This window comes from Mytilus californianus, unplaced genomic scaffold (assembly GCF_021869535.1).
Source record: "Mytilus californianus isolate M0D057914Y unplaced genomic scaffold, xbMytCali1.0.p SCAF_7, whole genome shotgun sequence".
Taxonomy (NCBI): domain Eukaryota; kingdom Metazoa; phylum Mollusca; class Bivalvia; order Mytilida; family Mytilidae; genus Mytilus; species Mytilus californianus.
In genome coordinates this window covers 70949576-71021664 of record NW_026262723.1, presented here as the reverse complement: position 1 = coordinate 71021664, position 72089 = coordinate 70949576, and the positions used below count along the sequence as shown (strand labels likewise).

Sequence of the window (72089 nt, the reverse complement as noted above, 5' to 3'; positions counted from 1 at the left end):
TACGTGTCCAGATCCACGTGTAATGGAGCAGGAAACGTAAATTTGTAGCATTTCCAGGCGTAGAAAAAAGTGGTAAACCTGACGTAAAATAAAATAAGCAAGGCGTAAATTTTCCTACGGGCGTAAAACTGTTGGAAGGGCGTAAATCATAATACCCATAATGCTTTGTTTAAAGGATCATGGGAATTTTATTCAAAATTTGGCTCTCTGGTATTAGCTTGCAAGAGTTGGACATATGGCAGCTTGAAATATTCAGGGGAAATTAGCTTTTTTTGTGCTTTTTGGAAGAATTTGAAATTGGAATTATGGAATCAAATTGATGAATGAAAATTGTGAAATGAAAGGAAAGTAGTATACATGGTAAAGAATAATTATGTGAGTAAACTAAGTTATTAAGTTTTTATTTTTTAACATTATTTCAAATTCTGGAAATCCTCACTCATCCTTGGATAATAACATTTAAATCTTTCACAAGTTAAATGACAATATTATCATTGATTTTTTAGTTCAATTTGATAATGACATTAATTTTCAAAACAACTTAATCCTAATGCTAGATTTATTTCAAAAAAAATTAATTGTCATAATTCTTATATGTCTTTATTTAAATTATAGCTTCTTCAATTGTTAAAATTATTTCAAGTTTTATGTCAAACAGTGAGAAATTTAATCAACAGTACAAATTTGTATCAAATACACAAAATACACAGCACGGGTAATACACTGATTTAAATTAAGTGTAGTATTATGTAAGGACATTACGCCTGGTTTATTTATTGACCAGGCATACTCATTTGCATATTACGCCTGGTTTTCTGTTTATTTAAATATTACGCCTAATTTAACGCCGGGTTTCCGCCTCAGTTACGCTTGGTTTCCGCCTGGTTAACGCCTAGTTGACGCCTGGACATGCATTCCTTAAACACTGCAATGACGCCAGGATAAAATATGATTTCTATGACTGGTTTTAGTGTCATTTACAGGCGTCACATTTTGTACAGGAGTTACATTCTTGTTGCATACTGTACGTTTCACATACCCCTTGTGCCCCTTAATTTTGTTTCTCCAATACTTAACATAAATATTAGGAATGGGTTGGAATTCCTGATGAGTGCTCAACCCTTACATCCCATCTCCTTTGTTCTACCAGGGGTGATCTGAGCCGGATCACCCCTACCAGATCACCCTACCTTGAGTTTCTTTGTTTTGCATGCTTTCCTTTGTTTTGTAACATTTTGGCGGGACTGTCAAATCCACAATAAACTTAGAATTATTTATACAGAAAAGACTTACTTTCAAAATGTATGTAGAAAAAATCCAGTAAATAGGCTGGGATTCGAACTCAAGACCTTTAGCATATAAACCCACGACTCAAACCTCTACACCAGGATGACTGGATACGAACTCACTGTTAATTTAATATACTCAAACATTGTGTTCGGGGATCATTAAGAGTATATACTATATAATTATATATAAAGTATATTATAAGGATTGTGTGGCGTTTTAAATTAGATTTTATGAAGCGTTAATGTTTATGTAACTAATCTAGAACAGCTGGGATGTAAAATAGTTATCCCATTCGGACTTGGTGTGTCAGTTTAAGATCACCCTGTGGCCTACGGCCATCAGGATGATCTTACACTGACACACCGCGTCCTCATGGGATAACTATTACTTCCATAATCTCTGACAGTGGTGTAATAGCATAAAATAACTGTAAAAATCAATTAGAAATAGGTTTGCTCATCAGATCAACATGCAATCTAAAAACAACTAATGAAAGACAAAAGACACTAAGTACCAATCTAATTGTACTTGCAGTTACTGAAAACTAGTTCAAAGCCAACAACTACTAACAAATAAACCATGTTCTCCGTGACAGATTTAGTGTTAAGATGTCATAAAAAGTAATGCAGTATGAGGAGTAGTTTTGCCATGCTAAATTATAAGTGCATAATATTGATAGGTTTTAGGACCATATGTTTTTATGAATGAATAACAAAACATATTTAGTTATATATCATGTATATGTTTAAACAAGTTCAGTGTTTGTTTGTTATTTCGGAGGAACCATGTGTTGATGATTGATGTGATCTGTTGTGCTATGCAATATCTGTGTGATTCCTGCTTCTAGAGCATATTACAAGGTTGGTAGGCAAGACTATTTTTGAAAACATTGTCTTCAGCATCAACCTTTTTGTAGGTCAGTGTAAGATGAGCAACTAATTATGGTCACTGATAATTGGTATGCCACAATAATTGGTATGCAGTTGGGTCAACATTATAACATAACTAATATCCAGGTAGATTATTTGCTCCTGCACTTTCAGTCATGGTTTATTGACTTTGAATAATTTACATAGTTTTTATGTTAAAGTATGCCATTTCAATTTCAACATTTCCATGATAATGTCAAAATAAGATACAGACTATACCTTTCTCTTTGTCAAAAATTTGTACATGTATACATTATATTGTATAAACTTCATACATTGATGGTTTAGTCTACTCCATGAAATCAAGGTTGTAAGCTTTGGGAGATTAATCCAGTATTGCATTTCTATTACAAACAGGTGAATCTAGTTTACTTGAAAGCAAACAGAAAATGTGTGATGGTAGTCTACCTACTGAGCAAGTGCTGTCTTCTAAACTTCAGGTAAGACACATTGATCTTGAAAGATTTTTTTCTGTTTGGGCCCTTGGCCCCCCTAAAAATTTCAATAGGCCATTTTTGTATTAACTAGAACACACAAGCGACATGGCAGGCCCGTGACTGAATGAAAGTACCTATGTCTTATTTTTAGCCTGGATTTTTAGTTCTCTTATTGTTATTTGATAAAGTCATACTAATTATAAGGTGCACAGTTTTCTCTGCTCTCAAAATCTTTCTGTTTGAACCAGTCCTGGTTTTCTCACTACAATATAGTAGTGGTACTCCATATTGTGGAGGAAAGAATAAAGAAGAACTACAACAGGAAACTACAGGTGACATATTCTATTGGTACATATATCAGTATGGTATTAGACCCAGAACTTGTGAATTATTGGTAATATTAATTATGTGGGGAAAAAAAGGGCCTGGAATGTTGTAATTTTTATACGCCTGTCAATTTTTGACGGGACGTATTATGGTATACAAATGTCCGGTGTCCGTCCGTCTGTCTGTCCGGCGTAAACATGTCGCACCGTAACTTGAGAATGACTTATCTAAATTTCATGAAACTTAACATAGATGTTTCTTATGATGGTCAAACGATCTGTATACTTTTTGGTGAAAATAAGATTAAAACTTTTTGAGTTACGGAACTTATTTAGTAACTAAAACAGGTATGTGTTTTTTTTTCACATGTCGCACCTTATCTCAAAAAAAATTTATGATTATTACTTAAAACTTTACACACTTCTTAGTTATATTTATCTTAAGATCTGTATACTTTTTGGTGATGATTCAAAACTTTATTTTTGAGTTACTGAGTATTTTGTCAAAAAAGGGGGATGGGTTTTTCACATGTCACGCCTTATCTCAAAAACGATTTATGATTATTGCTTAAAATTTTACACACTTCTTAGTTATATTAATCTAAAGATCTGTATACTTTTTGGTTTTGATTCAAAATTTTATTTTAGAGATATTGAGTTTTTGTTAAAAAAAAAAGGGGGTTTTCGCATGTCATGCCGTATGTCAGAAACTATTTATGCTTATTGCATAAAAATTCACACACAAGACGACGGGCATATCATGCGCTCATGGCACAGCTGTTTATTAATCAACACCATTGTCCTACATTAGTTATAGATAAAGTTGAATTCTTAATTCGTTGTTTTTACATATCATGCTGGCTAATAAATTTGACCTTGTTATTTTAGTATTTATGATGAGCCATGTTGTCAAATGAATGGGTCATTCGTATATAACAAAAAAATAAGAAAGCATATATTTCAAGAAAGAGGTACTAACCTGTATGATTTTAATTGATATTGTTCCTATGCTTTTAGCTTCAGTGAATAAATGTTTATTTAGTTCATGGTGATTTATGTGACAACCCAGCAAACACAATTACATCAGTACAACGTAACTTTAAAGTAATTTTTGGTTGCGTTTACGTCATTAACTAACATTATTTTTAGGTAGAAATGGATGGTATCAAATACATCTTCCTGAAGTAATTTTGACGTCGGTACAACATATTACTGACCTTGAAATTACTTAATTTTACTAACAATTCCATATACAGACATAATAGTAACATCAAAATGACGTATTTTCAGTCAATTGAATCACGTCGTTCTGACATCGTTTCTCCTCATCATGATACTATTTATTAGGATACTACGTTTTAACTGTGTTTTGACCTCATGTTTTTTAATAATGACAAAATTCAAGTCATGTTTACATGTAATGAACCGAGCTCACCATTCATCTCTATTTCTATCAGTATTTTAATCACCTGATCCATTAATATTGAAGGAAGAATTGATTTGTCACCAAGGTCCCACAGAGCACTGTTAGATAAGGGGGAGCTAACTCGTATGTGCTGGAACCTAGGGACAGGGGGTCAGTCTATCGCTAGACTTAATGTTCTGATAGGCATAGCTAAAATGAAAGGAAGGTTTTCATAATTTAATCAACGATAACAATTTAGATGGATGATGATAACAATCAATTAGTAAACAATGCCGAATAATAATAATAATTAAAGTACAAAGTAAAAAATCTAAATATCAACTCCAAAGTAAAACTATTTCTCCTTACAATGTAAAATGTAAAATAAATGCCAAAACTACTAAATCATAAAATGAACTTAATCTCAAAATCAAAATGTAAAAGTCTCAAAAATAAAAGATTCTCAAAAATATTTTCCAAAGTTAAATTATGAGTCAGAGATAAATTTTGTCTCAACACTAAACTGTCAACTGGTAGACTGGTAGACAGTCTTGTAGGTCCAGTATCATGACGTGAGTAGTGAGAGGTTACGCTTCCAATACACTGACTGTTTTCTAAAAAATTATCAAAAAATAAAAGGTGAGTCAAAAATAACATTTTTGTCTAAACACTACAAAGTCAACTGGTAGACTGATCAACAGTCTTACAGATCCAGTATAGTAGACTTTAGCAGTGCAAGTTTAGGTCCCAAAAAGATGACTGATTTTCCTAAATTTTACTAAATCCAAAAATAGATAAATATGTCTCGACATGTTAATATTACTCTCATTAGCAAAAATAGACTTTAATTAACAAAGCCTAATCCTATAATGTTTTGATAAAATCTTAAACTTTTAAAGTGAAATATGCTAATTACAATTAATATTTCAAAACAAAGTGCTTTGAGCAAACTGTGACATTTTGAGTATTAATGCCACAGCATAGGTAAAAATCAATTAAAACAAAATTAATTAAAAATTTTACAAAATACAAATATAAAATTTTCTTTCTTAAAATAAAACATATTTTTTATCCAAAATAACACTAACACAAATATAAGCCAAATAACACACCATGACAGATTACCCGTCTGGAGCACATGATCTTTTTTCTGATTTTTGTGGGTTTCGTGTAACTGATTCTTTAGTTATCTGTGTAATGTTTTGTGCATCGTCTTTTTAGCTCACCAGGGCCCGAAGGGCCCCATGTGAGCTTATGCCATCACTTGGCGTCCGTTGTCGTCCCTCGTCTGTCGTCGTCGTCTGTCGTTGTAAACTATTTCAAAAATCTTCTCCTCTGAAACTACCGTGCCAAATACCTTCAAACTTTTAACTAAATGTTCCTTAGGGTATCTTGTTTATAAATTTTATCAGAAGTTTGTATCCATCGACAAACATGGATGCCATGGCTAAAAATAGAACATAAGGGTCAAATGCAGTTTTTGGCTTATATCTCAAAAACTAAATCTTTTAGAGCAAATGTGACATGGGGTAATATTGTTTAATTGGTCAAGACCTATCGGCCCTGAAATATTTCAGACAAATCGAACAACCTGTTGTTGGGTTGCTGCCACAGAATTGGTAGTTTTAACAAAATTTTGCAGTTTTTATACAACCGCAAAAAAATTTTGTGGTCATATATTGATATGACGTTGGCGTCGTCTATGCCGTTGTCTGGCGTCGTCGTCCAAAGACTCATTGGTTTTCGCACTCTAACTTTAGTTTAAGTGAATGGATCTCTATGAAATTTTACCATAAGGTTCAATACCACAAAAGGAAGGTTGGGATTGATTTTGGGGTCTATGGTACCAACAGTTAAGGAATTAGGGGCCAAAAATAAGCATTTTTGTAACTTCCAGACATAACTTGTGTGTTAGTTTATGGATCTCTCTGGCATTGTACCACATCACAAGGTTCCATATCACAAAGGGAATGCTTGGATTGATTTTGGGGGTAATTGCCTCAAAATTTTAGGAATTAAGGGCTAAAAAAGGGGCAAAAACAAGCATTTTTCTAGTTTCATGACAATAACTTGTGTGTAAGTGTATGGATCTTTCTGAAATTATACTACAAGGTTCCATATCACAAAGGGAAGCTGGAATTGAGTTTGGGGGTAATTGCCCAAATCGTTTAGGAATAAGGGGCCAAAAATAAGCATTTTTCTAGTTTCCAGACAATAACTTGTGTTCAAGTGTATGGATCTCTCTGAAATTGTACTGCAAGGTTCCATATCACAAAGGGAATGTTTGGATTGATTTTGGGGGTAATTGCCTCAAAATTTTAGGAAATAGGGGCCAAAAAAACAAGCATTTTTCTAGTTTCTTGACAATAACTTGTGTGTAAGTCTATGGATCTTTCTGAAATTGTACTACAAGGTTCCATACCACAAAAGGAAGGTTGAGATTGATTTTGGGGGTTATGGTACCAACAGTTAAGGAATTAGGGGCCAAAAAGGGGCCAAACATAAGCATTTTTGTAACTTCAAGACATAACTTGTGTGTTAGTGTATGGATCTCTCTGACATTGTACCACAAGGTTCTATATCACAAAGGGAATGCTTGGATTGATTTTGGGGGTAACTGTCTCAAAATTTAAGGAATTAGGGGCTAAAAAAGGGGCAAAAACAAGCATTTTTCTAGTTTCATGACAATAACTTGTGTTTAAGTGAATGGATCTTTATGAAATTGTACTACAAGGTTCCATATCACAAAGGGAAAGCTGGGTTTGAGTTTGGGGGTAATTGCCCTAAATGTTATGGAATATGGGGCCAAAAAAGGGCCAAAAAACAATCATTTTTCTAGTTTCCAGACAATAACTTGTGTTCAAGTGTATGGATCTCTATGAAATTGTACTGCAAGGTACCATACCACAAAGGGAAGGCTGGGATTGAGTTTGGGGGTGATGAATCATAAGGGGGTTCAAAAAATTTGGGGGGGGATTTTTTTTTCCTTTTTTTTTCTTTAAAATTTTCCATTTTAAATTGGTTATTTCTGATTTATATATAAAAGCAAATAAATAATAATGATATGGTTTGAATAGGTAAATTAAAAATTTTTAAGTTCTTAGACCACATTCATTCTGTGTCAGAAACCTATGCTGTGTCAAATATTTAATCACAATCCAAATTCAGTGCTGTATCAAGCTTGAATGTTGTGTCCATACTTGCCCCAACTGTTCAGGGTTCGACCTCGTATCAAGCTGCGCCCAGTGGAGCATTTTATTTGTTATTATTTTGAATATTACTATAGATATATGTAAACTGTAAGCAGCAATAATGTTCCGTAAAGTAAGATCTACAAAAAAGTTAATATGACCAAAATTGTCAATTGACCCCTTAAGGAGTTATTGCCCTTTAAAGACAATTTTACACAATTTGTTCATCAAGTTTGCTAACATTTAAAAATCTTCTCCTCTGAAATACAGGTGAGCGATTCAGGCTCTTGAGAGCCTCTTGTTTTATGTTGGCAATGGTCTTGTCCCTTTTTTATTTCTTATTCTTGATGGCACATTCTAGTAACAGCTTGATGCACTAAGACTACATGGGATGTTTCCATCAGGCTAAATTCAGAACTCAAATCATATCAAACTATAATTCAATTTGATTCTTTCATTAATTGAACAACTATGCAATGATAACGTATTAGTCAATGTTCACTACTCTCAGTATGGGTTAATCTCCTTCCAAAATTCCTAAGTACGGGAAAACTAGATTTATTCATATTCTACACCCGGTAAGTCATGTTAAGAAGTTTACTTTGCTGTTGAGCAGAATTAAAGTTATTTTCTTTGAAAATTTGGATCATGGTTGATTACATTTATTTTGTAATCAGATATACCGCACGTTGCTATCATTAACATGAAGCAAAACACCAGAGATGTACCAAACATGTAGTTGGTGATCCTTTCATTGGAGTGAAACACAACACCTTTTTGTACACAATTATGGTGACATGAAACATGATCAGAAATTCATTTCAAGATATCTAAACGTTAAAGAGCGAATATACTGTATGCCACATTGGTGCTGACATTTGTCACTCACTCCACCATTTTTTTGTCAAAATGTGCATATTGCTCATGGCGCTGGACGTTTATGATCACTGGAGACACATTCTACCTTATTATTGAAATAAGTTAAATTATGTATAAGTGATATAAATAAAGTATATGGTTCATAAATTTATCACACAATTCCTTACATGCACGTTAACAAAGGCAAAGGACCAGCAATCATATTGATAAAGGTCAGAGTAAGACTTTTAAAATGAAGTTGAAGCTCACATTAAAGTTCAAGAAGATCCTAGCACCTGTTTGTTTTGAAATACCTATAATATCTTATGTTAATCATGTTTGTTAGAATAATCTATCAAACTCTGTGAACAGATTTACCATAAGATGACAAATTCTTGACTCATTTAATCCTTTGATATAAAGATAGTGTTTTAACCTGCACAAAACCTATAGTTGACATCACTATGAACTGCTCAGAGTCTGAAAATACCATATTTTGTGCTCAACAAGAAGCACAGGTTAAACTTGACACGACTTGACATAATATCAACTGTATTTGACAGTACTTGACTTTGATCTAGACTTTAATTAATAATTCTGATTGAGTACTTGATACTCTTTGTATAGTCTGAATATAGTATTGACAAATGCTTGACAAGTCTTAGCCAGTCTCAACTCAGTCTTGACTAGTCTCTACTCAGTCTTGACCAATCTTGACCTTTAATTTAGTCTTTTATAGTTTTGACTTGGTCTGAATCAGCCATCTGGGTCAATATCCCTAATGCGCCTCCAATTGAGGAACACAAAAGATGTGGGTAAACAAAAAATCTCTGTGTAGTGATATTGGACATGTTTCTATTTTTAACAAGTGACTGAGCTTAACCATTTGTGTTGATTAAAAAAGTAGATGACCATAGAATAAAAGTGTAAAAACTATGGAGTTATTAAATGTATTCAAAGTATTAAATTTTCAAAGAACTTATAGTGTGAAAAAAAGGGATTTTTTACCACAAGGAGCTGAGCATCACGAAAGGATTTTTGGGGTATGCTAATTTACAGAAAAAATTAATCTCACTTCGTACCTCGAAAATTAATCACATATGTGAAAATGTGTCAGCTTCGAAACAAGCCATCATACATATCCAAGTTTATGATATGGACTGAGCTGCAGAAGAAAACTTTACCATTACCCCCTATGGAAAATCTTTTGCGCATATTGCCCCATCTATGTCAATTATATATTGATCTTACAAAATGCCAGGTTTCTTGTTCATTTAGTTTATTGCTGTCAAATTTAAGATTTAATCTATTAGTGAAAAAGCTAGATTTTCAGTTTGGATTAAATTCAGGTAGTCACCTTTAAAAATTTCTATAACTTTTATCAATCAAATGGATAAAACTCTACAGCTATCTCAAATATATGTTGGTCTTACAAAATGCCAGGCTATCAATGGTAGTTTGGTTTATTGCTGTCAGTTTAAAAATTTAATTAAGCTGGCTCAGGTGTCTTTCTCTATCTTGGATTTTGAAGTAGCAGATAACAGTTGGTCTAGATCTTTAATAAAATGTGCAAATTTTGAGAGCAGTATGTAATTCATGTGTAAAACTTTTGATGTAAATATAGAAAATTATGTGTTTTATCATATTTACGGCTGTAATTTATAAAAGAACACCATAATGGTGTTTGATTTATTTTTTTCAACTTTGCGATATAAGGGGAGATAACTCAGATAAAATAATGTTTTTAATAGAAAGTATTGTGAATTTACCTTTTATAATATGTAGTAAGAAAACAAGTTCGGTGACCTGGTTTTTTTCTTTTTCTTATCTGAAAGCATGTTATAAGAGCTATTTTCTTATATTTTGTCTTAAAATTCTATCATGTAGTTTTCTTTTTATCCCACAAAACTGGATTTTCCATGCATAATCTATACAAAATCTGACAATTTTGCACAACCTGTAGCATGAAAAAAAGTCCAGTGAGCCATACTTTTTATTATATTTTTGACATTTTATTAAAAAATTCTATGTATTTTAATTAAGAAAAAAAAAAATTCTTAACTTTTTCAAATCAACTTGGATTTGATAAAACTCTACACATATCTCAATTATATATTAATCTATCTGAATTAAGTTCAAAATAAAATTTCTTTAAAATAATTTCACCTATTAATTAAATACTTTAATTTGACAGCAATAAACCAAATTGCCAAATAATCTGGCCTTTTGAAAGAACAAGAGAAACTTCAGTACACATGATCATAATAATGTGAATATATATATATTAAAACATTTGCCAATTTAGGAATTTGACCCTATTTTCAAGGTTCACAGAACATCAAATTATGATAGTACAAGTGGGGCATTGTGTTTCCTTGTGAATACACATTCATGTTTTTCTTTTTAATCTATTTTTGCAAACATAATTTGTTGGATAAATTGATTTGCCATTTTTATACCCCTGCTTTTAAAAAGTGGGGGTATACTGTTTTACCTCTGTCTGTCCGTCCGTCCGTCCGTCCGTCTGTCTTTCCATCCATCCATCCATTCATCAGTCTGTCCGTCTGTCCCATGAATATTTTTCGTCCCATCTTTCTTAGGAACTACATTACAAGGATTTCTGAAACTTAGTTTCAGAGTTTATATGAGTCAGTTATACCATATGATGTATTTTCAGATTCATCTGTTAACCGAACACTTGCATCATTTTACACATGACATCCAAGTTAAAAATATTTGTCACATTTTTCTCACGCACTACATTACAAGGATTTCTGAAATTTGGTTTCAGGGTTTATATGAGTCAGCTATACAGTGTGATGCCTTTTCAGATTAATCACTCAACAACTTCCTGTTTACCAAAAACACTTACATCATTTTACACATGACACCCCAAGTTGAAAATTTTCGTCACATTTTTCTCAGGAAATACATTACAAGGATTTCAGAAATTTGATTTCAGGGTTTATATGAGTCAGCTATACAGTGTGATGCGTTTTCAGATTCATCACTCAACAACTTCCTGTTTACCGAAAACATTTACATATTTTTACACTATTACATGTATTAAGATTATCCAGTTGCGGTGGGGGTATCATCAGTGAGCAGTAGCTAACAGTTTCACTTTTTTGATATGTATGCTACAGAATTTGAAATGTTTATAGTTTCATTTTCAATCATGTCCTGATGCAGCAAGAGCTTATTGTTCGAACACTGGATTGTGTTAAAAATTGGGTGTCACGGTAAAAATCAGTTAGACAAGTTTTTGTATTTATTCAGTAAAGTTACATTGAAAAATGATTTTTATTTGGAATACTTATGGTTTCGTTTTAGTTGGATAATGAAGACTGTTTTTTTATTCCAATCTATGTAAACTGACTCTTTGTTACAAAAAATGGCACAAAAAACTTACCATTATCATTATATTTCATCATCAGAAAAGTTTCTGTTGCATGAAAGACCTACTGTGAATGCCACCTTGTAAAAGTCATTGTTGCATCACATTGAAGTCACATAATTTTAATATGAAAATAGTAATATATTATGCACTAGAATCTTACTATTAGTTGGTGCATGACCATTGCAACAAATTAAGGTCTTTGTAAATTAAAAAATTTTGCTTTCAGATGACTAAGAAATGCTATGTTAGTCTGAAGAGATTTTGTATTTCTAAACTGAAAGGTAACATGTTAATACTTAGATATACATTGTATATGTGTTTATATGATATATGAAATCGTTCTATCTTTAAAAGTACAACTATCAGGAAAACTGTTATGGTAGCCAATCTGACAACTATCCTCCAGAAACAAAAGGATGGGAATGTAAACAATAATAAGGCACTGCATGACCTTCAACCATGAGCAAAACCCATATCACATTATAAGCTACAAATCCTTTGTTGTTACAAGTTTCAGCATTATAATTATGACATTGCTGTAAAAATGTTATATGAACCAACATTCTAAATCAACATAAACAATGATTTGAGCTTGTTTTCAGTAACTGTAAGCATTCTATTTATATGTGGCAATTTGTAATTTATTTTGTGTTTATTTTGTATAAAATGATAGAGTTTATTATAATTTGAAGGAGCTATAGGGTAAATGTCAATGAGACAGCAACCCATCAACAAAATTGACAAAAAGACATGTAGACAAGCAACATTAAGTCTTCAAACTGTGTCAATCTCCTAATTGTCCAGAGTCTTTAAAAGTCGTGAATATATTTAACTAGCACAGATCTGTCATTAACAACCATTTCTCCAATTAATATAAAGGTTGTACTAAATTAACATATGGCAACTACTATCAAGGTTCCTGACTCTGGAAAGGGACATGCAAATGTGGGAGATATATTAATTAATTTTGTATTTTGAGATCTTTTAATCTTGATTTGTTAACTTACTATATACAAATCCTACATGCAAAAAAATATGTTTCTTACATCATAGAATATAAACTTACAGAAAGGATAAGTTATTATCTTTTGATGTATTTTCTTTACAGGTGGAAGATTTAAAGTAGGACAACCTGGTCACATAGGTATGAAACTGATGAAAAACTCTAAATGTATAAGAATTACTTGGCTAGTCCCAAAAAGATTTGAATATGAGTTACTGAATTTTCTTGAATATTGATAATTAGTATTGCATTAATATGAATGATTATTGCCAATGTACTTGTCTGCATTTGGTTAATTAAAAGGATTGTCCTGAATATGCATGAAATATTTGTCACAAAACATATAAACTAAAAAGTGTGAAAGTTTATTTTCCATCTATGAGTTTGACTGTCCCTCTGGTATCTTTCGCCCCTCTTTTGTAAAATATAGGCACACAGGATATACCTGTCCCAATCTGCTGTTTTGTGTAATCATGACAAATAGCGATTATGGTAGCCTTTGTGGCAGGGTACATATGTAATAAGACTAATCTTTGTATTTATGAAAGAATTTAGTAAAGGTTTTAAGTAATGAGTGGTAACAAAATCTCTGATCTCTGGAGTGTAGTCTAGTGTATCTGAGTCCAAAGTTCATAAATGTCAACCAAATTGAAAGGACAATCAAAAGCAAGTAATTTGTCAAAAGCAAGTAATTTGTCAAAAACATCCAGAGAGTTTTGAACACTCCAAAAATAATTTTTTCCGTTATTTTCATATGCATTATTACAATAGTTAGTGTGTTCTCTTTAAGTAGTAAGGGGACTAGTAAAAAGTACTGAATAATTAGTTGAAGAACGCTGACTTAGATAAACAGAAACTTCATTGTTTTCTTTGTATATAATAGTGTAGGTATCTGACACAGTAAGGACATTTCATTCATTGAACAAATCTTGAGCTGAGTTGGTGCAGTGATTTGATTGTTTTTATTTGGCCCTATGGGGTCTTAAAACCTGAATGTAGAAGAACTTTCATTCTTAAGAATTGAAATTGATTGCCTATCACATGAATGATTGACTTGCATATGCATGTAGTAGTGGAAATAAGTTCAGAAAAAAATTTATCATCCCTCATTGAATTATTTTTTTAATTCATTAGGCAGAAAAAGGAATAACAGTAAAGAACACAAAAGGGCAGAATATGTAAGTAGAACTTAACTTCAATAATCATTCTTATTTGCAGATAGCACATATTTTTTTGGTGTGTGTAATGTGAGTTGATCTGACTTGTGATTTCACTCCTTACCACTCTACAACACCTACTTATATACTCTGATCACAATCTATATAAAGCAACAGCAGAATTAGTGACAAATGTAAACTGCATCCACAGATAATAATTATAGTAGTAATCCCATTTCCTTAGACTGTTTAAACATAAGTGAAAACATCTACACAAGTTAACCAACACCTTCTTACCGTACAGGCTGGCAGAGTAATCGGGATGGATACCCATGTATGCTACTGTTGTCTTAAAACCTTGGGAAAATAAAACTATAAAAAGACAACAACATCCTGGATTACTGCATGGAAATGCTTTATTCTGGTCTACATGTTTAGCCACTTATGGTGGTGTCTTCAGGACAATTTAATGATAGGTAACTGTAAGTGATGAAATATACAAAATGCGGTTCATATGAGGTTACGTTACGTCACAATTATTGGTAATACAACGTTAAAATTAAACTATTTCTGACGCAATTGGAAGTAGTACCTCATTCAGAGTGGAGCCAGTTGAAATGGTACAGGGGATTGTCCATATCTAGTTTCATTTTATTTATCTTAGAAAATTTCAAAATTCTGACTTAATTCAAAGTTTTACAATCATCTGATATAACTTTAACCAACAGATTCTTTATGGAAGTCTAGGCATTACTTTGACATCAGTACCGTTTGTAGTTATGAAGTCTTTCAACAGTATTTTTGTTGAATAGTATAAACCATTTTAAAACCCCTCCATTTAAAACTGTATATTAATAACAGGTTAAGTCAAAATTAGGCAGTTTGATTCCTGGGTTTTTCATGGTACAATTTACACTAAGTGAAGAGTCATTAAAGTGAATATGTTGAATTTTTTTTTAAGAAACATAAGCAATTTTATTTTAATTCTTGACCAAGGACAATTTTTATATGTCTGAATATCAGGTAACCAAAAATATAATTGAATATTTATTTCAAATTTTTTTATTTTATACTTTTTAGATTTCAGGTTTGGAGACTGTGCTGGAATCAGCTCCTGCTTTAAATAAGGATCTAATAATTAGAGATGTGATGGAGGATCAATTAGAAGTTGACACTGTTGATGACACAATTAAACAGCAATATAAAGAGGCACTAAAAGACAGAGTAAGATTATGTTTGAAACATGTAGTTACCTGGAAACTGAAATTAGTATAAGAAGGGTGCTCTAATTCATCTATTTAAATCTTTTCATTTGAAGGTAAAGTATTCACAAATCGAAAGAGCTTTAAGTCCATAGATGACTTATGAATTTGTGCTCTTTCCCATATATTTTTAATGTCACAATAATCACTTTACAACGTTGCAGAATACCTATTTTTCGAATATGTCTTTTACAGCAATTGACCTTTGGTCAACTGGTGTAACTCATTCATTTCGGTCTTTGCGTCTGTGCGTCCCTTCTTCATTTGTTCGTTCATCCTTTCGTCCGTTTGTTTGCTGTTCATGCATCCGTCTGTGCCGCTTCAAGTTAAAGTTTTTGGTATTCATAATCTTAATTTCACGGTCCACTGAACATAGAAAATGATAGTGCTCACTTCAGGTTAAAGTTTTTGGTCAAGGTAGTTTTTGATGAAGTTGAAGTCTAATCATCTTGAAACTTAGTACATATGTTCCCTATGATATGATCTTTCTAATTTTAATGCCAAATTAGAGTATTGACCCTTATTTCATGGTCCACTGAATATAGAAATTGATAGTGGGAGTGGGGCATCAGTGTACAATGGACTATTCTTGTTATAACTATGAAAAGCTTGAAGACATTCAAATTTGTTTTTACTTTTGAATTATTAACAGCTACAACAACTACCAGATTTATCACAGCATGTTTCATGTACCGAGACAATTGTACAAGATGATATTCCATTACTACCACCACCACCTCCACCACCAAAATTGAGAGTTCAATCACTCCCACCTAACTGGGAATTTGCAAAAGACTTGGAAGGCAATGTGTACTATTATCATGCTAAAACCAGGTAATTGTTAAAAGGTCTCATCATGTAAGATGTGACTAAAAGCATTAATTTTATATAAAATTGATTCTTTTGCATGGTTCCAACTTTCATGGATATAATGGTTATTATTTTGATTTTTTTTTGCACACCAAACAGCATGCATATTTTTGCCATTAATTTGAAATTAACAATTTAAAAAAATAAAATTTTAAAATCCATGAACAAATGATTTTTCTATTAACCATACATATTTATTAACATAAAATACAGAAATTATTGCATGCATTAATTATTGTGATTTTTATAAAATGGACAGAAATGCAAGATTAATTATTGTTTTTTTTTCTGGATAATCTAATACAGATATATATATATATATCAGATATCAGAATGCCAGTTCTTATTTTTAGCTCACCTGGCCCAAAAGGGCCAAGTGAGCTTTTCTCATCACTTGGGGTCTGTCGTCCCTCGTCTTCGTCCGTTAACTTTTACAAAAATCTCATCTGAAACTATTTGGCCAAATATAACCAAAATTGGTCAAAATAATCCTTAGGGTATCTAGTTTAAAAAAATGCATCTGATAACCCCGCCCATCAACCAAGATGGCCACCATGGCTAAAAATAGAACATGGGGGTAAATTGCAGTTTTTGGCTTTTATCTCTGAAACTAAAGCATTAAGAGCAATTCTGACAGGGGTAAAATTGTTCATCAGGTTAAGATCTATCTGCCCTGAAATTTACACACGCATCAGACAACCTGTTGATAGGTTGCTGCCCCTGAATTGGTACTTTTTAGGAAATTTTGCAGTTTTTGGTTATTATCTTGAATGTTATAATAGATAGAGATAAACTATAAACAGCAAAATTGTTCAGTAAAGTAAGATCTACCAATAAGTCAAAATGACCAAATTGGTCAAGTTTTCCCTTAAGGAGTATAGTACTTCATAGTAAATTTTTAACAATTTTTTGTAAATTTTTGTAATCTTTTACAAAAGTTCTCCTCTGAAACTACTGAGACAAATTAAACCAAACTTGACCACAATCATCATTATGGTTTCTAGTTGTGTCAGATGACTCCGCTAACCAACCAACATGGCTGACATGGCTAAAAATAGAACATATGGGTAGAATGCAAGTTTTGTCTATTATTTTTTGAACCATTAGAATAGAGAAAATCTGAATGGAGCAAATATGTTCAGAATAATGAGCTCTACCAATTGTCCATATATGTCAAAACTGTTAGACAAATTCTTATAGGAGTTATTGGCCATAATTGACAAATTTTACCATTTTGTTTTTTCATTTTTGCCTATTATCATGAAAACTATGATATTTACTAGTCTTGTGTAATATTATTTGTCTGTTTGTCTTTTTCTTTTTTAGCCATGGCGTTGTCAGTTTATTTTTGATCTATGAGTTTGACTGTCCCTCTGGTATCTTTCGTCCCTTGTTTTGAGAGAAACATTTTTTTTTGCTGTTATGTCTGATAAGATTTAAATTATAATAGATAAATAAACACTTTAAATCACAAAAATGATCAGCAAGGCAAGATCTATTAATAAGCCAAAGAAACTAAACATACTGAAAGATCAGTAATACAAGATCAACAAAATAGAGATTTTTGTCATGAAGTCTATTCTTGTCTACAATGTTGGAGAGTGTCCTTTGTCTGATATGCCCATAGACCAAGGTGAGCGACATAGGCTCTTTAGAGCCTCTAGTTAATATTATATAATAAAAACCTCTCAATAATTTCTGAATTTACAGTATATGAAACTTATTTGAAGAAACAGATTAATGAGTATATAATTCATGATTATATTTTTTTTATAATAACAAAAACTTATGTATCTGGTTCAAAATTAGTTGGCATGCAAAGTTGTTGAAAATACATTAAAAGCAAAACAAATGTAATCTATTTCAGACAAACTCAGTGGTCTCTACCAGTTTGGGATGATTGTAACAGTCAAAATGATGTAGATATTAGGACTTCCCTGGTAAGCACATTTGCAGTTTAAACAGGATAACTATGTTTATCTTAATATGGAAATAAAAAGGTATACGAGATATGTCGATGATAAAAGATAAAAAATATGGGAATGGCAAATGAAGCAGATCAGCAATGTTTGTTTTAATTATATGTTTAAGGATGAAGATAAGACAGCAACAAGAAACGAGAATACAAAAAGTGTGACAGGAAATCTCTTAAGTATGGGAACAGAATCTGAAGTAATACCGCCTTATGTAACAGATGATTCAGAATCTACTATGTATGCAGCAACCCGAGTGCCAAGTATGAATGAGGATGACCTATTGGCAAAAGTCTGTAAGTTGTGTTTTAGGTAGACTTAGTAGAGTAAAATTGTAGGTTACGAATAATTTATATGTGACATGTGAATTTGTGTGTAGAAAAACTCTGGCATGTATTTTTTTTATGCAATTGAAAATTTTAAGACATGATTTATATTCATCTAAAAAGTAAGAAGATACCAATGGGATAATCGACCACTAGAGTGCATCATTTACAAATCGAGGAACAAAGACAATAACAAAACAAAACATCAGATTCAGTCCACAACACTTTACACAGAAACTAAAAATTGATCACTTTAACATTTATCTCAATAAGAAAAAAACCTATGTCATTCAACTGTAAGTGTTCAACTTTATCCTTCAACAGATGTAAAATAAAATAAGCAGGTGTCTTCTACTCTGTCCACTATTTTTGGGGAAAGTAAAATCTAAATTTAGAACCATGGATGAACTGAAACTACACATGTATGATAAGAATAGAACACGTTATTTATGCTATATTAAATTCTAATGTCAAAAAGATAGCGAAATTTGTGCTTTTGGTTATCTTTCTAAAGTAGCAAATACAATTTTGAAGTAATGTTTTTCTTCTCAAGTCTCAATTAAAGAAAACGACTGAATAGAGTATAGAGGGACAAAAAAATAATGTGACACTTGAAACTGCAATTTGATATTTGGTGGAATGAGAGGTGAAATGAGTTAAGACTCTTACCGGCTGGATACATTTTGATAGCATTTTAAAAGACTGATTTGTTTTATTTTGTATCCAATTTTCATAATATCTGCAGAAATACTATCAAATTCTATGTTTAACAAACTTGATTATACATGAAGATCTCACACAGTCAGCTCTATTCTATCACCTTGTTCAAATTTTCAGGAGCCGTGGTTTTTTGCATCAATGGATTTGTCTTTGAATTTTGGAATTGTTTATCTTTTTTTTTTTTAAATCTGTGAACCAACATAATAGAAAATTATAATGTAAAAATATCTGGCGATTTTTTAAGATTTTCCTTATGTATCCTATGCATTTTTGGCATCTCATGATGTTAATAAGGGCCCCGCTAAATGTCGGACGCCCTATAGTGATCAGTCTGTCCGTCCGTAACAAATTGTGTCCGCTCTATATCTATAGAAACGTTATGATTTCAACGTTTATACTTGATAAACTTGACATGTATATTAACCAACACCAGAGGGTGTGTCATAATTTATGTACAACTTCCTAGGTCAAAGGTCAAGGTCAAAAACTTTGGTTTCAGTAGACAACCCCATGTCCTATGGTAAAGATCGTGTCCGCTTAATATCTTGAGAACCGTTATGATTTCAAAGTTTATACTTGACATGTATATAAACCAACACCAGAGGGTGTGTCATAATTTATGTACAACTTCCTAGGTCAAAGGTCAAGGTCAAAAACTTTGGTTTCAGTTGACAACCCCATGTCCACACGTTATTCACAGTTTATACTTGACATGTATATAAACCAACACCAGAGGGTGTGTCATAATTTATGTACAACTTCCTAGGTCAAAGGTCAAAGGTCAAGGTTAGAAACTTTGGTTTTAGTTGACAACCCCATGTCCACACATTATTCACAGCGGGGCCCACAGAGATGGCTCCCATCTCAATGCAGGGCTCGACAATAACGCTTGTCCGATTGTCCGGTACTAGAGGAAAAAAAGGTCGGACAAGTAAAAGCCATATCAAGCTTGTCCGACGGGACAAGTAAAATCCAACTTTGATGATCAAAGTAGTAAACAAAAAACCAGAACAGAAGATAAAAACAAGTATCAATTTGATATGTTTACTTGCAATCGATAATTTAAAACTGGTTCTTTGTCAGATACTTTATAATAGATTCTGGGAAACAAGTCTTACCAATCATCCAGTGGCTTTGTTATAAGGTAACCAGACAGTTCGGCACTGGTTCGGTTGAAGACATTTCGAGACCAATACAAACCAGTACCTTGTTTCCCTATGTTTTTCTGTTGCTTTATACTAAATATATGATTAGTTTTATTTAACAAAAATAATTTAAAAATGAAATGAAGAAATTATTGACCATGACATTCAGAAAATCATATTTGATCATATTTAGACAAACAATATTTGATTGTGTTTGAATAAACATTTTTTATATATTAAAAACAAAGCTGATTGTAGTAAGGCATTAATCATAATAATCAATATTCTATCAACATAAAAGACCAGGATGCAAAACAAGTGAGTGTAGACGGACAGGCATACCAGATCTAGACTGTGCCTGATGTGCAGAGTCTGATACACTTTGGCATTGATGATAACTAGAACCTAAGTCCTTTGACTAGACATGACAAGATTCAGTTGTTCTTGACTCATATTTTTGAAAAGGATATCAAGAGATATAATCAGATTCTGATCTATTGTTTTAATTCATTTTGTTTCATTGAATCAACCTTAAATGCAAAACAGGTTAATATAAAGGTTTTTTTTTTGGACAAGTTGAAATTCCATTCAGACAAGTAAGTTTTGGTATGTACTTGTCCTATTGGACAAGTTGAAAAAAAAGTTATTGTAGAGGCCTGCAATGATATCTAGTTTCCACAGCTTGTATCTCAAAAACAAAAACGGTTACCCCTTTTTTATTTTATTTTCTGCTGTACTTTTACAAGCAGAATCCAAATGTGAAATTTAAAAAAAATCTGTGGTGTGGTTAAGTATGTACACTTCGCCTTCATTGAAACTTTGCCTTTTTATGCCCCACTTAAGGGCATAATGTGTTTTCATCTGTGCGTCCCTTCGCTCATCCGTTCATCCATTCGTTCGTTTGTCTGTTCTTCCGTCTGTCCCACTTCAGGTTAAAGATTTTTAAAGGTCCAGTGAACATAGAAAATGATACTGCTAGTGGGGCATCAGTGTACTATGGACACATTATTGTTTGAAATTTTTATAGAAACAACGTATTTGTTGTCTTGATAACAGATAATTTATGTATTTTGTATGCATGGAATTTGTTGATATGCCATAATGTGTGTCTATATTGTTGTATGGTTGACTCGAATGGCTCATTAAAGCTTGAGTTATATAAAAGGATATGTTAGATATATATATATATATGTCAATGAGATAGCAAACCAGTAACAAAAGTAACCAAAAGACATCCAATATGAATCTTGAACTCTTACAGTTTATATTTTATTAACATGCAGTGTTATATGAGGTATTATTTCTGTTTAAAGGTATTTCAGAATTATGGAAGTGGGACAAAGTTGACATGAATGTCACAGTTGGTAAAATTGAGAACATCAATGTAACATTGGAAAGCTTATTTTTTATGAGAGGTTTTTTGCCAGATGAGGTATGATGTAAAAGATAGATATAAGAAGATGTGGTATGAGTGCCAATGAGACAACTCTCCATCCAAGTCAAAATTTATAAAAGTAAACCATTATAGGTCACAGTACGGTCTTCAACACGGAGCCTTGGCTCACACGGAACAGTAAGCTATAAAGGACCCCAAAAATTACTAGTGTAAAACCATTCAAACGGGAAAACCAACGGTCTAATCTATATAAAAAACGAGAAACGAGAAACACTTATGAACCACATCAACAAACGACAACTACTGAACATCAGATTCCTGACTTAGGACAGGTGCAAACAAATGCAGCGGGTTTAAACGTTTTAATGGTACCAAACCTTCACCCTTTTTCTGAAACAATAGTGTAACATCACAACATAGAAAGACACACTATAAAATATCAACTGAAATAGCTTAACTCAATCAAAGGACATATTAACACCATTGAACATACACTGAACAAATAAATTTGACCTATGATACAATGTAAATACAAATAGATAAACTAAGGGAAGAATAATAAAAGTAACATGTTATATTGGTATGAAAAGTTAAACAATTAAAGAAAAACAATATGCTTGAACAAAAATATCAGCCATTTGCAATAACTTTAAACACAGGTAAATGAAAATAATTTTGTTGTTAGGTATACGTGTACAGTTCCAATAGAGAGTGGAAATATTTTTACAAAATAAATAATTTTGATGTTCATAGTACGAAATGAAAATTTATAGTAATACCAAACACTTATAAAAGCTGGTACATAGACCAGATATAACCCTGAATAACATTAAATAACAAAAAAGCAATACAATTAGTAACAACAGGTCAAATAAACAAGAAAGTACGATTTGAGAGTACTCGCAGTTACTGACAGCTAGTTAAAAGCCAAAACAATTAATAAAAAATCATGCATCAGAGACTAAAATCAACTAAAACACATCCCAGGGATTTAGTATTTTAACGTCATGGACAGTCAAAGAAGACATGACTAGTGCAATGCCAAAAATAAATGTATCAACAGACAGTAGGATAGTTAGGAGTTTAACCTCTTTATAGATCAAAACGAACGTGGGTGTGTCTTTATACATCCCGTTGGAAAAGAATACAAATTTAGTTATGTTTTAATTTGCTGATGACAAAATCGATATTAGTGCCAATGTAAACTATATTCAAAGATCTAATTACAACATTGGTAAGATAACCTTTACTAATAAGTTTGTTTAAAGGTTCGATGAGTTTACATGGATCACATAGTGATTTCCTCGCTTTAAGTACAATATTACCGTAAAATTTAGGATGTGAAATACCGTTTTTAATCAGTTTTCTACAAGTACAGCCAAATTTACTAATCAAATCTTTGTATCTATGAAAGAACTTAGCAAAAGTTTTACGTAATTTATGGTAACGAAATCCCTGATTTAATAATTTACCAGTGATGCATTGATTACATTAAAAATCTATGACATCAGTACACACACGGGCATAACGAATGAGTTGGGATATATAAACACCGTATGATGGAGCCAAAGGAACATCGCCGTCTAAAAAAGGAAAATTAACAATAGGGAATGAAAAATCGTCTCTTTTGTCGTAAATTTTCGTATGGAGTTTTCCTTTAGAGAATGAAATGTCCAAATCCAGAAAAGGACAACTACTGCTGTTTATGTTAGATTTAGTTAAAGTAAGTTCAATTGGGTAGATTTCGGTAGTATATTTAGAGAACTCTGGATTATTTAACGAAAAAATATCATCTAGATAACGGAAGGTATTGTTGAATGTATCAACCAAATGTAACAATGACGTGTCTTTACTGAGTTTGGTCATAAACTGAGATTCATAGCAATACAGGAATAAATCTGCTATTAAAGGGGCGCAGTTAGTGCCCATAGGAATACCTACTACTTGTCGATACACTTTATCGCCAAAACGTACATATATGTTGTCCAGGAGAAAATTTAAAGCTTCAATCATATCTTCACATTTCCAGTAAGTGTATCTAGCATACTTTCCTTTTTCGTTACAGAAAAAGGCTTTAAACGAGTTACAGTAAATAAATTTGTAATGAGATTTTTCAAAAGACCATTTAATTAGATATGAAAACTTTTTCTTGATAAGATTGTGTGGAAGTGTAGTATAGAGAGTAGAAAAATCATAACTGTCAACAGAATTAAAAGGACCATCAAAAGCATGTACTTTATCTAAAACCTCTAAAGAATTTTTAACACTCCAAAAATAATTAATACCATTATTTTCATAAGCTTTATTACAAAAGTTAATAACAAGTTCTTTGATAGTAGTAAAGGAGGTAGTTAGAAGCACTGATAGATTGGTAGTAGAACACTTACTAGATGCGGAGATGAAACGGAATTTAAATGGTTTTTTGTGCAATTTAGGTAACCAGTACATAGTAGGGACTTTCAAATGTTCGGAAGAGGCTTAAAGCTGGGTAGTGGCAGTGATATGCTGGTTTACAATTTGACTCTCTGTGGAGCGTATGGACCTGAATGTAGATGAATTTGTAATTTCTTTTTGGAGAACTTCCGTGTAGTATATGCGTCACACGGACCCTATTACTAATTTCAGAATTGTTTTCAAAATGAGATATACGAATATTAACAGTATTCATAATTTTATTCAAATAACTGTCTAGAGATTTTTTATCAGATTTTTCACGTTTACACCAATTTTTACAGTAGACAGACAGAGCGTCTTTAATGATCTGACGATTTTTTTATGAGAGGTTTTTTGCCAGATGAGGTATGATGTAAACGACCATGTTTTATTCATTAAGCTAAATATGTCATCATTAAGACACATGCTATGAAGCTGATTAAGGGATTTACATGCAATTTCAAAGCCATGCAATTTTTAGCTCACCGTTCCGAAGGAACGGTGAGCTTTTGCCATCACTTGGCGTCCGTCGTCGTCTGTTGTCGTCTGTCGTCGTCGTCCGTCTGGTGTAAATTATTTCAAACATCTTCTCCTCTGAAACTACTGAACCAATTCCAACCGGACTTAAGCTGAATGATGCTTAGGGTATCTAGAATAATTTTGTGTTTTATTTACTGTTTCGTCAAATAACATGGCCGCCATGGCTAAAAATAGAACATAGGGCCGGGGTAAAATGCATTCATTAGGTGAAGTTCTATCAGCCCTGAAATTTTCAGTTGAATCTAACAACCCATCGTTGGATTGCTGCCACTTAATTGGTAATTTTAAGGAAATTTTGCAGATTTTGGTTATCTTGAATATTATTAATGATAAAGATAAACTGTAAACAGCAAAAATATTCAGCAAAGTAAGATCTCCAAATAAGTTCGTATGACCAAAATTGTCAATTGTCCCCTTAAGGAGTTATTGCCCTTTAAAATCAATTTTTCACAATTTGTTCATTTAGTTTGCTTACTTTAAAAAATCTTCTCCTTTGAAACTGCTGAATCAATTTCAGCCAAACTTGGGCTGAATGAGTTTCAAAGTATCTAGTATAAATTTTGTATTTTATTTTCTTGTACGTCAAGAAACATAGCTACTATGGCTAATATGAAACATAGGGGTAAAATGCATTTCTTTGATTTTGAAGAAAATATGACAGATACAAAAAACTTTTCAATGGAAGTTTTAAGCCATCTCTTTAATAAATGAACATGGTTAGCACATGCATCACCCAGTGGTGAAATTAAAGGTTTCATTACAGGTTTCATGCTATAATTTATTTGCCTTGTGTTTGAGCTAATTTTGACATGATTGAACTTAATTGACAGCTAATTTTATTTCAATATATCACTTTTGTAATGTTTGAAAAAAAAATCATATTTCATTTTTTATACGACCGCAAAAAAAGTTGCATTTGTATAATGCTATCATGTCTTCGTCGTCAGTTGTGTTGTCTGTGTCCTTGTTGTCGTCGTCCGAAGACATATTTGGTTTCAGGACAATAACTTAAGTTTAAGTGAATGGATCTCTATGAAATTTTACGAGAAGGTTCAATACCACAAAAATAAGGTTGGAATTGATTTTGGGGGTTATGGTACCAACAGTTTAGGAATTAGGGACCAAAAAGGGACCAAAAAGAAACATTTTTGTAGTTTCCGCACAATAACTTGTGTGTATAGATCTCTCTGAAATTGTACCACAAGGTTCCATATCACAAAGGGAAGGCTGGGATTGAGTTTTGGTGTAATTGCCTAATCTTTCAGGAATTAGGGGCAAAGAAGGGGCCAAAAACAAGCATTTTTCTTGTTTCCAGACAATAACTTGTGTTTATATGCATGGATCTCTCTGAAATTGTACTACAAGGTTCCATATCACAAAGGGAAGGCTTGGATTGAGTTTGGGGGTAATTGGCGGGGGGGGGGGTTAAAAGATTTGATTTTTTTTTCAATTCTGTATTTTACTTATAAATGGACTTTCTTTCTAAACCACTGTTTCATGGAAACACCCACAAACCTGTAATATAAGGCTGTTGGTTTTTTTTCTTTGAATTGTTTCTCATTTTTTCATGTCAAGCTTTTCATAGCCGACTATACAATAAGGGTTTTGTCAATTTTTGAAGGTTGAACAGTGGCCTATAGTTGCTTTAATCCACATTATTTGGACTCCTGATTTTATATAATACTGTATGAAGGCCCTATGAAAAATGGGGAAACTTCTATTACGACAAATTTAGAATTCTCCATACACTTTCACTGTACAAAAACACTCATCTAGAGAAGGAATTTTATAATGCCTTCCCTGTTCCAATTTAAATTTAAATGGAACAGCTCTGATCTAAAGAAACAGATGGGAACATAGTAGGAACATAATAACATTTAAGGCTGTTGAAAATAAGTACATACAGCTGTTACTTTTTCTTTCCTTTATTAGTCCTCACCATTGACTTATTTTATATTTTAGTTTGATCCTATTGGAATTGTGAAGGAATATTTTCCTTTGTGAAAAATCCTAACTACTTAAACTAGAAACAAAATGTGTTGGTATTAATACAGATTTTTTTTTTAGGTGATTGATGCTTATTTACATCAGCTGACTGTAGGATTAACTGGAACAATTTTTATCAACAGTACTATTATGACAGCCATTGCAAACAGGCAGACGGAAACACATGGCTGTTTACAGGAGGTATAGAAAAAAGTTCAAGGTTGTGAGATAGAAACATTTCAAAGATACAAATTTGTGAAATTTTTTTAAGAAAATTAAAGCTAATCAAAATCCTTCTCACATGGAGATCTTCATATAAAAACAATTGTTTTGTATAATACAATGAGACTAGTGTGTAATCTTTAAGAGGATATTAACCTTCAAACCTTGTAGCCTGTATTTGACATTTTACAAAAAAAGTTCAACAATAGATAATGGGTAAAACATTTGGAAGAAAATCAGAATCTTTTCCACAGGCATATTTTATGTAGAAAAAAAAACCTTTGAATAAAATCATATGAGACAATGATCAACAAGTTGCTATGAAAAGCAATATTGCCTGATTGGGTACCTGCAGTTTTGATGAAAAACTGTGCTCAATATCAAGGTAAAACAACTAATTTGTTATAAATTATTGTTTTTAACAATTATATATATATATTTATTGCACCACAGGTAAATTATCACGTTGTGATTGGTTTAATGCCATCACATGGTGACCCCTTATGGATCCGTAGGGGGTTAGTAAATTTCATTGGGGGTTCATGACGTCACGTCTACTGTTAATGGTGACGTCATCTATTTATGTTGTTGTGTTTCATTGTTTATTTTTCTACAAAATGTAGCAGAAAAAGTACCTTTTGCGATAAATTCTTTATACGGTTCACTATTGACCCCCTATGGACCATTAGAGGGTGAATAAAATCCATAGGAGATTCGGCCTGTGGCCTCACCCCTATGGATTTTACTAACCCTCTATGGATCCCTAGGGGGTCAGTAGCTAACCATATAACTTATAATATATATTACATATGGTGTAGCATTCTACTGTTTTTATTGGATATGACTATCACATGTTTCAAATAGATATAAGATGTGGTATGAGTGCCAATGAGACAACTCTCCATCCAAGTCACAATTTGTAAAAGAAAAACCATTATAGGTCAAAGTGCGGTCTTCAACACGGAGCCTTGACTCATACCGAACAGCAAGCTATAAAGGGCCCCAAAAATGACTAGTGTAAAACCATTCAAACGGGAAAACCAACGGTCTAATCTTTATAAAAAACGAGAAATGAGAAACACTTATGATTCACATCAACAAACAACAACTACTGAACATCAGATTATATTGACACTCGGACTTCGTCCTTGGTCCATATAATCTGAACAGGTCCAGGTGTAATGTATTGACCTCGTCAAAAGTCAATAATTAATAAATAATTATACGCAATTTATTGCGTCAGGTATAATGTTTTTGACCCGTCCATCTGTCTGTCTGTCCATCCGTCCGTCAGTCCTGTTCATGTCATCACAACTTCTCTGAAACCACACAGCAGAATTTCATGAAACTTTGTAGATAATAAGGACATACGATGTAGATGTGTATATCGACAGGAAATTATGATTCATTTTTTTTCTAAGAGTTATGCCCTTTGAACTTATTGGCCTCAATATACTACTGCAACAGTTTGTCATCGCAACTCCTCTGAAACCACACAACAGAATTTCATGAAACTTTGTAGATAATAAGAACATACTATGTAGATGTGCATATCGACAGGAAATTATGATTCAATTTATTTTCTAGGAGCTATGCCCCTTTGAACTTAGAATTTTGGCCTAAATATACTACTGCAACAGTTTGTAATCGCAACTCCTCTGAAACCACACAACAGAATTTTTCATGAAACTTTGTAGTTAATGAGGACATAATATGTTAATGTGCATATCCGCAAGAAAATTTTTATCAGTTGACTTTTGTAGAGTTATGAGTCTTTGAACTTAAGAACCTGGTGAGATTTTGTTTGTCCAGTGACAATGTGGGGGCGTGGGGTATGTGAGGGTGCTCACAAAGGTTCTTTAATTAAGAAAAAAAAATGATCAGCTATATAGTTTTAACTTTTGCAATTAAGACATTATACTTCAATGCAAAATCTATTCAAAAGACTTTATTTATAGGTCAACTTCCAGGAATATGACTGTGTTATTGGTGCAGTGAATGAGGGAGAAAACCACTGGATTCTTTTGGTATGTAATAAATAAATTGCATTAGTAAGTCTTTAAAATGTCCTAGATGGCTATATGTATATTGTCCCCTGCACAACACATTGATAAGGAACATAGAAATACCAGGCGTCCGTCTGTCTGTCTGTTTGTCCAGTTTTGTAAGCATGCTAACCTGTACAATTCTTGCCAATTTTTATGCCCCCGTAGTGGAGGGGCATTAGGTTTTATCCTTTTCTGTCTGTACATTCGTCTGTACGTCCCAAAATTGGTTTCCATTCTCTAACTTTAGTTTGCTTCAACCAAGTGTTATGAAATTTATACACAATGCTTATTACCACAAAACACAGATCAAGTTTTAATTTGGGTAGCGTCGCTTTTGCCATTCTAGAGTTATGCTCCTTTACAAATGGAAAAATTGCTGAATTTTTTGTTTCCGTTCTCTAACTTTAGTTTGCCTCAAACAAATAATATGAAACCTATATGCAATGCTTATTACCACAAAACATAGATCAAGTTTGAATTTTGGTGGCCTCACTTTTACTGTTCTAGAGTTATTCCCCTTTACAAATGGAAAAATAGCTGAATTTTTTGTTTTTGTTCTTTAACTTAAGTTTTCCTCAAGCAAATGTTATGAAACTTAAACACAATGCTTATTACCACAAAACACAGATTAAGTACAAATTTAGGTAGTGTCACGTTTACCATTCTTGATTTATGTCCCTTTATAATCTTATATTTTCATAGGGGTAAATAGTGACCTTACACTGGTCATTATGTTATGCCATGAAGCACATTTCATTGAAAATTGGTATTGATGATGTTGTTTCTGCCAAATAAGTAAATAACTTTATATAGTTTTATAATCTAATAAAATAGGAAATTGTGAAGGTGTGTAGATGTGTTTGACACATTGAAAACCATTGTTTAAAGTTACCAAGTTAGGAGCTTGTAATTCAGTGGTTGTCATTTATTGTTGTTTATCATATTTGTTTCTCATTCATTATTTTGTAATAAGTTTTCTCATTTGCATTGTTTTACATTTGTCATTTTGGGGGTCTCTTATAGCTGACTATGTGGTATGGGTTTTACTAGTACTCACTATTGAAGGCTATTCAGTGATCTATAGTTGTTAATTTCTGTGTCATTATGTCTCTTGTGGAGAGTTATCTCATTGGCAATCCTATCACATCTTCTTATTTTTATGCTCTTTATGAATTTGCTGTGTTCAAAGGCGCTTTCTCTGATTATCTTAAATTGAAGAAATGTATGTTATATAGGACATTGTAGGAGAATATGCAGTTCAATCATGTACTACGGGTAGCATTTTATTTTGTGTCTTCATGATTTATACAAATCTCGCTTCATCTTTTAAAAAAATTTACTTTAAGCCATTTTGTCATAATTATTTCTTATCTTGAAGATTATTTTACCTCAAGAAAAGATGATTTGTTATTACAATCCTATGGGTGAAACATTCCTGTCACTTCATACATTAATGGAGAACTGGTAGTAAGTAAAACTATTGTCTTAAAATATTTTTTTTTTTAATTCTATCTTATATTTCACAATTGCTCTTGGAATGATACAGTGTCAATTGGGCAATAGGGGCAGTCGATCATATATGTTTCATAAAAACACATTTTAAGAATGAACCAAGTATCTCCTTGAAGCATTGTGCAACCCAGAAATAAAAAAAGATAAATTGAAGAAGCTTTATTATAGCTATTTTCATAATTTCCCCAAATATAAAGTTGTTTCAGGACTGGGCAAATACTTTTTCGATCCAACATATCTAAAAGTTAATTTGCAAACACCTTTTACCTATGTATTATTATGGAAAATAAGAAACGATAACTTTTTAAAATTTACACTAATAATTGGGCCAAATAAGGACCTTTTTGCCCATAACTTCTATGCTGTCACTTTGACAACTCATTTCAGGTACTGTGGATTCATTTATTTTCGTGGGTACCAATTTTCGTGGATTGAACAAAACTAACACTTTCGTGGACATTTAATTTCGTGGTTCTGCCAAAGTCTGCATACAAGCCTATGGAAAATTTGTAATTCGTTGAACATTTAAATTTGTGGTTCACCTGTACCCACAAAATCCACAAAAATTGGTTTCCAACGAAAAATAATGAACCCACAGTATGGTTTAGAGATAACAAGAGATGATTGCATTTGTTTTTTAATTATATACCACGTTATCATAGGTCAACAGTTTGGTGTTATTTACAAAATCTGGAGTATTATAGACAAGGCATTAATGGTAAATAAAAAATTAAAAAAAATTAAAACAGTGCAGAAGTACAATATTGATAACTAAATTGAAAAGTATGTTACTGAACATTTCAGCTTCTTCATGAAAGAAAGGTCAGACTTCATGCTAGATGGAAATGGAACCTGGCGGTTTAATGTGCTTGATCATTCCAAACAACTGGACAGCATTTCTTGTGGAGTATATGTCCTAAAGGTAGGATTAATTCATGAAGTTCTGTTTAAATGCCAGGTAATTTTATAATCATTATTTGCTTATGGCTTGTGGATTTTACCACTTATTTGATTAGATAGAAAACAGTAAGTAGTTGTAATTTTAGAAATTTTCACTTTTCATTGATTGAGGCTGATTCTTTTTGAAATGAAAAAAAAAGTTACGTGTGTTATGTATTGTATGTAGACAGATAACGTTTTGCATCATTTATTATAATAATTTTTTAGCTACAAGGAATAAAAGGCTCAAAAATCATACTTTTTTATATTTTTTTAAATATTTCACTCTGACAGACAGTTTTCAATATTCATTTAAAAAGCTAAAAAGGACCAAGTGAGCTTTCCTCATCACTTGGCAACTGTCTTCCGTGGTCATCGTCTATCATAGTCGTTGTTGTTGTTGTAGTCGTTAACTTTTTACATTTTGAACTTCTTCTGGAGAACCACTGAATGGAATATAACCAAACATGGCATGAATATTCCTAATGAGGTACTGATCAAGTGTTGTTACTTTGTAGGCGATCCATCACCCAAGATGGCCACCAGAGAGGGACTTAGTTTAACATAGGACCCTATGTGAAATACATACAAATTTTTTAGAGAACCACTGAATGGAATGAAAATAAACATGGCAAGAATGTTACTTATGAGTTGCTGACCAAGTGCTGTAACTTTGTAGGCAATCCATCATTGAAGATGGCTACCAGCACGGGACACCATTTAACATAGGACTCTATGGACAATACATACAAATGTCTTCTTTTAGAGAACCACTGAATGGTTTGAAACCAACTATCGCATGAATTTCATTATGATGAGCCGACCAAGTGTTGTTACTTTGAAGCCGATCCATCATCCAAGATGGCCTCCAGAGAGGGACTTAGTTTAACATAGGACCCTATGTGAAATACATACAAATTTTTTATAGAACCACTGAATGGAATGAAATTAAACATGGCAAGAATGTTACTTATGAGTTGCTGACCAAGTGCTGTAACTTTGCAGGCAATCCATCATTGAAGATGGCTACCAGCAGGGGACATCGTTTAACATAGGACTCTATGGACAATACATACAAATGTCTTCTCTAAGAGAACCACTGAATGGAATGAAACCAAACACAGCATGGCCATTCCTTATGAGGTGCTGACCAAGTGTTGTTACTTTGAAGCCAATCCATCATCCAAGATGGCCGCCAGAGAAGACTTAAAGTTTAACATAGGACCCTATGGGAATTACATACATGTAATGTCTTCTTTTAGAGAACCTCTAAATGGAATGAAATAAAACATGGCAAGAATGTTCCTATTTTAACATGATTTCAAAAGACAAAGTAGAATCAGGTGAGCTACACAGACTCTCAAGAGCCTCTAGTTTAGTATGAAAACGACTTTCATTTTCAGGTTGTTTAATAACTGTATATAAAAGACAACTTGCTATTTTAGTCATTTGTTTTCTAGATGGCTGAAATGTTTCTTTCTGGTGGTGATGTTCAGTTTGTTATGACAGCAGAAGATCTTAATCAGTATCGACTGCACATTGGGGCTGTCATATTAAGACAATGTGGTGAGAATTCTTGAATTATTATATATATAGATTAATATTTCTTATTATTATACTTCACGTCAAAATGCCAGATTTTGATTGGACTATATGAGGGAGATAATTAACTCTATCCCATGGCCCAGCGGGAGACAATTTTTTTAATGTCACACTCTTGTGCAGACCTATCAAATATAGATAACTTAAAGGACAATGAATTGAGTTTACATTAATGAATTAAAACCAATGCTCAAGGTCTTCGTTTTAACCTCAAAAGAACTTTTTCATAGACTGCTAAATTTTAAAACATTGTCTTGCTTCACTTCTGTTGTTTTTCTTATAAATGTTTCCTTGTTATTAATGTGAGTAATTTCAATTTAGAATTTAACAGTAAAAGACAATAATGACAGAATATTCAGTATATTGAATTTAATAACACATAGCTAAGAGGGTGATAGAGCAAATTGATACCGCTGGATAAAGCATTGTCAACCTTGGCTTCGCCTCAGTTGACAAATTATTGTTTTCTCAGGGTAACAATCTGCTCTCTCATTGCTCAGCTCAGTGTTATTTATATATTATAATTCAGTGTATTTCTTTTTGGTAAATATTTATGATACAGTATCATTGATAATAAGTGCAGGTTAAGTAAATCTTTTTTGTTATAAAAATAAAGTGTATCAGTAATTTGGACTTTAAAAATCATATTTAGCTTATCTTGCATTAGTGAAAAATAACTATTTAAAGTTAATTTTAAGTTTTTACAAGTTTAAATAAGTCTATATGTTTTTATTTTATAAAATTTAATGATGTATTTTTAAGGTTTATTAAATGTACACCAGTCTATTGTTTCAAAGAGATCAGTCAAGGTATGTTATGACTTAATTGGATAGATCTTTATTTTTTTATAAGGGTGTGCTCCTGAAACAAAAAACCGCTCAGACAGAATTATGAAGAATACTAAAATCAATACTACACAAGTGTTTTGCTAACCATTACCAATTGGTTGCCTGATATAATGATGTCCTGTCTTAACTCAATTGTGACATGTGCTCATGGTCTTAGATGGAACAACACAGAGGGGGGGTAGGACCTTTATCAGGACTCCGGGATCGGGTGTTTTTAAGCTCGGGATTTTGGGATTGATCCTTTCAGGATCCGGGAATTCTTTTTTCGAATTTCGGGATGTCAGGATTTAAATTTTTTTAAATTCGAGACCTCGGGATTCCATGTTTTTAATCCCGGGATTTCGGGATCAGGACCCCTCCTATCCCCCCTCAACACACCTTAAAAAGAAAAATTTCTATTTAGGACAATATTAAAGTATAGGCCCAGATTTATACAGGGATGATTGTCAATGAGACAACTATTCATAGACCAAAGGACACAGATTTGAACCATAACAATTCACTGTACTGCTTCCAATAATGAGCAAACCTCATTAGTCGATTCTGCATCATTCTGTAACTCCTTGTAGACCAGAAATTATTTTAATAGATGTCAATGAGACAGCAATCCAACCATATCTTAAACAAACAAAAAAAGACCAAAAGAGAAGTTTAATATTTTTTTAGTTTATTTGTTGCAATGAATTACATTGATTTCCCAGTGAAATAAAAACTGATAATTTCTTATGTGAAATAAACGCAGTTATTTCACTCCTTTGACCTCATACAACAATAGGTGTTGTTAAGACGTTGTCGAAAGCAAATTGTGAATGCTAAGAAAAAGATACAGTTCCTAATATTTTCTACTTTAATCCCATTAAAAAGACCATTGTCAATGTCATAAAAAGAATAACTAATCAAAGAATTCAAATATAGAAAAATATTCAACTGGTGACCGAACAACACTGATAATTTATTTATGTCCTACGAGCACTTGTGAATTAATGAACGAGTTGTTTGGTCACTCATTGAATATTTTTCTTTATTTGAGTTCTTCGATTAGTTATTCTATAATTCATTATCATTTTCTCTTTAGTCAACATGTGGAATCACCAACTTGCTGTCTCCTGGACAGAATACAGAGTTAGATAGTGGTACTAATGAATCACAGTATTCAGGAATTGTAAAGTTATCTGATGGCATTAGTGTCCAACAGTCTTCTAAGGTTTCACAGTCATCTATTGGAAACAATAAGGTGATATCATCTGAAACTATACAGACAGAACCTTGTACTGAAGAGACAGAAGTATCTTGTAGTGACGATGGAACAACTCTTGCAGGCAACAGGGTAACTTAAAGAATTTTACATTTATAGGATTATAATTTGGAGTGACAACAGCAATTTAATGACTTTTACAGCAAATTTGTGTCACTCTTAGATTACATAAGTGTTCTTTTATTTCAGCCACATTTCTTTTATGTCATTTTTGGTTTGCAAACTCATACCTATGTTATCTTGTACCTATAACAGCAAACATGTACAACATAAGTTTGAACCACCTTATTTTAGTGCACTAAAATGGTGGTAGAAGTTAAATATATAAGTTTAACTGAATAACTCAGAAATCTGTAAAAAATAGATAATTAGAAAGTCACAATGACAAATTTGTAGCTGATTGTTCCTCTGCTAATTGAATGAAAAAAACAAAATGTATGTTTGTTTTGTTTTGGTATGTTTTTGTTTTGTGTTTATTTACATTTGACTAGCAGCCATGATGACGGCTCATATCAGCTTGAGTTTTGATAATGAGGAATTTTATTTAATAATAGATGTTTTATAATTAATTCCAAGCTGTTAAGTTATATAATGCCAATCATAATTTGTTGATTAGATTAAATAATTGATTACACACATAATCACACAATTAAAGGAATTTAATTATATATTAGAATTGTAGTAGAAAGTAATGTAAAAATAACAAGCCAATTCAATTTAAGTTTATGTTACTATTAATAAAGAAATTCAATAAATATATTATAAAGATTTGCAAAAATCAGTTCATAAAACATTTGGATATTGAATATTTGAACAGTATGAGTTGGCAGAGGTACCAGTTAGCATAGGTACGAGTTGCAATTGACCTTTAGTGTAACAAGTTGACATGGTACTAGTTTGCAATCATACAGGTTGACTTGCTTCCCTCACCTTTCTTGATCTCATTATGAAAACAAGGAGATGTGGTATGATTGCTAATGACACAACTATCCAACAGATATTATGTACAACATTTAACAATAGGCAAAATCCTTGCTGTAAATATTGTAAGTTTTTCAAGACCCTGGGGGTCACAAAATGTGAAATCATGATGAATTCAAACAAGAAAATCAAAGGCCTAGTTCAAGCTTAAAGAATGAAACAAAAAAACAAACAACTTTGAATGACAATTACCACCCACATCCACTGGATTACAGGCTTGGGACAGGCACATAAAAAATGTTAAAGATAATATGCTTATGAGCTCTGTATCATCTTCTCAAATTATGACAATGGTGTAACAGCAAAAGACAAAAACAAACATGTGTACTGGTATAAATGTTCCAGTCTTGTTAGACATAATTTTGTTGTTGTATTGGCTTAGATTTATTTAGCAGTAACTGCAAGTACTCTTAGATGAATATTTAGCTTTCTTAGTACCGTGAAAACAAACAAGAGCTTAACCTTGTTACTGTTGACACCTAAGACATTTCAATGTGTTTGTGGTTTGTTAAAAGAATTTTTGTTCAAACACAAATTTTCAGTTTTGGTTCAAATAAATCAGCATGAGTCTCAATGGTTGTCTTTTATGCCTTACATGAGTTTGTGTAGTGAAAGAAGGTTTGAGGATGATGTCTAAACAAATGTTTCATATCACCCCTATAAGGTTGACAATTCAATCACATGCAGTTAACTACTGTAAATTCAGAAATTATTGTGATGTTTTATTATTGCGAAAAAATGCAACAGGGTTATAATCGCAATGATTTAAACTCGCATTTTGAAATTTTTTATATGAATTAAACAGGATTTTTCTCAATATCGCAAAGATAAAATTGCAATTTAGGCTAAAATGACAAAATCGCAATAATAGTTAAATGCACGCAATAATTTCTGAATTTACAGTAAGTAACATCCATTAACCCCTACATTACTAAAAAAGAGATTCTTTCAACAAACAAACATTTTAATTGAATTTGGTATTTTTTTTTACACAGTAAAACATTATCTCAACTTTTCCTTTTGGATTTTTAGAGTGATGATGGTGAAAATGAGGAGGAAGCAGTACATGTAGATGACAACAACAAAGGATTAAAGGGTAATAAATTATTTAAGTTTTTTATTATCAGAGATGCAGATCTAGAAATATGAAATTGGTGACTGTTTGACAATTCTTTTAATTAGGTGAAAAAAAACTTTGGGTAAATAATATTTTCACCAACATTATTCTTTACGGTGATGTTCTTTTTGTTCAAAGACTAGTTTAATGCAGAAAAGCAGAGTAAAAACATATCTAACAGACAAAAACTACTTCCACAAATGCATGGCTGCCAACTGTAAAAAGGAAGTTGAAAATCTGGATCTGATTTTAGAACCAGTTACAGCTGTATCATGGCTTGCTTATTAGAAAGAAAGAAAACGAAAAAAAATTGCTGGCCCTCCATCTTTGTTTTTTTGTCTCGCCTGCAACAAAAGTCGCAGTATTTCTTCGCATTATGTGAGACATGTATTACTATCCAGCGGCAATGGCGGCATCACAAAAGCAGTGGCAACTGCGTCAACTATTTATATGAAGCCTTATGTTTCGGAAGATTGAAGACCTGGATGCTTCATATCTTGTATGCAGATACCTTATGTTAAGAAGTGTCCGTTTGTCATTTGTCCAATGTCATTGACCTCATTTTTATGGTTCAGCGACTGCTTGAAAAGAAATTGAGTTTTTTATATGACCGCAAAAATTTGCTTATGTTCATATAATGCTTTGATGTTGTCGTCATCGTTGTCATTGTTGTCTTTGTTCGCGCCTGTGTCAGCTTCGTTTGAAATCACATTTGGTTTATGGACAATTACTTTAGTTTTAGTGAATGGATCTCTACCAAATTTTACCAGAAGGTTAACTAACTTCTTAAAAGCTTTATATTTTAGAAGGTGGAAGACCTGGATGCTTCATACTTTGTATATAAATCCTCTATAGTACGAAGTTTCCGTTTGTCACATGTCCATTGTCCTTAACCTCATTTTCATGGTTCAGTGACTACTTGAAAAAAAAAGTTAAGATTTTTTGTAATGTTAATTTCTCTCTTATTATGAGTAATAGGATAACTATATTTATTATGTGCGTACCTTGCAAGGTCCTCATGCCTGTCAAACAGTTTTCACTTGACCTCAACCTCATTTCATGGATCAGTGAACAAGGTTAAGTTTTGGTGTTCAAGTCCATATCTCAGATACTATAAGCAATAGGTCTAGTATATTTGGTGTATGGAAGGGTTGTAAGGTGTACATGTCCAACTGGCAGGTGTCATCTGACCTTGACCTCATTTTCATGGTTCAGTGGTTATAGTTAAGTTTTTGTGTTTTGGTCTGTTTTTCTTATACTGTATGCAATAGGTAAACTATATTTGGTGTATGGAATGATTGCAAGGTGTACATGTCCAACCGGCAGGTGTCATCTGACCTTGACCTCATTTTCACTGTTCATTACTCAGTGTTAAGTTTTCATGGTTAAGTTTGTTTCTAAGATACTATAAGCAATAGGTCAACTATATTTAATGCATAGATTGATTGTAAAGTGTACATGTCTGTTTGGCATGGTTCATCTGACCTTGACCTCATTTTCATGGTTCATTGGTCAATGTTTAGTTTTCTTGGTTAAGTCTGTTTCTTAGAAACTATAAGCAATAGGTCAACTATATTTAGTGTATTGAATGATTGTTAGGTGTACATGTATTTCTCGTTTGGTTTTTCTGACCTTGACCTCATTTTCTTGAATCATGTTGAGTTTATGTGATAGTTGTAGTAAAGCATTATATTTAGGACTATCAACATAATATCAATGGTTAGTAAAGAAGGCAAGCCATTTCAGCGTGTGCACTCTTGTAGTGTTTTGGTCTGTTTTCCAAGTAATAGCTCAGCTCTAGATCTATTTGGTGAATGAATTAATTGTTAAGTGTACATGTCTGTCTAGCAGGTATTGTCTGACCTTGACCCAATTTTCATGGTTCATTGATCAATAATACATTTTCCTATACATTTTGTCAGTCTATGAGATACTATTTTTCAAGTACTTAAGCAATAGGTCAACTATTTTTTGGTGTATGGAAGTCCTAGCCCAGAATAAATACAATAATCCACTGGTATCAATGTAAGAATCTATATATATTACTGTTGGTATGCTTGGCTGTCCTTCAGGGAATTTAATTATACACAAATTTCATGAACATTAGAGGAAAAGAGATTTGTGAAATGCAAAATGAATTGCATTCCAAATCGAAATACAGAAAAAATAAATGAAATAATTAAGTATAGATACATGAACTGATGTTAGTTCAAATGTTTAAGATTTGAATCGAAAATGGCCATCATGGCCAGTCAAAGAGCCTAAATGAATTAAACTTAAGGAATAAACTTCTAAAATTTGTATCATTGTACCATTTAAAACGCAAAATTAAAAAGCATAGTAACCAGGTAAACAAAGGTTTTCTTTAGCACCGAAATTTTCATACGCTGTTTATGGGAAACTTTGGTGACTTGTTTATATCTATTAAAATAACCTCCCTTAATTTTTTATGTCCTACCTAGGGGCATTATGTTTTTCGTTCTGATCATCCGTCCGTCATCCCTCCCTCCGTCCTTTCTGTCTGTCCCCCTTCAGGTTAAAGTTTTTGGTCAAGGTAGCTTTTGATTAAGTTGAAGTCTGATCAACTTGAAACTTAGTACACATGTTCCCTATGGTATGATCTTTCTAACTTTTAATTCAAATTTGACCCCGATTTCACGGTCCACTGAACATAGAAAATAATAGTGTGAGGGGGGCATCAGTGTACTATGGACACATTCTTGTTTTAATAAAAATCTGAAATGACATTGAGGCATTGTGGAAAATTTTTCTTTGAAAAAATGATGGGTGTATCATGCGCTCATAGGGCAGCTAGTTATTTTTGAAAATCATTAAAAACAACTGTCTACAAAATGCATAGATTCCAGATGAGGAAAACCTGGTCTTATATATTCTTGTGTACGGTCTAGCTAATTTTTAAGTTCATATTGATAATATGTTATTTATTTATTAATATTCTTTTTTGTAGGAACAAGAAATCCAAAAAGACCATGTCCGTTTTGTGGTATATTTCAAAGTCGATTAAGCAGGCATATTCTAACTAAACATAGAGACAACGATGAGGTAAAGGCAGCAAAGCAGCTTCCTGTAAAGGACAGAAATCAGGTTTTATGCAATTTGAAAAGGAGAGGCTATCACCAGTACAACTTGATGCTAATGAAAGAGGATGATTTTGATGTGAATCAAATAGTTAAGGAAAGGCAGGCAAGAAAACAGAGGGAAGGAGATGCAATGGAAAATAGGGCTATGTGTTCCTCATGTCAGGGTTATTTTGTAAAAGAACACTTGAAGATTCACAGAATCAAATGTACAGCAGCAGAGGGAACAACAATTACACCAACTGCAATTCCACTTTCTGCTGTTAGAGATGATGGTTACACTGAAGATTATAAGGCAGACATCTTAAGTGGCTTTTTGGATGACACAAGTGGAAAGTTTTGTAAAACTGATAAATACCTAAAAGATTTTGGATTTCACAGTTACAGAAGATTTGCAGCAAGGAAGGATAAAAACCCACAGAACAGAAAAAATATAATGAAGCACATGAGGACACTAGCAAATCTTTTCTTTTGTTTTAAAAGCGAGGCAGCTAAAATTGGCATAGACATAAATGCAACATTAGACATGTTTAAAATGGAACACTTTACCACTTTTATGGATGCTATCCATGTGATGGCTGCAAAAGATGATGGTGGCATGAAATCTGGTTTAAAGAAAAACGTAGGTCATCTTTTAAAAAATGTTATTAGACACATAAAAGGGCAGCATTTATTGCAGGGTAAGAGAGATGAGCTGGTAAAAATTGAGGAATTCAAAACATTATTTGATTACTACAGAAAGGAGATATTCGATGGAGCTGAGTACAATTGTATTAAGAATAGACAGGAAAACCTCAGACGACCACAATATTTACCTCTTGATGATGATGTAAGAAGATTGAGAAATTACACCCTTTCTGGAATTGCTCAGATGGATGACCCATATCAGATTTTAGATGTTAATGAATATCCTCGGCTTAGAGATCTTGTGGTGGCAAGAATTACACTGTTCAATGCCAAGCGGGGAGGAGAACCAAGTAGACTTACTTTAAAGGAATGGAATGATGCAAAAGATGGCGTCTGGTTAGATGAAACCCACAAGAAAAAAGCCAAAACATCAGAAGAACTTGAATTGTTTGAAATATACAAATTGTCGTATCAGTCTGGCAAAAGTGTGTGCCATATGCTCCCAACGCTCATTCCGAAAGATTCTTGGAAAGCTATAAGAAAGCTTGCTGATCCACAGATAAGACAGATGGCAGGTGTAAAACCTACTAATATATATGTATTTCCAAACATCCAAGGCTCCAACTTTCATGTAAATGGATGGAATAGTGTAAACAAAGTTTGTAAGCAGACAGGGCTGACAAAAGAGATTAACGCCACCCAAATGAGACATTACATGTCAACTGTGTTTGCAAACTTGGATGTACCGGAGACAGACAGGCAGGCTTTTTATAGACACATGGGCCATTCAGAAGAAATCAATAAACATGTTTACCAATGTCCATTGGCTGTTCAAGAAATTACAAAAGTTGGAAAGTTTTTTTATCTTATGGACAAAGGTAAGTTTTTTTTTATATTAAATATTGTTTACATATAGATAGAGTCTTGACTTTTCCCCCAAAGACATACAATCAGAGCATGGTCCACATTAATGGTTGTTTGATTGCCCAAGACCTGAGTGAAAGTCATCATTGGCCAAGTAAAATATTCAGCCATACTTGTCAGATTGGCAAGTAAAAGCTTCAATGTACTTTTTGTACGATTGCAAGTTAAAATCAAAAGTGTAAAACAGTGAAAAATACTGGATCTAGTATTAATTTATATAAATAATCATATCAATAAGCCTAGACATTATGTTATAGTTATTGACCAAGCAAGTCGGTATATATGATATAATCTGCACAACTCGAGTGACCCTTATTAACTGGAACGACGTAGGAGTTCAGGTTAAAGAGTCATCCCGACCGTGCAGATTAAATGATATATACCGATTTGATTAGCCAATAACTGTTTGAACACATGACGCCATCAATTTACGTGAACATTTTAGAAATATGCGAATTATATTCTGCAATCCATGGCTCCTAAGAAAGTTCCTTGTAGGATAAAGAAAGGGGGAAATACGCTTTTATGTAGTTAAAATTATGAAGTATTTAAATATTAACTTTTTTCATATTTAAGCTTCTTCCTAAATTGTAAAAAAAAATGTTACATTATTAGGAGAATCGCTATTTAATGGTAGATTTTTTTTGTTATCGTTTCTGTTAAATTTATTCACAATTTTTATATAAATTAGTGAAGAATTAGAAATTGACATATTGTGTAGACACCTATCTATTGTTGAAAACTATACTATATGTTACCTTCTAGATGTCCTTAGTTTGTTCTTGTCGTTTGGTTGCTGTCTTATTGGTGTATAATCTACATCTCCTACAGTTTTAGTACCGTTTGGTGTACTTTTAAATCAGTGTATGAAAAATCATAACTAAAATGGTTATTGTGTATAGATTTATTGTCTATCTTTCGTCAATAATATGCTTAGAGGAAGATGGACTGATGAGAGATGCATGTACACAGGGACTTGTGTCTATCCGTGGGAAGGTCGACTATCCATATGTAATACATATGGATAGTTGACCTTCCCATGTGGAGATGTACCTAAATTAAATATATTAAGTATACAGAAAAAAGTGTTTCACTTTTCAATCTTAACTTCCCCTCCATCTCCAATTTTTTTCTACTGTATAAATTTTTGAAGACATATAGCATCTTAACAAAATCTGATTCACCCCCATCCCCCCACGCTGTTTTGATACAAACTTAAATATGATTCCCATTAAATTTGATCCCAAAATAATCACTTTAAAGGCATACATATCTAAATAGTCGTAATAAATTCCATTGAGCATTCTAAAATACATTATATTTTGGCAGAAATTACAAAAAAATCATTATTATCTGGTTTGACTGTGAAACACTGTTAAAATTCAGATGTACATTGTGCACAAAATATTATAAAATATTTTATGTCCCATCCTTTGATTTGAAAACATATCTTGTTTTAGCATAAAATCGTCAAAAAATGTTTTTAGTCTCGCTACACTCGGTGATATTTTTAAAAGTTTATGGAATTAAACCCCTTTCAATTAAATCCAGGACTGCTCCTAAAGGTTAGAGTATACTTTTGAACTGTGCAGTATATCTGAGGTAGTTAATGCACACCTTTGCTGTGCATTATCCCGATTATAGCACAGTAATTAAGAACAAAGAGATTTTACCCATTTTATGTGTTATAAGTGACAAATTAACATATTTTCCCTTTCTAACTTTATAAATTATTTTAATGTTAGCCAATCAATGTACGATTCTGTTGTTGATTCCCATCAAATTAGACAGGGGTATGGAAATGCTCTGCCCAATTTGCCTGACTTATTGTACATTATTTTGACCTGGTTATACCCGTAGACAAGTAAAACATTACACTTTACATAATTAAATTAAATAAAAAATATAGAATTATTTTCACATCATTGTTCATGATGAGATCTAAGTATCAGTTAAAATTTAAAATAGATTGATTATTAAGCCAGAATAACAAAAATAAGTTGGACTCAATAGCATAACATGATCTTTGTCCATTAACCCAGGATGGCCAATTAGGTTTATCTGACATTAACGGAAGTGACATTTTAATTATACCCCTGCTTTAAAAAAGTGGGGGTATACTGTTTTTCCTCTGTCTGTCCGTCCGTCCGTCCATATGTCCATCCGTCCCATGAATATTTTTCTTCGCATTTTTCTTAGGAACTACAATACAAGGATATCTGAAATTTGGTTTCGGGGTTAATATAAGTCACCTATACCGTGTGATGCGTTTCTTAGGTTCATCACTCAACAACTTCCTGTTTACGGAACACTTGTATCATTTTACACATGATAACCAAGTTGAAAATTTGCTAACATTTTTCTCAGGACCTACACTACAAGGATTTCTGAAATTTGGTTTCAGGGTCTATATAAGTGAGCTTTACCCTGTGATACGTTTTCAGATTCATCACTCAACAACTTATTGTTTACCGAACACTTGTATCATTTTTTACACATGATAGCCAAGTTGAAAATTTTAGTGACTTTTTTCTCTGGACCTACAGTAAAAGGATTTCGTAAATTTAGTTTCAGAGTTTATATAAGTCACCTATACCGAGTGATGCTTTTTCAGATTCTTCACTCAACAACTTCCTGTTTACCGGACACTTGTATCATTTTACACATGATAGCCAAGTTGAAAATTTTCGTCACATTTTTCTCAGGAACTACAATACAAGGATTTCTGAAATTTGGTTTTAGGGTTTATATAAGTCAGCTATACCGTGTGATGTGTTTTAAGTTTCATCACTCAAAAACTTCTTGTTAACTGAACACTTGTATCATTTTTTACACATGATAGCCAAGTTGAAAATTTTCGTCACATTTTTCTCAGGAAATACAATAAAAGGATTTCTGAAATTTGTTCATCAGTGAGCAGTAGCTCGCAGTTTCACTTGTTTTTCTTGAATGACTTCTATCAGGATCAATAAATACCTGATAAAAACAACTAGACAAAAGAATGAAAATAATAATCATTAATGACGAGTGAATATAATGCTAAAAATGGAAGGGTAGAAAGACTGGGAATAAGAAGGAAAAATATCATAATGAAAATTCCTGAAGTTATGACTAACAGATTTCCCCTGGCTTTCCAGTAAATGAATTTCTGAAAATAAATTGAATTTGTACACAATTTGTAGGAGATACCAACATCTTGATGATTAAAAGTCTATCTTATTTGTTGGCAAATTGATATATAGAAGGGACATTTATGATCTATTATTTAGTTTTCCTCTCTTTGCTAGTGTTAAAACTTAGTACACAATTTGTACCTGCTGGCTAGTATTTTAAAAACATTGCTAAATTTCTCTCTAGATGTCTTTTGGTTGCTGTCTCATTAATGGTAACCACCTATATACATCCTTTTATTCATACACATAAACAAATCACAAACATAATTTATATTGCAATTCAACCACTTTTAAGAATCATACAATCTTTTTTTGTGGAAATTCAGGGCAAGTAGGTCCTGGAAAATTATTTAATTCCCAGTGTGTTCATTGTAAAGAGAGCACATTTATGTTCTAGAATAACATTCTCTAGCCCCTGAGATTTAGTTAGTATAGTAAACTGGTATGAATTGCTTATACAATGAAACAAAAAATACATATGAAGAAATGGAGTAGGAGATTTATAAAATTCTGAAAAAAGTACCTTTTTGAATTGCATTTACCTTATTTTATGACCTTAAATGGCAGTTAAAAATTTGTAATATGCTATTCATTGAAGACTATTTCAGGATCGGAGGCATTGATTAAATGATAGATTTGGTAATATTTTGCATATCTATTTATATATATCATATATGCATTTCGACACACCAGCTGACCTAATTTCATTTTTTGACGACAAAAAGCGAAAGGATCTATTTACCCTGTATTTGTTTTCATTCTAAAGGTCAACATCTAAAAGTTGCCCAATCCTAATGGAAATTAAATATCAAAGAGTATAGATTTAGTTAACGATGATCTTCTAATACATTTTTGTGGTAAATGCTCAAAATTTGCCAAAAGTTGTCAAAATTGCTGTTATGGGCTATCTTGAGACATTTACAATTTGGTGATCTGCTTAGAAAAAAAAGAGAGGTGAAAGATACCAAAGGGACAGTACAACAGATCAAATCAACTGTCTAAAACCAGTTGTTAGCATGATACAGTTTATATGTTCGTCTAAAATATTTTTTGATGGTATGATACTTAACCCCTAACGGAAGGGTTTCTGCTTGATTTTCATATGATGAGGACATAATCTTTCAATCAGATAAATTGAGGTCTGGAGCTGGCATGTCAGTAACTGCTTGTAGTCCTTTGTTAATTTATGTATCAATGTCATTTAATTTTGCTTAGTTTCTTTTGTTACCTACTCTGACATCAGACTTCTTTTAAACTGATTTTTACTGTGTATTGCGGTGTTTGTTTATTCTTCATTGGCTAGAGGTAATTGGGGAGGGTTGAGATCTCACAAAGCATGTCTAACCATTTTTGCACCTGTCCTAAGTCGGGAGCCTCTGGCCTTTGTTAGTCTTGTATGTTATTACGTTTTTAGTTCATTTATATGTTTTGGAGTTTAGTGTAATGTCTATTTTCACTGAACTAATACACATTTTTGTTTAGAAGCCAGCTGAAGCCTGCCTTAGGGTGCGGGATTTTTTTGTGTTGAAGACATATTGGTGGCCTTTGGCCGTTTTCTGCTCTTTGGTCGGATTGTTTTCTCTTTGACACACCTCCAATTTCCTTCTCAGTTTTATTATAGCTATGAGAAATAATCATAACTGAAATATGAGGTTGTTAATTATCTGCTTAAGTAAAATTGAGAATGGAAATGGGGAATGTGTCAGAGACAACAACCCTACCAAAGAGTAAACAACTATGACCTACATGCAAGACTCAAATGGCAGTTCGAAAAATGAAATGTTTTAAAATAGTGGCTTAAACTAAATTAAGATGCACGATTATTATTTAAAATTATAAAATGAAATCATAGAAAAATTTACCCCCTCTGTAGTCTACCAAAGATTGCAATAAAGACGAAAAAATTGAGTTTGGTAGTCTTAATTCTATACCCTAAATAGTAGATACTGGTTTTGCAATGACATTTAGTGATGCCTTCTTATGTTAAATTATATTGACAAGCCCACATTATATTCAGACAATAAAACTGCATCTGGCATATTCTATCTTTATAAATTTTGTCAAGCATTTGTTGACTTATGTTAACACTCTGATTTTTTTTTATATTTAGATGGTATTAAAGCTTATCCTGATTCTCAGTCATTACCAGCAAAAATGCAAAATGCTGACCAAGGTAGTATGTTTAAAGACAGATATATATGAAAATATATGTATTCAAGCTCAAGTACATACTCAAAAGTATCTGATTTTATGTTTTTTAAGTATTTGGACTTAATTCCTAAAAAAGGGGATTTATTTTCAGAGTTGGGACAATAACTCAAAAATGATTTGAGCAGTTTTCATGAAACTTTGATGACTTGTTTATATCTATTGAAATAAGCTGTCTGTTGTTTTTTTTTTTTACATATAAATGACATTGAGAACTTTATTTATTGACAAATTGTTGAAAACTGTCAATTTTTCACACCATTGACGGTTATAGAATTTCATTAAAAGCATGAAGATGAGCAAAATGGGCAGCAGGTGTATATGCATATGGTGCAGCTCTTTATTTCATTTTTGCAGAAATCTTTATAGATAAGGATGAGAACTAGTAAAAAACAAAGATGTTAAGTACAATGAGTCTTACAAATAAGCAACATGGCTGTAATTGTCAACTTACTTCCTTTAGGAGTTAATGCCTTTATATAACTGCAAAATATTTTTGGGGCTCGTATAATGCTATGATGTCGTAGTCGTCTGCGTCGTCTTCGTCATCGTCCAAAGACACATTTGGTTTCAGGACAATAACTTTAGTTTAAATGAATGGATCTCTATGAAATTTTACAAGAAGGTTCAATACCACAAAAGGATGATTGGGATTGATTTAAGGGGTTATGGTACCAACAGTTTAGGAATTAGGGGCCAAAAAGGGGCCAAAACAAGCATTTTTGTAGTTTCCGGACAATAACTTGTGTGTAAGTGTATGGATCTCTCTGACATTGTACGACAATGTTCCATATCACAAAGGGAAGGCTGGGAGTGAGTTTGGGGGAAATAACCCCAAGCATTCAGGAATTAGGGGCAAAAAAGGGGCCAAAAACAAGCATTTTTGTAGTTTCCGGACAATAACTTGTTTTTAAGTATATGGATCTCTCTAAAATTGTACTACAGGGTTTCATACTACAAAGGGAATGCTGGGATTGAGTATGGGGTAATTGCTCCAAGAGGGGGGATCAAAAAGTTGGGGGGGGGGATTTTTTTTACAATTTTTTAAGGGGTTCATAATTTTTTTTCTTCAAAATTTTTCAAATTTCAATATTTGATAAGTTTCAAGAAGAAATCTTCAATTGCACAGTATTGCGCAATAGATTTTTAAGATCTTTGACCACATTTATCTTGTGTCAGTAACCTGAATTATGTCAAAAACTGGATCACAATCCAAATTCAGACAGTATCAAGCTTGAATACTGTGTCCAAATTTGCCCCAACTGTTCAGGGTTTGACCTCTGTGGTCGTATCAGGCTGTGCCCAGCAAAGCATTTTATTTGTATTTGTGCTGTTTTTGCACAAACTATAATTGAAAGTGATAAACAGTTATTACCAAAACTGTATCACCATAAGGCCTTTAACAATGAGTAGAAACGATACTGGTTAGTAAGTTATAAATAGCCACTAAATGACTGATATGGCTAAAAAATAAATTAGGGGGTAAAAATCAAGTTTTGTCTATTATCTTGAAAACTATAATAAATAAAGAAAATCAGACATGGCAGAACTGATGAGAACTATGTAGTATCTATCCAGTTGTATAAATACTGTCAGATAACTTCTTGTAGGAGTTATTGCCCTGAAATGCTCCTAAAGAGCCTCAAGTCTAGTTACAAATTCTGACTAGACCAATTTTCTTGATTATGATTGTACAATTAGGTAAAGTTGTAAAAATTTATGTTACTTTGTATAATGATTAAAATTAATTGAATTTATTTTAGTTGCCTATAAAGTTTTTTAACACATAATTTGTATACGATCACAAAAAATTTTGCGGTCGTATATTGGTATCACTATGACGTTGTCGTTGTCCAAAGACACATTGGTTTTCGCACATTAACTTTAGTTTAAGTGAATGGATCCTTATGAAATTTTACCATCAGGTTCAATACCATAAAAGGAAGATTGGGATTGATTTTGGGGGTTATGGTACCAACAGTTAAGGAATTATGGGCCAAAAAGGGGCCAAAAATAAGCATTTTTGTAACTTCCAGACAATAACTTGTGTGTTAGTGTATGGATCTCTCTGACATTGTACCACAAGGTTCCATATCACAAAGGGAATGCTGGGATTGATTTTAGGGGTAATTGCCTCAAAATTTTAGGAACTAGGGGCAAAAAAAGGGGCAAAAAACAAGCATTTTTCTAGTTTCATGACAATAACTTGTGTGTAAGTGTATGGATCTTTCTGAAATTGTACTACAAGGTTCCATTTTACATAGGGAAAGCTGGAATTGAGTTTTGGGGTAATTGCCCAAAACGTTTAGGAATAAGGGGCCAAAAAGAGGCAAAAAATAAGCATTTTTTTAGTTTCCAGACAATAACTTGTGTTTATGTGTATTGATCTCTCTGAAATTGTACTGCAAGGTACCATACCACAAAGGGAAGGCTGGGATTTATTTTGGGGGAAATTGCCTCAAAATTTTAGGAATTAGGGGCCAAAAAGAGGCAAAAAAAACAAGCATTTTTCTAGTTTCAGGACAATAACTTGTGTGTTAGTGTATGGATCTTTATGCAATTGTACTACAAGGTTCCATCTCACAAAGGGAAAGCTGGGTATGCGTTTGGGGGTAGTTGCCCTAAACGTTTAGGAATTTGGGGCAAAAAAACAAGCATTTTTACAGTTTCCAGACAATAACTTGTGTTCAAGTGTATGGATCTCTTTGAAATAGTACTGCAAGCTACCATACCACAAAGGGAAGGTTGGGATTGAGTTTGGGGGTTATGAATCATAAGGGGGTTCAAAAATTGGGGGGGGGGGGGGGGGGGGGGGATTTTTTTTTCCTTTTTTTATCTTTCTTTAAAATTTTCCATTTTAAATTGGTTATTTTTTATTTATATATAAAAGCAAATAATAATGATAAGGTTTGATTTCGTCAAAAATTGAAATATTGGGGTTCTTTGATATGCTGAATCTAACCGTGTATTTAGATTCTTAATTTTTGGTCCTGTTTTAAAATTGGTCTACATTAAGGTCCAAAGGGTCCAAAATTAAACTTAGTTTGATTTTAACAAAAATTGAATTCTTGTTGTTCTTTGATATGCTTAATCTAACCGTGTATGTATTTAGATTTTGGATATTGGACCATAATAGGTAAATTCAAATTTTTTTAAGTTCTTAGACCACATTCATTCTGTGTCAGAAACCTATGCTGTGTCAAATATTTAATCACTATCCAAATTCAGAGCTGTATCAAGCTTGAATGTTGTGTGCATACTTGCCCCAACTGTTCAGGGTTTGACCTCTGCGGTTGAATCAAGCTGCGCCAAGCTTATCATTTTTGTTTTGTTTTAAATATCGTTAAATAACATTTGTTGGATTATTCAATTGATAATGACACTTTGTAAAAGCTGTATCTGAAAATTTGCTTAGCTTTTTTAGCTCACCGGGGCCCTTGGCCCCATGTGAGCTTATGCCATCACTTGGCGTCCGTCGTTGTCCGTCTTCGTCGTCTGTCGTCATCGTCTGTCTTCTGTTGTTGTCTGTCGTCGTCTGTCGTTGTAAACTATTTCAAAAATCTTCACCTCTGAAACTACTGGGCCAAATACCTTCAAACTTTAACTAAATGTTCTTTAGGGTATCTAGTTTATAAATTGTATCCGAAGTTTTGATCCATCGACAAACATGGCCGCCATGGCTAAAAATAGAACATAGGGGTCAAATGCAGTTTTTGGCTTATATCTCAAAAACTAAATCTTTTAGAGCAAATCTGACATGGGGTAAAATTGTTCAATTGGTCAAGATATATCAGCTCTGAAATTTTCAGATGAATCGAACAACCCATTGTTGGGTTGCTGCCACCGAATTGGTAGGTTTAACAAAATTTTGCAGTTTTTTGTTATTAATTTGAATATTATTATAGATATATATAAACTGTAAGCAGCAATAATGTTCAGCAAAGTAAGATCTACAAAAAAGTTAATATGACCAAAATTGTCAATTGATCCCTTAAGGAGTTATTGCCCTTTAAAGACAATTTTACACAATTTATTCATTAAGTTTGCTAACATTTAAAAATCTTCTCCTCTGAAACTACTTGGCCAATTACCTTCAAACTTTAACTAAATGTTCCTTAGGGTATCTTGTTTATAAATTGTATCCGAAGTTTGTATCCATAGACAAACATGGCCGCCATGGCTAAAAACAGAACATAAGGGTCAAATGCAGTTTTTGGCTAATATCTCAAAAACTAAATCTTTTAGAGCAAATGTGACATGGGGTAAAATTGTTTAATTGGTCAAGATCTATCGGCCCTGAAATTATCAGACGAATCGAACAATCCATTGTTGGGTTGCTGCCACCGAATTGGTAGTTTTATCAAAATTTTGCAGTTTTTTGTTATTATTTTGAATATTATTATAGATATATATAAACTGTAAGCAGCAATAATGTTCAGCAAAGTAAGATCTACAAAAAAGTTAATATGACTAAAATTGTCAATTGATCCCTTAAGGAGTTATTGCCCTTTAAAGACAATTTTACACAATTTATTCATCAAGTTTGCTAACATTTAAAAATCTTCTCCTCTGAAATACAGGTGAGCAATTCAGGCTCTTGAGAGCCTCTTGTTAAGGCTACAAATAAAAGAGAATCCTTTTAATGCCCCCACTGTAGCAGAGGGGGCATTTAGTTTTGCCCTTGTCCATCTGTATGACCGTATGCCCATAGGCCCAAAAAGTTAGTTTCCTTTCTCTTATTTTAGTTTGCCTCAATCAAATATTATGAAACTTATACACACACTTATAACTACTAAACCCAGATCAAGATTCAATTTGGCGTCACTGTTATCATTTTAGAGTAATGCCCCTTTATAAATGGAAAAATTGTTCGTTTCTGTTCTGTTTGCCTCAACCAAATGTTATGAAACTTTTACCCAATGCTAATTACTACAAAACACAGATCATGTCTGAATTTTGTTTGTGTCACTTTTATTGTTCTAGACAGTAGACTAAGTATGCCCCTTTCCAAATGGAAAAATTGGTGAATTTTTTGTTTCTGTTTAACTTTAGTTTGCCTTAACCAAATGCTATGAAACTTATACATAATGCTTATTACTACAAAACTCAGATCATGTTTGAATTTTGGTGGCGTCGCTTTTACCGTTCTAGAGTTTTGCCCCTTTATAAATGGAAAAATTGCTGAGATATTCGGTTCTGTCCTGTAGTGACTTTATATTGCCTCAACCAAAAGTTATAAAACTTATGCACTATGATAATTACCACAAAACACAGATCAAGTTTTAATTTTGGTGGTTTCAACTTAATCGTTTTTATAGGTAATAATGTCCCTTTCCAAATGAAAAAATTGCAGAATTTTTCATTTCAGTTATCTTACTTAAATTTGCCTCAACTTAATGTTATGAAACTTATACACAATGCTTATTACCACAAAACTCAGATGGAGTACAAATTTAGATAATGTCACTTTTTTTTAGCTCAACTGGCTATGCTTAAAAGGGCCAAAAAAGAAGCGCAAAAGATACCAGAGGGACATTCAAACTCATAGATGAAAAATAAACTGACAACACCATGGCTAAAAATGAAAAAGACAAACAGACAAATAATAGTACACAAGACACAACATAGAAAACTAAAGACTAAGCAACACGAACCCCACCAAAAACTGGGGGTGATCTCAGGTGCTACGGAAGGGTAAGCAGATCCTGCTCCACATGTGGCACCCTTAGTGTTGCTCATGTTATTAAAAAGTGAGCTTTTCTCATCATTTTGGGTAAGTTGTCTGTCCTTGTGCATTTTCGTTGTCTGTTAACTTTTACAAAAATCTTCTCCTCTGAAACTATAGGGCCAAATGTACATGGATGACATAGCTAAAAATAGAACATATGGGTAAATGCAGTTTTAGCTTATATCTCTGAAACTAAAGCAAAATTTAAATGGTTGCATTATTTCATGCATCAATTGTAAAAAAAAAATATCAGGTTAGCGACATAGGCTCCAAGGAGCCTCTAGTTTACAGTACTTGAGTTATGTCCCTTTATGATGTTATATATGCAAGCAGGGGCATATTCTGTGGACACATTCCCTATTTTTTTTTCAGAAGATGTTGCGGGTACTTCATATGACAATAGTGGTGGTACTGATGAAAATACAGATATAACAGAGAGTGATGAGGGTATGTTTATCTAAATTATGAATTATGGATAATTAAAATACAAACTATTAAAGTAATTCTGTGCACTTGGAAAACTAGTTTAATGGTAATCAATTATAGAAACTTTTCGAAAAATCCATTATGATTATCATTAATAGAAATCAAAATTTCATTTTTGAATCGTTTCACATATAACAGAGTGGTGGAATGTTTTGATAAGAGATAAAAGTAAAAAAAATATCTAATATAAAATGTTTTCAAAGAAACCTTTTCTAATATTCCTGAATTAAAATGTAAAGACAACCTTTAAACAACCATTAAATAAACATTTGTATACACACACTTTTTTTGGTGAACAGGACTCTGCAATTTTGCATCTGTATATTTGAGTGATTACATTTTTATAATAGATTCAGGTTCAAGTTCAAGTTTTGGAAAAGCAAAGAGAGGGAAAAAAAGAAAGAATAGAGGTATATTGTTTTTTAATACATTTTTTTATGGTTGTTTTATGGATTGAATATAAACTTTTCTACTCTTTATTACTTTTTTTAACTTATTTTAAATACTGTGAATTCACTATTAATTGTTTGGTAATTTTTTTGAATTGGTGGTTTATGTGAATTACAAATTTTGGTAATCAGCAAAATCAAAATTTGCTATAAGCAGGACTGCAGACTTAAGCAAAACCCAAAATCAAGTATCCATGAAAATACAATATTTGCTCCATTTCCAAAAATTGATACCCATAAAAAGTTAATGAAACAAATTGACTGATATATATTAAATGGAATCTCAGATGTTAGTGGAATATGTCATGATTAAGCAGGTTAATGATTAGTAAATATGAGCATTCTTTGATACTGTTAATAATTATTGTTTTGATTTTACTTGTTTACACATATTTTTTTTATTTATTATGGACAGTCATATATGAGATGAACCTTATTTTTGATAAACATTTTTTCAGTCATTAAATACAGTTCTTCAGAGGATGATTCTAGTCCACAAAGTGATGACAGTTCTGATGAAGGTATTTCTTTTTAATACCTTATCTAAGGAAAATTAAGTACCACTCTGCCACTCAAACAATTCTTTTGAAATAATGTTGTGGACCATAAAATACAGGTCAATTGAGATTTGTTTGTTTTGACATTTATTGTTCAAAAAGGATGCCCCTTACTGACCTTAATAATTTTCTTAAATTTCCTGATGATGATGATTATACATCTTAACCAAATCTTTTGAATCTTGAACACAATGACATGAATCACAAAACTCAGTCAAGTTTGATTTAGTTTGTTTTAGCATTTACTAGTCAAAGAGAACATACTTTAGTTATTAAAAATCAGGTAATTATTTGGTTTCCGGATGATAAAAAGTACCACTATACCTAATCTTCAAATTTTAAGGCAATGTCATAGTTTGTGAAATCTTGATTAAGTTGAATTTGATGGTTTTGAGTTTTACAAATGAAGAGTAATGCCCCTAAGTTCCCTTAAGAATTTTTCTTAAATTTTATTTATACCTGGTTCATATTTAAAGATCTAGACTAGACCAAATCTTTTTGTAGGAAAATTTGTCTTACAAATTGGTATAAAACCATCAAATTTCCTGCATTTCGTGTATTGAGGTCTTGTCATTAATATTTAGATTAAGTGACAGCTTCATCGGAAATTAATGTGTGTAAAATATATCTTTGATTAAGGCTCATATATATATTTAACCAAAAACAATGAACAAAACAGAGGAAAAAGAAACCAAAGAGTCATTCAAACTTAATTTGAAAAAAAAAAGTGTCAAGGCCATGACAGAAAATGAAAAAGACCAAAAGACCAACAACGATTAACAACATTCAACTTAGATAACTCCAGACTGATTGACACAAGCCCCAACAAAAAACAGGAGTGATCTCAAGTGCACAAGATGGTTGAGCAGACCCTGGTCCACATGTGGCACCGGTGGTGTTGCTGGTGTAAGTACGGACCTGGTTAAAAAGGAGTGTTTAGGTCAGATAATTAGTCTCAAAGTTATTGTTTCCTTTTTAGGCAACATTCAACAAAAGAGAGGATTGAAAAGAAAGAGCAAAGGTAATAAGGACAATAATTTCTATCAATTAAAATTTATTATTATAAACACTATACCTGTCCAGAGAACACAGTTATTTCATAGGGCATATTTGACAAAAAACACAAAATAAGAAAATGCTACTGCTACATTAAAAAAAAAGTGTACCACTCTTGAGACAAATTATGTCATAATTTTAGAAAATTTTATCGGTTCTAACTAAAAATATGGACAATTTTCAGTTAAAGGGGTCCATAATTCAGTTTGACAGCTTCAGGCATACAAACTTTTGATCTTTTCAAACTGGACCAAATCACTTCTTTACTTAAAAATTCATAGCCAATTTTTGTCGAGCCTGCGACTTTTGTAGCAGATAGCTCGACATAGGAATAGTGATCCGGCGGCTACGGCCGCGGCGTTAGCTAACTTCTTAAAAGCTTTATATTTTAGCAGGTGGAAGATCTGGATGCTTCATACTTTGTATATGGATGCCTCATGTTATGAAGTTTCTGTCAGTCACATGTCCAATGTCCTTGACCTCATTTTCATGGTTCAGTGACTACTTGAAAAAAAAGTTAAGATATATTGTAATGTAAAATTCTCTCTTATTATAAGTAATAGGATAACTTTATTTGGTATGTGCGTACCTTGCAAGGTCCTCATGCCCGTCAGACAGTTTTCACTTGACCCCGACCTCATATCATGGATCAGTGAACAAGGTTAAGTTTTGGTGGTCAAGTCCATATCTCAGATACTATAAGCAATAGGTCTGGTATATTCGGTGTATGGAAGGACTGTAAGGTGTACATGTCCAACTGGCAGGTGTCATCTGACCTTGACCTCATTTTCATGGTTCAGTGGTTATAGTTAAGTTTTTGTGTTTTGGTCTGTTTTTCTTATACTGTATGCAATAGGTCTACTATATTTGGTGTATGGAATGATTGTAAGATGTACATGTCTAGCTGGCAGGTGTCATCTGACCTTGACCTCATTTTAGGTTCAGTGGTCAAAGTTAAGTTTTTGAGTTTTGGTCTTTTTTTCTAATACTATATGCAATAGTTCAACTATATTTGGTGTATGGAAATATTTTATGATCTATATGTCAGTCACGCAGGTTTTATTTGACCTTGACCTCATTTTCAAGGTTCATTGCTCAGTGTTAAATTTTTGTGTTTTGGTCTGTTTTTCTTAAACTATAAGCAATAGGTCAACTATATTTGTTGTATGGAAGAATTGTTAGCTGTACATGCCTGCCTAGCATGGTTCATCTGACCTTGACCTAATTTTCATGGTTCATTGGTCAATGTTTAGTTTACTTGGTTAATGTTAAGTTTATGTGACAGTTGTAATAAAGCTTTATATTTAGGACTATCAACATAATATCAATGATTAGTAAAGAAGGTGAGACATTTCAGCGTGTGCACTCTTGTTTTTTTATATGTAATTTCATCCCCCTCTTACCTGCTTACTATTTTATGCAAAAAAATAAAAAAAAAAAATGAAATTTTGAAGGTGTATGAAAAAAAATTGCAAGTTATATATTTGTTTATATACACTGTCCACACTAGGGATTCTTTTTGTAGACAACTAAAATCAAAGGATGATAAGTATTAGAGATGAATTTCTTGTGAATATTGAATGGATATTTCTTGATGCAAGATTTTCTGATTCAAGGTGACAAAAAAAGTGCCTGTGTCATATACCTTCTCATACATGCAGTTATCCATTAAAGGGCTTAGGTGGAATCACAAAAAACATACTGCACAGTACAACAGACAATAAGACAATGGTTTAGTAAAAAAAATCAACGCTGTGGTTAAATACCTATTTGAAATAATACACATCTACGGTTGCAAACTTTCAACAGGTGCTATCCAGCACTTTGTTTATTCATTTCCTATTATCCATTTTTAGATGGTGACGTTCCCTTGTCACCATCTTATGGTGTTTATATATCTCAACTTGTTTGATTCTCTTGTGTATGTAACAACGTACTTGATTTTAACTAAAGAAATCTCTGTATTACTGAAAAATTATTACACCAGGGTTTTCGATATCACAAACTAGTCAAAACATTTACTAAATTTTATCATCGGTACAAGGACATCATTCGTAAATATAAATCAACATGCAGACATCTTATAAGTTCAGGTATTTCACATCCAATCTTTTATGGTAATATTCTTTACAAAGCACAAAAATTCACCTCAAAAGCTAACCAAACCTTAAAACAGACTTATTCAGAAGGGATATAGTTACGATACTGTTGTCAAGTCATTAAAGATGGCATATTTTGGTATTAATATTGATTCACTCATAGGGTCTTTGCATCGCAAATAAACACATTTATTATAAAACCAGTTTTTGGCATGATACGGGTTATGTTCTTGTATATTTTATGATGGTATGATACTAAACCCCTAACGGGAGGGATTGTGCTTGATTTTCATATGATGAAGACATAATCTTTCAATCAGTTTAATTGAGGTCTGGAGCTGGCATGTCAGTTACTGCTAGTAGCTCTTTGTTTATTTATGTATCATTGTCATTTTGCATAGTTTCTTTTGTTACCAATTCTGACTTCCGACTCAGATTTTTATTTAGGGGCCAACTGCGGGATTTTCTTGCTCCATTGAAGACCCATTGGTGGCCTTCAGCTGTTATCTGCTCTTTGGTCGGGTTGTTGTCTCTTAGACATATTCCCCATTTCCATTCTCAATTTTATTAGTCTAGATAGACTGACATTGGCCACAAAATGAGGTGATATTGAAACTGTTAAAACCAGTAAACCTCTCTCTTTGCCTATCTTGTACACACAACACTCAAATACCCAATAGAAAACATGTGCAGTGCAGTTACCAACAACATGAACACTAACTCTAACAGGGAAGTAAATTAAGAGGGTTATTATGGTCAAATATTCAATAGCTATTTCAAATTTAAGTTTTATGAATCAACTGCCCTGGTTAACCTGGGATCATTTAGGGGGGGGGGGGGGGGGGATGTCTTGTAGTCTGAGACTGGACCCGATCTTTTGAACTTTATATGCAGCCTTTAATAAAAGATTTTCCATCTTTGACTTTAATGGTCAGCATCATTACATGAATAGTAATTAATGTATGAATTGCAATACACCAATCATTCATATATTGGACCAAATTTAGTCAAATTGGTAACTTTATTGTAGATGAGGAAATTGAAGAAGAAATTGCAGAACTATTTAGAACAAGAAAGAAAGGTATGTTTTTGAGAATAAAGCAGTGGCTATTAAAGTTTAATAAGTCATTTGGAAAAGAGGGAGTATTCATGTATTTTGGATAAAAGATGATCAGTATAGATTTTACTGAAATTTATATCTTAAAGATCAAAGCTATATTGTTGATGGGTTCTCTAATAAAAAAAAGACACATAGTATTAAATTGTTTCAATTTTTTTGGAATGCATTGAATGAATGTTCTGAATAATGAAATGATGGTCACCATATGGACAACAAGGAGCTTCAACATGTTTTTACAACCCTGAAGTCAACTATCTAGTCAAAACGCTGTTTGAATTTTTAGTACTCAATTGATATTAAAATAAGACGATGCAATATGATTGTCAATGAGACATCTCTCCACCAGAGACCAAATTATGTAGAAATTAGCAACTGTAGGTCATGGTATGGTCTTCAACAACGTGCAAACCATACCGCATAGTAAGCTATAAAAGGCCTTGAAATGACAAATGTAAAACAATACAAACAAGGAAACTTACGGCCTAAGTACATTAGATTGTAAATATTCTATAAAATTGGCCATGCATGCATCTCCATCAATAATGATGAGGTTACCCTGTGTCCACTACTATTCCTTCAGGGATAGCTCCTCATTACTCTGAATGGAACAAAAGGGAATCTTCATTTGAAAATAAAAATGTTGGTTATTTCCACAAAACAATATAGTGACAATTAATCACCTCAAACAAATTGATTTGAATTATTGCAATTCCAATTTAACACTTGAAAGCTTAACGTAATATTAAAGTTTAGTGTATTAAACCAGCTGTGTGCTGGAAAGAAATTTAGTGACATGTACCATTATTATCCTTTTTAAATAAATTTGTTGTTATTTATAAACAAATATAAATATTATCAAACACCAAAAAATTACATTATCTTCGATCATTCATTCTTGAAAATGACAAGAGTGTAAGAAAAGGAATCCAACTGTATCAACCATATTCTTACTTACAGGTCCGCCATTAAATATGTACCTATTTTGAAACAGCTCTTATAAATTATAGATTTGCATAATTTTCTTTGTAGGAAGACGATATGTTCAATGGAGTGAGAAAGATTCAAACACTGTAAAATCCTACTTCAAACAATATATCCAGGATGTATCTAAAGAAGGTGCAAAAGGGAGAATGCCTGGTATGTTGTATTACATATAGTATTAAGGTCAATATCCTGAAGTAGAAACACCACTGATTCAAGCCCTACTATTTGAATTTAATGCATGGATTTTATTATTAAAAAAAGTCAGTCAAAAAGTATGTGTTCTGCAATGGTCACAAGTTTTCTCACTTTCATTTGATACCAAAATAACTATAATATTCAATATATTTTGAAACAAGCACTGTATTTAAAAAAGATTTCTAAATAATTTAGGTTGGAGTGTATATATAGAATAACCATACATTGTCTCAAAATATAAACTGTTCCAAATGAAATATGTATGGTAAAAACCATTATTTTTTAAATTGAAGTGGACAACTTAAAATTTCCTCGAATCTGTATGTTTTATTGACGTCATAAATAAAACTCTAAGGAATCGCATTGTCAACGTCATAAACAAGGCGATGACTGTATATCACAAATGAATATACGGTCAATGCAATTTGAATGCACAAATAGCACAGCTGCAGTATATATATATATATATATATATATATATATATATTCAAAACAAGTAATGATGACGTTTTGGTTTCCTTGATTTTGACATGGTTTAGGTACTGGTCATAGAGAGTTTATACATCTATATTCTTTTAAAGCTGCACATGTTTGAAGAATAATACAGAAACTTCAATGGAAAAAATCAAGTAACTTTTATTTGCATGTTTGAGCTCTCAGAACATCATGACATAAAATGTTTTCATAATTTTCTTATTCCTTTTATCGCATGTTTATACATGTAGTTCAATTTGAAATTATGAACTCTGTTATTTCCTTTGAAATTAATTAGTTTGTCAAACTAGCTTGTGATTGTGTTGATAATTCAATGTCATGTTCATCTAGATATACAAAAAATTTGATGGAATATATTAATTTTGTTTTGAAATATATTAATTTAAGTTTGACACATGTCTATTTGTGACATAAACAATGTAACTTCAGTAATTCAAATGTATTGGCACAAAAAAGTGATAACATTTCAAGCAGAAAATCAACAACTTGAAATCCGGATATTAAATCTTTTACCATTTGCATTCTGGTTATTAGTTTTTTGCGTCTAGATCAGATGGATGCTTGAAGTCACGGATTTCCCTTGCTTAGCTAGCAAGCGTCTTTATGACTGTGATTGCGAAACATGTGCGCACGTTTCTCTCCCCTAGACTTTAAAACCCCTGCATGATTTACACCAACAAAAACGATCTTGCCTTGAGACTTTGATTGAAATAAAAGATTTAAAGAATACAACTGTTTCATCGACCGTTTGATCTGCATGAATTGGAAGTTTCTGTAAATTAATTTTACTTGCCCACGGACAACAAAGGTTTGAATTTCCACTTTCCCGTGACCTAAATCAACTTGCCACGGGTGACGGGAAATGGGAATTCTAGAACACTGTGTCAGATTGGGATTTAGGTCAAACACATTTTTTTTAACAGAAATAATTTTGGTAATTTCATTGAGATCAGGGTTTTTCAACCGCATACCACTATAAAGATGATGTCCTCACAGTAAATGATTAAAAGTTTGTTGACTATGTTGAATGCATCTGTCCCATGGAACTTGAAATACAGGATACAACAGATATTGTTAAGTCTGCCTCATATCTTGACTTACATCTAGCAATTGACAATGAGGGTTGGTTGAGAACAAAAGTTTACAACCAAAGAGACGATTTCTGCTTCCCAATTGTGAACTTCCCATTTCTATTTAGCATCATTCCAATAGTGCCTGCATATGGAGTATATATTTCCCAGTTGAAAAGATATTAAAGAACTTGTTTTTCCTATCAAGCTTATTAGTTTGAATGTCCCTTTTGTATCTTTTGCCTCTCTTTTTAGCTCACCTGGCCCTAAGGTCCTGGTGAGCTTTTCTCACCACTTGTCATCATTGTTGTCATCTGTCATCGTACAAAAACCTTCTCCTCTGAAACTACTTGGCCAAATTTAACCAAACTTGGCTACAATCTTCATTGGTGTATCTAGTTTTAAAATTTCTCCTATGGCACCGCCTGCTAACCAAGATGGCAGACATGGCTAAAAATAGAACATAGGGGTAAAATGCAAGTTATTGGTGTTATTTTGAAAACCGTTATAAAAAGAGAAAATTTGACTGGGCAAAAATGTTCTGAATGTTGAGCTCTATCAAATGTACATTTATGTTAAAACTGTCAGAAAACTTCTTATATGAGTGATTGCCCTTAAATTACAAATTTTACCATTTTTTTTTCCATTTTTATACGCCCGTTTACGGGACGTATTATGGTATACCGTTGTCTGTCTGTCTGTCCGTCCGTCTGTCCGTCGTCAACATGTCGGACATTAACTCAAAAATGCTTTAACCAATATTCATAAAAATTTGGTGAATTGTTTATATCTATTGACGTGAACTCCCTTTTGATTTTTATAAAATTTAGATTTTACGTTTCCGAGTTATGGGGTTTTATTCATTTAAAAAAGGGGGATTTTCCAGTTTTCGGACAATAAGTCAAGAATGCTTTCACCAACTCGCAAGAAATTGTGGTAAATTGTTTATATCTATTGACACGAGCTCCCGTTCGATTTTTATAAATTTAAGATTTTACGTTTCCGAGTTGCAGGGTTTTATTCATAAAAAAAGGAGGGATTTTCCAGTTTTCGGACAAAATCTCACAAAATGCTTTCAGCAATTCTTATGAAACTTTGGTGAATTGTTTGTATGTATTGATGTAAGCTCCCTTTAAAATTTTATAAATTTTACATTTTACATTTCTGAGTTATGGGGTTTTATTCATTAAAAAAAGGGGTGATTTTCAAGTTTTCGGACAATAACTCAAAAATGCTGTCACCAATTTGCAATTCTCATGAAACTTTGGTGAATTGTTTATATCTATTGATGTAAGCTCCCTTTTTATTTTCATAAATTTCTAAATTGACAACAGATTTACTAAGTATTGCACAACAGCAAGAAATCTTTAATTGAATATAAATTCAATTCATATAACCAATTTCAAGTTCTTTGACTACATTTATTCAGAAACCTATAATATGTCAAATATTTAATTACAATCCAAATTCAGACCTGAATCAAGCTTGAATATTGTGTCCATTTTTTCCCCGACTGTTCAGGGTTGGACATCTGTTGGCGTATCTAGCTGCACTCAGCGAAGCAGTTTATTGGCGTTTATCTTGAAAACTATGATAGAAAAAGAGAAACTTTATATTGCATAAATGATCAGCAAGACAAGTTCTACAAATAAGACAATTTGGAGGAAATTGTCCGAGGACTTCTTATTGGAGTTATTGCCCTTTAATGACGATTTTTTTTACCATTTTCTCTGCGTTTTGCCTTATATATATGACAAAAATTATAATAGATAATAAACACTTTAGATCACAAAAATGATCAGCATGGCAAGATCTACTAAGAAGTCAAATTTTGCAGATATATTTGGTAGACTCTTACTCTTTATAGAAGTGATAGCTCTTAAATGAGGATTTTTTTTTACCCTCTTATGTGTTTTAAGCAAAAACTAAAGAAAATTGAGAGAAACTAAACAGACTAAATGATCAGTAATACAAGATCAATTAAACAGAGATTTTGTCATGAATTCTTATTCTTGTCTACAATGTTGGAGATTGTCCTTTATTTAAAATACATTGTATGTACATAGACCAACGTAAGCAACACAGGCTCTTTAGAGCCGCTTGTTTTTCATTCTAATGGAAAGTTCACAGTTTGAAAACTGAAATCATTGTTAAAAGGTTGCTTTCAACTGACCCTTATTGTCAATTTATAAATGTTAGTCAAGATATGAGGCAGGGTTAACTGAAAGCTACATATATGCATAGGAACTATTTTGTTTCAAATATGAACTTCTTTCTGGTATGACCTTTCTGACTTGGCCTAATAGACCACTTTCAAGTTATGTCCTTCACCAGAAAGGTTTGTCAATTATCATGCCTTGGTCACGTCATAAACCAGAACCAGATTTAGAGGAATGCCTGTATCCCTGCACTTTTAAAGATCATCAAGTGTCTTCGTGATCATCATTATGCAGGATAAGCTAGAAACAATGTTTGTTCCCTAGGTACTTAATCACAGCAGTGCTTATTATCAATTATAAGAATTTAATTTGCTGAATAATCTTTGCAATATGGCATCCTATTTTTTCACTAGCTTGCTCAACATAGGAAGGAAGTTCGAAGCACATATATGCACAAATGAGGTTCAATAAAACCAAAATTTTTGACGGAAATGTAACGAACTCAAAAGTAGAGTTACACCTGAAATGCTCCAATGAGAAGCTTATTCGTTGACATTGTTTAAAATTTTTCAACATTGCTATGTCATGTAAGTTGCACTGTATTTGTTTAAGCTAGCTATGGCTGTCATTGGTAGTTAGTTTTCTCATTGAATTGATTTTAATTTCTCATTCCTGTGGCATTTAAAGCTTACTATGTGGTATGGGTTTTATAGCTCATGGTTAAAAGAAGTATGGTGGCCTATAGTTTTTAACTTCTACTAATTTGGACTCTAGTGGAGAGTTGTCTCATTGACAATCATATCATTATAATTTTGTGAAAATAAAATTGAGAATGGAATTGGGGAAGAGACAACAACCCGACCAAAGAGCAGAAAACAGCCAATGCCTACAATTGGTCTTCAACGCAACGAGAAAATCCCGCACCCTGAGGCGTGCTTCAGCTGATACTGTACTGGTTCAGTGATAATGGACGTCATACTAAACTCTGAAACATATAAATGAACTAAAATTAAAAATCATACAAGACTAACAAAGGCCAGAGGCTCCTGACTTGGGACAGGCGCAAAAATGGGGCAGGGTTAAACATGTTTTGTGAGATCTAAACCCTCCCCCTATACCTCTAGCCAATGTAGAAAAACAAACACACAGCAATACGCACAGTAAAACTCAGTTTAAAAGAAATCCGAGTCTGATGTCAGAATTGGTAACAAAAGAAACTAAGCAAAATGACAATGATACATAAATTAACAAAAGACTACTAGTAGTTACTTACATGCCAACTCCAGACCTCACTTAAACTGATTGAAAGTTATGTCTTCATCATATGAAAATCAAGCACAATCCCTCCCGTTAGGGGTTTAGTATCATACCATCATAAAATATATGAGAAGAACATAACCCGTATCATGCCAACAACTGGTTTTAGAATAAATGTATTTCCGATGCAAAGACCCTATGAGTGAATCAATATTAAAGCCAAAATATGCCATCTTTAATGACCTGACAACAGTATCGTAACTCTATCCCTTCTTAATAAGTCTTTAAAGGTTTGGTTAGCTCTTGAGGTGAATGCCAACATTTTTGTGCTTTGTAAAGAATATTACCATAAAAGATTGGATTCTTTTAAATGCTTTGAAACTGATTACTTTGGGGAATCATCTACAAACAAAGCTCATTTAATGCTAATTGGTATCAAACAGTAGCAATAGAATATAGTTGCCAATTGATGAGATTGCCAAGAATTAGAATACTTAGATTATGCTTCTTTCAGTAACTTTTTAGCTCACCTGGCCCAAAGGGCCAAATGAGCTTTTCTCATCACTTGGCGTCCGTCGTCGTCATCCGTCATCGTCGTCGTCCGTCGTCGTTAACTTTTACAAAAATCTTCTCCTCTGAAACTACTGGGCCAAATTTGACCAAACTTGGCCAAAATCATCATTGGGGTATCTAGTTTAAAAAATGTGTCCGGTGACCCCGCCAACCAACCAAGATGGCCGCCATGGCTAAAAATAGAACATAGGGGTAAAATGTAGATTTTGGCTTATATCTCTGAAACCAAAGCATTTAGAGCAAATCTGACATGTAAAATTGTTTATCAGGTCAAGATCTATCTGCCCTGAAATTTTCAGATGAATTGGACAACCCGTTGTTGGGTTGCTGCCCCTGAATTGGTAATTTTAAGGAAATTTTGCCGTTTTTGGTTATTATCTTGAATATTATTATAGATAGAGATAAACTGTAAACAGCCATTATGTTCAGCAAAGTAAGATCTACAAATAAGTCAACTTGACCAAAATGGTCAGTTGACCCCTTCAGGAGTTATTGCCCTTTATAGTCAATTTTCAACCATTTTTCCTAAATTTTTGTAATCTTTTACAAAAATCTTCTCTGAAACTACTAAGACAAATTTAACCAAACTTGTCCACAATCATCATTAGGGTATTTAGTTTAAAAAATGTGTCCGATGACCCCGCCTGCGAACCAAGATGGCCGACATGGCTAAAAAATAGTACATAGGGTAAAATGCATTTTTTGGCTCATATCTCTGAAACCAAAGAATTTAGAGCAAATCTGATGAGTATAAAATTGTTCATTCGGTCAAGATCTATCTGCCCTGAAATTTTCAGACCAATCAGGCAACCCGTTGTTGGGTTGCTGCCCCTGAATTGGTAATTTTAAGAAAATTTTGCCGTTTTTGGTTATTATCTTGAATATTATTATAGATAGAGATAAACTGTAAACAGCAATAATGTTCAGCAAAGTAAGATCTACAAATAAGTCAACATGACCAAAATGGTCAGTTGAACCCTTAAGGAGTTATTGCCCTTTATAGTCAATTTTTAACCATTTTTCGTAAATTTTTGTAATCTTTTACAAAAATCTTCTCCTCTGAAACTACTAAGACAAATTTAACCAAACTTGTCCACAATCATCATTATTGTATCTAGTTTAAAAAATGTGTCCGATGACCCCGCCCACGAACCAAGATGGCAGACATGGCTAAAAAATAGTACATAGGGTAAAATGCAGTTTTTGGCTCATATCTCTGAAAACAAAAGCATTTAGAGCAAATCTGACATAGGCTAAAATTGTTTATCAGGTCAAGATCTATCTGCCCTGAAATATTCAGACCTATCAGGCAACACCTTGTTGGGTTGCTGCCCCTGAATTGGTAATTTTAAGAAAATTTTGCCGTTTTTGGTTATTACCTTGAATATTATTATAGATAGAGATAAACTGTAAACAGCAATAATGTTCAGCAAAGTAAGATCTACAATTAAGTCAACTTGACCAAAATTGTCAGTTGACCCCTTAAGGAGTTATTGCCCTTTATAGTCAATTTTTAACCATTTTTCGTAAATTTTTGTAATCTTTTACAAAAATCTTCTCCTCTGAATCTACTGAGACAAATTTAACCAAACTTGTCCACAATCATCATTATTGTTTCTAGTTTAAAAAATGTGTCCGATGACCCCGCCCGCGAACCAAGATGGCCAACATGGCTAAAAAATAGTACATAGGGATAAAATGCAGTTTTTGGCTCATATCTCTGAAACCAAAGCATTTAGAGCAAATCTGACAAGATAAAATTGTTCATTAGGTCAAGATCTATCTGCCCTGAAATTTTCACACCAATCAGGCAACAAGTGTTGGGTTGCTGCCCCTGAATTGGTAATTGACCCCTTAAGGAGTTATTGCCCTTTATAGTCAATTTTTTACAATTTTCATAAATTTTGTAAATTTTTGTAAATTTTTACAAAATATTTTCCACTTTAACTACTGGGCCAAGTTCATTATAGATAGAGATAATTGTAAGCAGCAAGAATGTTCAGTAAAGTAAGATCTACAAACACATCACCATCACCAAAACACAATTTTGTCATGAATCCATCTGTGTCCTTTGTTTAATATGCACATATACCAAGGTGAGCGACACAGGCTCTTTAGAGGCTCTAGTTTATTCACAAAAGTGAATTCTCCATATGTATAGTGTTATTTCAAGAAAACCCAAGAAGCAGAGACCAAATCTCTAAAATAGTTTCAATTATATTTTTTTTTATTAATACAGACATGATATTTTATCTAGGTTTTAAGGACATAAAAATATTTATGGAGTTATGTCCAAATGTAATGGCACAAGAGAGTGACTTTTTGACAAGGAGAGATATTATCAAATCAAAAGTATTTAATGAAAGAAAAAAGTTTAGAGGAATATATGAGGAGAGGAAAAAGAAATTTTCCTGTTAAGGTATGTGTTTATTTTAACTACTAATGATTGCTGTAAAACTTTCAACTTCAAAATTTTATTTGATAATTATTATTATAAAACCATACATTATTTGTACGAAATTAAGCTCTCTTTAAAGTAAAATCTAAAAAAATAAATTTAGAAAAGTAGTTGGAGATAAGATAAGCTTTAATAAGGTTTAAACTGAGCATACTTTAACACCATTACAATTTCCTCCTTGATCAAGTTTAGTTTCCATATACCAATTCGCCGTTTCAGAATCTAATGCATTCTGGGTAGTATTTTTAAAAGCGTACACCAAAACGTTGTGATTGGTTTAAAATGTTGTTAACAATGGAAATTGAACCAATGACGTAACATTATTTTCATTTTGGTGTATGGACTATGAGATTACCCTTTGAATTCTGAAAAGACAAATTATTGATGGCATGTAGTTTTGAATCAAGGCTTCCAAAACGGTCATATATTCCGGACAATTGTATAATGTCCGGTAAAAGTCCGGCTGTGCAAAGCATGAAACGGTCATCTACTTTTTAGTTGTCAATGCTTTCTTAAGAGACGGTCATTTTAGCATAATTCGCGATCTTTTTGACCCAACCTTTTGCCTTTAACAGCCACACATTTCCGGTCATAAAAGTTATATGATGACTAATTACTATCAAAAAAACCCCTACTTCAATACTTTATAATTTTAATCAAGGCTAATTAGTTGTTGGACTACTGAAATCTACATGTTCAGGTGACAGGTAAACTATTTCCAGTACCGGACATCATATAAATTGATCGGTCTATTCAAAGTTAATTTCTTACATTTCAGCGGTTTCTATCTAATTGATTTAGTCCAAAAGATTGAAATTATAAGAAATACGTTTATAAACATGATTTGATGAAAAATTTAAAAAGGTTTTTTAATCTAATGTCAATCATTGGAGTGGCCATCTGATTACCATAATTGCCTTTTGTGACTTAGTCTTAAGGGATTAAAATCGGGATAAGATATAAAATGTACGGCTGGCTCAAATATTTTTTGGAAGCCCTGTTTTGAATACTGCTTTCCTTTTGTCATTTTATTTTTCTATGATTATCAGAGTTTTTATTTTAAAGGCTTCAAATATTGGAAAAAAGGAGGAAAGAAAATACAAGAAAAATACAATTAAAGTTTGATATGTCAATATTGACAAAAACTGTGTTTTAAACTATTTAGTTTGTATTTGCATGCCCTCTATATATTCTGGGTCTTAAAACTGTTTGCACAACAACCAAAATATACCTGTTTTATATTAAAGTATAACAAATGTAATATATTTTGAAGACATAAATGCATTTAATGTGACTTAGATCAGTAAACAATTGACATTTCCCTTCTTCCAACTTTTATATTTTTATACGACCGCAAAAAATTGTGCGGTCGTATTTTGGTATGACATTGGCGTCATCGTCGTCGTCCGAAGACACATTGATTTTCGCACTCTAACTTTAGTTTAAGTGAATGGATCTCTATGAAATTTTACCATAGGGTTCAATACCACAAAAGGAAGGTTGGGATTGATTTTGGGGGTTATGGTATCAACAGTTAAGGAATTAGGGGCCAAAAATAAGCATTTTTGTAACTTCCAGACATAACTTGTGTGTTAGAGTATGGATCATTCTGACATTGTACCACAAGGTTCCATATCACAAAGGGAATGCTGGGATTTATTTTGGGGGTAATTGCCTCAAAATTTTAGGAATTAGGGGCCAAAAAAGGGGCAAAAAACAAGCATTTTTCTAGTTTCATGACAATAACTTGTGTGTAAGTGTATGGATCTTTCTGAAATTGTAGTACAAGGTTCCATATCACAAAGGGAAAGCTGGAATTGAGTTTGGGGGTAATTGCCTAAAAAGTTTAGGAAAAAGGGGCCAAAAACAAGCATTTTTCTCTCTGAAATTGTACTGCAAGGTACCATACCACAAAGGGAAGGCTGGGATTGATTTTGGGGGTAATTGCCTCAAAATTTTAGGAATTAGGGGCAAAAAAGGGGCAAAAAACAAGCATTTTTCTAGTTTCAGGACAATAACTTGTTTGTAAGTGTATGGATCTTTATGAAATTGTACTACAAGGTTTCATATCACAAAGGTAAAGCTGGGTTTGAGTTTGGGGGTAATTGCCCTAAATGTTTAGGAATTTGGGGCCAAAAAGGGGCCAAAAACAAGCATTTTTCTAGTTTCCAGACAATAACTTGTGTTCAAGTGTATGTATCTCTCTAAAATTGTACTGCAAGGTACCATACTACAAAGGGAAGGCTGGGATTGAGTTTGGGGTGATGAATCATAAGGGGGTTCAAAAAATTTGGGGGAGGGATTTTTTTTCCTTTTTTTCCTTTTTTTTTCTTTAAAATTTTGCATTTTAAATTGGTTATTTCTGATTTATATATAAAAGCAAATAATAATGATATGGTTTGAATAGGTAAATTAAAAGTTTTATAAGTTCTTAGACCACATTCATTGTGTGTCAGAAACCTATGCTGTGTCAAATATTTAATCACAATCCAAATTCAGTGCTGTATCAAGCTTGAATGTTGTGTCCATACTTGCCCCAACTGTTCAGGGTTCGACCTCTGCGGTCGTATCAAGCTGCGCCCAGTGGAGCATTTTATTTAGCTAAGTATTGGGTTGTATAATGCTTTAACAATGAACATTTTACCAGAAATTCATATCTTCAATTCCTCAGCCTGACGATGAGATATGGTGTACTAGTAGACTGTCCTCAGCCTGACACAGAGATATGGTGTACCTGTAGACTGTTCCTCAGCCTGACACAGAGATATGGTGTACTAGTAGACTATTCCTCAGCCTAACACAGAGATATTGTGTACCTGTAGACTGTTCCTCAGCCTGACGAAGAGATATGGTGTACTAATAGACTGACCTCAGCCTGACACAGAGATATGGTGTACCTGTAGACTGTTCCTCAGCTTGACACAGAGATATGGTGTACCTGTAGACTGTGTCTCAGCCTGACACAGAGATATGGTGTACCTGTAGACTGTTCCTTAGTCTGACACAGAGATATGATGTACCTGTAGACTGTGTCTCAGCCTGACACAGAGATATGGTGTACCTGTAGACTGTTCCTCAGCATGACAGAGATTTGGTGTACCTGTAGACTGTTCCTCAGCCTGACACAGAGATTTGATGTACCTGTAGACTGTTCCTCAGCCTGACATAGAGATATGGTGTACCTGTAGACTTTGTCTCAGCCTGACACAGATATATGGTGTACCTGTAGACTGTTTCTCAGCCTGACACAGAAAAATGGTTTACCATTAGACTGTTCGTCAGCCTGGCACAGAGATAAGGTGTACCTGTAGACTGTTCCTCAGCTCGACACAGAGTAATGGCTTACCATTAGACTGTTCTTCAGCCTGACACAGATATGTGGTGTACCTATAGATTGATTCCTCAGCCTGACACAGATAAAGGATGTTACTGTAGACTGACTCCAGCCTGATAAAGAGATAAGATATACCAATAAACTGTTCTTGAGTCTGAAGAAATTATAATGTATACTGAAAGACTGTTCCTCAGCTGCTGTCTTTAACATAGTTTGTCAACTGTAGCATATACTGCCATTTTTACTGTGTCTTAAATCCGCTGCCGTCTGTAACCAGTGTATTTCAGCTGTATCATCTACTGCCATCAGTAACCATCAATTGTCAGCTGTACCATCTGCTGCCATCTGTAACCATCGGTCAACTGTATCATCCTCTGCCGTCTGTACCATCGTTTGGCAACTGTATCATATACTACTATCAGTAACCACCGTTTTTCAACTGTGCAATCTGCAGAATTCTGTTACCAAACATATGGAAAGTTTGAAAAACGATGGTACAGTAGACAAAAGATGTATGCTGTAATGGCAGCTAGCTAGCAGTTGGTAGAGCTGACAGACGATTAGATGGTACAGATGATGGTTACAAATAATGATTATAGATGGCAGCGGTATCTACTTAGATCTGTTACTTTATTTGTCAATTTTACCATCTGCTGCCATATGTAACGGTCGTTTGTTAACTGTACCATTTTTTTTGGTCATCTGTACAATTTTCTGCCATCTGTAACCATCGTTTGTCAACTGTACCAGCTGCTGCAATCTGTAACATCTACCATCATCTGTACTATTGTTTGTTAATTGTAACATCTTCTGCCACCTGTAACATCATTTTTCAACTGTACAACCTGCTGTCATCTGTATCATCTAC

General features: G+C 32.9%; 1 protein-coding gene across 1 annotated transcript; it reads left to right on the top strand.

Moving 5' to 3' along the window:
• The first annotated feature begins 41576 nt into the window (after positions 1 to 41576).
• On the top strand, positions 41577 to 71164 carry LOC127710133 (uncharacterized). The gene is made up of 10 exons (XM_052215882.1): positions 41577 to 41774; positions 47104 to 47166; positions 53302 to 53376; positions 53766 to 53825; positions 54323 to 54385; positions 55401 to 55442; positions 58607 to 58657; positions 59726 to 59833; positions 67687 to 67848; positions 70559 to 71164. Exons 1-9 carry the CDS (start codon positions 41600 to 41602, stop codon positions 67845 to 67847), a joined length of 798 nt encoding a protein of 265 aa, XP_052071842.1. The 5' UTR covers positions 41577 to 41599; the 3' UTR covers position 67848; positions 70559 to 71164.
• The last annotated feature ends 925 nt before the right edge of the window (positions 71165 to 72089 follow it).

Excerpts from the sequence above, each read along its gene's own strand:
- LOC127710133 (XM_052215882.1), top strand. The coding sequence starts at position 41,600 with ATGAGACATTACATGTCAACTGTGTTTGCAAACTTGGATGTACCGGAG. Across the intron at positions 41,775-47,103 it reads TTTTTATCTTATGGACAAAG|ATGGTATTAAAGCTTATCCT; the intron begins GTAAGTTTTTTT and ends TTTTATATTTAG. Across the intron at positions 58,658-59,725 it reads ATTTAGAACAAGAAAGAAAG|GAAGACGATATGTTCAATGG; the intron begins GTATGTTTTTGA and ends TTTTCTTTGTAG.